This window comes from Mastigoproctus giganteus, chromosome 3 (assembly GCF_048544385.1).
Source record: "Mastigoproctus giganteus isolate SK-2022 chromosome 3, ASM4854438v1, whole genome shotgun sequence".
Taxonomy (NCBI): Eukaryota; Metazoa; Arthropoda; class Arachnida; order Uropygi; family Thelyphonidae; genus Mastigoproctus; species Mastigoproctus giganteus.
Window position 1 is genome coordinate 51,913,462 of NC_143577.1, and position 72,089 is coordinate 51,985,550.

The 72,089-nt window shown below is 36.0% G+C and overlaps 1 protein-coding gene across 2 annotated transcripts; it reads left to right on the top strand.

Annotated features, from left to right (window-relative positions):
• The first annotated feature begins 5,360 nt into the window (after positions 1–5,360).
• Positions 5,361–23,022, top strand: egh (beta-1,4-mannosyltransferase egh). Of its 2 annotated transcripts, XM_090369288.1 has the most exons (3): positions 5,361–5,505; positions 6,783–6,913; positions 20,383–23,022. In XM_090369288.1, the coding sequence occupies exon 3, from the start codon at positions 20,402–20,404 to the stop codon at positions 21,800–21,802; it is 1,401 nt and encodes a 466-aa protein (XP_090225414.1). In that variant the 5' UTR covers positions 5,361–5,505; positions 6,783–6,913; positions 20,383–20,401; the 3' UTR covers positions 21,803–23,022. The 2 variants fall into 2 exon arrangements, with proteins under 2 accessions (XP_090225414.1, XP_090225415.1); XM_090369289.1 differs by lacking the exon at positions 6,783–6,913.
• Positions 23,023–72,089: the final 49,067 nt, after the last annotated feature.

Genomic DNA, 72,089 nt, shown 5'->3' on the forward strand with positions numbered 1-72,089 from the left:
TACACTCATAATGCACTCAATGCAATATGGCCTATCAGATTCTATGCATGATGTAAATAATAATTATCATAATAATTAAATAAATAAATAAATTTTCTGTTTATACTCCAGGACGACCACACCGTTAGAGGAGTTCACAAAAATAGAGAGAATACAAGAAACAACACTGTATTCAGTAGTCACGGGCTTAAACCCGGGTCACTCAAGGCAACTTATTATTATTTACTTATACACCCTCCGTGTACTTATGCACCCTTCGATTGACTACTCAGCTATAATGCAGACGATAAAAATAGAAGTGATCGCGAGGAAGTCCTGTGCATTTCATGATTTTGAACTTATACAGTACTCAATAACTTTGTGGATGGGCTAAGTATCAAACCAAAAATACATAAATTAATTTTTTTTTCACTTAAAACTCTTTAAACGAAAAAATTGTGAAACTATTTTAAACAACTTTATGTACGCAATGCTTTACATTTCGGTTGCATTTGATTTTTTTTTTTAATAATTGAATTTTTCTTCTTTTTCTGTGAACATGGCTTCACAAGCCACGTTCACGAACCTCGCATAACAATACACGCAAGGCATTCGCCGACCGTCTAAAGGTTCGTAAAATGCCGTCCTCACCACACCGGGTGGGAAAGACCAGAGTTCGGGCCCCATCGATGACAGGAGAAATTTTTATGGGCCTTTTTCACAACGCGGCTGAGTTAGTCGGTCTCAGGCAAGGGTACCATGGTGTATTTTCCTGGAAACTCGGGTTTTTCGTCCAGCAAACAGAAAATATATTTATTATTGAGTGCAGCCAGATTTTCGACACCTTAGATATCCATACGTACACTACTGGGAAAAATACAAGGGCCGCAGTGGTTGCAGGTTCGGATTGGAACCTGCAACCACTGTACCACGACCAGCTCAAAAGTTAATAAAACACATTCGAACTTAACGTATAGTTATAGACATTTATAATTTCATTTATTTTTTAGTCTGTTTAATAAAATTAAACAATACTTTGAATATCTTCAGCCAAATTATTTATTACACTAAAAACCAGAAATAATGTGGCATTTTCAACATTAATATTACTGATTTTTTCTATCTAAATTAATTTATTATTGTATTTTTATAATTATTATATTCCTTTACAAAATTATTTATTTAAAAGGATTAAAAACCAAAATTAATTTGTCGTGTTATAGTAATAAATGTTTAGTGAATAATTTCACTGACAGATGGCGCTAGTTGTGTAACAAAATTAAAAATCGAACATTATTGTGGAAACTCAATTCCTTCTCGACTTTATTTGCATAATCGATTTTTTAATTATTCGACAGACCTTTAGAATATTCTGTACAGGGCCGTGCCGAGCCATTTTAATATGCGGGGCAAGAATTAAAAATTGTACCCTACTGTTAATCATGGCAACGTTGGAAATTATTTAATCTTTCTTTTGGCGCCCCTTTCAGCTTTTAATCTGAGGCAAGAGCCTGGGCACGCCTCTGATCCTGTATAGTGTATATCGATAAACAAGTGAAGTTAATGTAACTGTTCTAAAATAAAATACAAACTTGTGAAATGAAAAACATCCGCATAATTCTGACATAACAAAACTGTCAACGAATCAGAGTATTGTGAAAACTTCGTTATTTTCATAGCGTGTTATGTCATACACGGGTAGATACTTGCCATTCTTTCCTAGAAGTTTACATTTCGCAATAATGCACACTATATCAAATATTCTTGTTTGAAATTCACGTAGAACCTTCCTGCAAAAGGTGCTACGCAAATTTCAAAGCATCATCTTATCGGAGAGAGTGGCGTATCTTTGTTCTTTTATATTATTATTATTATTGCTGCTCATATGTTATTTCTCCCTTATTATTATTAGCTATATGGTGTAAGGAAGCCTGAGGCTTATGCTGCACCAGACAAAAATAAATAAATAAATAACAATAATAATAATAATTCTGAATTACCCTGAGAAAGAGAGAGAGAGAAAACAAGGGTCAGAAGTAGAAGGTAATTACCAATAAAGAGAAGAATGATGATATCCAGCTGAGGACCCTGGTGTGCCAAGCCAATACTCAACAGATATGAACAACTGGGGTTTATAGTCGGGAAGAGACTCCACGTGAGACAAAGTAGGATTAACCAACACCATAGAATTACAGTTATTCACCCCCGGAAATATGGATAATGGCGAGTCTAATGTAATCCACAACGATACACTAATGACGAATTTTTTGGATTATTGTTATCAACAAATAGCAAAGTCAAATGAAAATGTGGGTATGTGGATCACATACGCACATGTTATGATTAAAAATTTTTTAATTAAATTAAAACTTTATATTCGAATTTAAATAGTAAATTTTATTATTAAAATTACCGTGAAAATGCAAATATAATATAATTAACAAAATTAAGTGAATACGAGAAATATGAAGTAGCCCAAATTTCGGTGGAAAAAAGTCGACTTCCTGTGTTTATTCACATATATTGCTTGAAATTTTAATACGTTTATATTGAATGAAATTAAATGAATACGTTTAAAAGCAGAGGGTATGTTTTCCTTTTTTATTTATTTCAGAGTAAGAACTTAATAAGAATTAAACACAAAGGAATTACAATGCTGAAAATGGGATCAAAATTGATTAGCACTGACCTTGTTATTGCGGAACCAGTGGAGGATCTCAGGTAGGGGCTGTAAGGGCTCAGTTCTCCCTAATCAAAATAACGTCGATTTTTTCCTTGTTGCATGATGATTAAAGCTTAGTGATTCCTGGAACTCTTCATTAGCTTTCCCCCCCTCCCCCAACACACACTTTAGAAAATCTCGATTCCCTGGAACACTTTTTCAGAAATCCCCCTACCCTACCCATTTAGAAAATCCTAGTATCGCCACCGGTTATAACTATTTATTTAAGTGTCACAAATGAAGTTTGGCGAACATTCACTCTGGAATAAAATGTAAGAGAAGTGTATCATTTCGAAAAAATTCATACGTAAATTACCGTTGGTCATAAATTGCCAGTGGTTATTTATTTATTTATTTTTATTATATATATATATATATATATATATATATATATATATATATTTTTTTTTTTTTTTTTTTGGCAATCGGTTCGAGTAACCGATGCGGAACTGATATCCTGTTTTTTTTTGTTTGCTGATTTACAGGTGTGGACAGCCTGGTAGCGGGACTGCTGGCAGCACCAGCATTGCACTACCTCTGGTGGGTGCGGAAGTTTTGTGTATGATGCAGATAGTAGACCCGGGCTCGGCTTCTCGTGCCAGGGACGGGCACCAGGCAGCAGATTCCTGGTAGTATCTGCTCCCTGGTGGCAAAAGTAACCTGCTAAATAAACAAACAACACGCTACACTTCACTAACACACATTACACTGCATGCCTATTTGTAGAAGTTCTACGTGAATACAGAATATACAGGGGAAATAGGCGTTAGTCTGAATGCCACCTACGATAAGTATATATACTGTACATACAGTATATAATGGTTATTTGCCTTTCCATTGCAGTTGTAGCTATATCTCATTAAACATATAAAACTAAGGTTGGCGAGCATAAACTCCAGGAAAAAAAGAATATGGAAAACACAGGGCGTGTCAGTCAGAGATATTCATTTGACTGACGAGTTGAATGCGCCAATTTGCATTCTAGTTAAACCTTTTCTGTCGGTGATTAAATAAATATGCTCACACCAGTGTTATGTAACATTACTGGTTTAATCGCATTTCCCTAAAATATATAATAATTAAAACATATATAACATTACATTTGATAAAATACATAATAATTAAAGATATATAACGCATAAATACAGTAACAATATGCATACATATAACCCAAATAAAACACTCGAATTTATTCATTTTGCAAATAAAAATTTATACTGTACTGATTTGTAAATTAAAGCCATTTCTGATGTAGTAGTAGAGAGGCATGTGATGCAAGAAAGCAAGCTTATGTAGCATCAGCCAAAAAAAAAAAAAAAAATTTCACACATCCATTCCCTCTAAAAGTTATTATTATTATTAGCCATATGGTACAAGGAGGCCTGAGATTTATGCTCTACCAGACAAAAAAAAACTTCCTGAATTATCCTGAGAGAGAAGGGAATCATCAAGAAAGAGAAGAATGATGATATCCAGCTCAGGATATCTTGATGATATCCAGCTCAGGATATCTTGATGATATCAAGCCCATACTCACCAGATATGAGCCCCTGGGGATTTGTCCAGTTCCTCCTTGAATTTATCTAAGCTATCAACTTCCATAACAACAGATGGAAGTTTGTTCCAGCAATCAACTACCCGCTGGCTAAAGGCAAATTTCCGCTTATCTATTCTACAACTGTCTTTTCTCATTTTCAATTTATCCTCCCCCCCCCCCCAGGTTCGTAATCTGAGAAAGAAGAAGAATCCGATCAGAATTGAGCCTGTTCAACTCATCCAAGCCCTTATACACCTCAATGTGAACGCAGTTGTTAAGGGGGGGGAGGATATTAAGCATCTTTTTGACATATTCAAGTGTAAATGTTTTTTTTATGAGAATTGAACATGCTAATTATTTTGGAACTAATTCTTTTAATTCTCTACGTATAATATTAAGGGTCAAGGTAGAATTCTTATATATATATATATAAGCTTAATGAGCTCCGCTCCCCTCTATGATCAAAATTATGTTGATTTTTTTTAAACTGCTACATGATTTGACCGGAATATTGCTTTGCACGCCCCTTTAACTAATTAGGAAATGTGTGTGTGAATTAAGAAGAATGTTTTCTTCATTAGGAATGCTTTCTTGCATCACATGTCACTACTACTACTATTAGTTTGTTTTCCTGAAAATATTTATTCCTGGCGCAATATGGCCCAAATAGCCCTTGCGCCAGAAATAACAATATCAATTCCTGTTTTATAACTATTCTTCAAACATTTAGAAAATAAATTATATATATATATATATATATATATATATATATATAACATTATTTAAAGTTACAATAACTTCTCCGGCTCAGAAGTTCCTCTTCCCTTCCCAATTTTTTTTTTTTTTTCCGTGTACGAAGCTGGGTTTCTGGAATTTCAAATTTGTACAAACAGTGGGTTTTGAAACACACATTATAGTGACTCCACCAATTATTTTTAAATAAATAAAAATGCAATCTTATTCGTAGTTTCCATGTTTATTATATTTGATTACGATTTATATTCTTTTGAGAAGTAGTGCACTTGATTTTAGCCATACTTTGGTGCTTTCTTTTTGTACTGGGCGTTTACTTTGCGCATCACTGCACGTGAATGACGCCACAGTGACTCAGTAATCTTACCCAAGGTGCTTTGTGAATTTCCCTTCGCCGGTAAACATGGATGGAGAGAGGAGGGCGTAAATGTGGGCACCTAAATCTTTCCTTAACTTTTTTTCTTAAATCAGCTCTTAGTACGTTTCACCAGTCATAATTAAGACTTCGAAGCAGGTATGTTAAAAATTTATCTTCCTTGTAGTCTGGGATGGCTAGTTGGTTAGGCTGCCGAATGAGTATTGCTTAACCTTTAGTTTATGCTATTGGAAGCAGCGTGTTTGAATGCAGTAGCTGTAGTAGCAAAGTCACGCTTTCAGGTGTGGTTTGCAAGTGTTTTAATCCACAATAAAATGCCTTGAATGTGGTGAGAGGTGTTTCGCAGGTGCATTAAAATCAAATATCCGTTTCAGTTCCATATGAACTATAGATTGAAATTATTTTTGGTAATACATGAAATCCCAGTTTTTTTAATACCATAATTGACTTCTGATATTTTGCAGTCCTGTTAATTAATTTTAGATGCTCTAGTATTTGTTCGTTTAAGACAAGCAAATTAAAATGAATATTCAGTTATTTTCAAAAGTTTATAGTAGTCATAGTTAGAACTATATTCATGTAGTATAGTTTCACAACCGGTATTTTTGGGACATAAACTGCAGAATTATTTATTATTATATTATTATTATTTTTGAAGAGCGCCATACATGTATAATAAACTGATGAACAGTGCCAAAATTTAGATTTCTGATGAATAAGCTATAACAAGAAAGAATGTAATATAGAGAAAATAATGGGAAATGACCTTGAGTGATTGAGAGATAGGTGTGTCTCCGCGTAAAAATTGGCCGAGAAGCACTGGATGCGTGTGTTGATATGTGTATGTAAAAATTAATCACTGTACCCCTATAGAATGCAGACTGTCGAATTTATAACTGAAATAAAATAAATCTGTTTTAATAAATTATTAGCAGTATGTCAAAAAAAAAAACTCAGTGAAACAAAACAATTGCATGTGTTATTTTTGCTGGCTGCTGTGTGTTAGAAAGTAAAAGAGTAATTAGCGAACCAAGATTTACAAAAAAAAAAAAAAAAATAGACAAAGCATCATAGAGATAAATAATAAACTAAAAAAAGGAAAATGCAGTAAATGTATAGTTATCCAACTCGTAAAAGGCAAGCTAGAAAGTAATTCTTTGAAAGTTTTGGCAATCTGCCCATTTTAAACAGTACATAGCAGTTGCTAGGAGATGTATACAATGTCAAATACAGGAAGCACATAAATGAAGTAAATGTGCCCTTATTTGAAAGTTTTGAGTGAAAATATGTATCCATCACTCAAATTAAAATGTACTAATAAAGAACTCCAATGAGACATGCATATTAAAAATTATTTAATTTTCAGATTTTTTAATCACATAAATGATATAGCTGAACTTTTTTTTTTTTTCCAGATACTGTCAGTACAATGATATCATTTATTGGATTGCCGGTATGTCTTGAGTTTGGTGAGAAATTGATGTTAGTTTGAAATAATGTGTATCTTGTAAATAGCAAGATACATTTTCTTACAAATTTAACATAGGTAAGCATAAGAAACTGTTTATAGTGTTTATAAACATTCTGAAATGTGTGTAATAAGTTATCTTGATAAGCTTAAAACCCCTTTCCTGGTATTCCAATAAGTGCATATTAAATATATAGGAGAGCCTTTTAGTGATACAAATTATTTATACAAGTTTATAGATTCAAATTGTTTTTTAGTGTCAAATTGTTTAACTATTTATGGGACTGAATAGTTTGAAAACAATTTGATCACAAAAAAAAAACCATACAACTTACTCTTTGTGATAAATCCTTTTCTTTCTTTTGTCCAGGTTTACTTTACAGTTAATAAAGCTTCTCAGCTAAAGGAGACATTGATATTGAATTAAATAAAATGTTTTTAAAAATGAAAGCTAGGCATAGAGTTGCTATCTCTCTCGATTTAACCTGGAGTAGTTGGGTTTAACACATTTAGGATTACAGACTAAATTTGTTTTGTGGGCTCTGGGGGCATGTATATAAATTTACATTTTCCAAGGTCGTTTCATATAAGATTCAAATAAGTGTCTGAGAAACTTACAAATTGTTTTGAAATCTTCCAGTATGTCTATCTTGCTGTTATTGTATCAAATCAACCAACGGATGTGGAATTATTTTAATTTTTTGTTATAAAAACAAATTAGGTAAGTAAATACATAATTTGAAGTACACTTTGAATAAATAAGCAAAGTAATCGATTTAAATTTCTAGCATTAGTGTTTTCCAGAAAATTTTATTTTTATGCACTGCATCAGCTGTTTGCTGACCCTGTTTTAAACTGTGGCCTCGATAAGGCTCTAAACTGGAAATTAGGAAACTATAAGTAAATAGGATAAAAGTAATTTTAGTAATTTTTTCCCTAACAAATAAGTTTAGTTAGAAAGTAACCTGAAGAAATGTGTATATTTTATGATAAACTTTCAGGATTGATTTCACAATAATCCCCCCCCCCCCACAAATAAACAATTATCTCCAGTCAGAGATTTTGAAAAGGTAGCAATTCTAGCTAAACAGTTGTCACTCAAAAATGATAGCTATTCAGCTTGATTGAAATAAAGATAACAATAAACGTTACATTATTACCAAGATCTCTTCATTAGAGATGATCTTTTAAGAGTAATGTATTCCTTGAAAGATTATATGACAAGACTGGTAAATACAATTTCTATGACGAAAGTTTAATTATTCCTGTAATGATTCCTTGTCATATAATTGCGATACGTGCCTTGTGTACATAATTGCAATATTTTTCCAACTATTAACACTTGTGTATTGCCAATTTTTTTTAGCAGCTTTTAAATCAAAATTTTTTTCTTTCAAAGTTCAGTCATTTGAGTATTGAATTTTTATATAGTTAATTATTTTTGATGCTAAATTAGCAAATTTTTAGAATACCAGGAACATGGTATTCTAAAACCAGGAACAACGAAGTAAAGGAAGAATTCACTCAAGGCTAATTTTTGACTTCAATCATTTTCTTCATTCTTGTTAAACAGGGTCATGTTACTATTTATCCATCCATCATATTACCTTGGGATAGCATAACTGATGCTACAGAATATGAACAAAACAAAGTACTGTATAAATCTTGGAAAACTTTGAGCAATAGCACATTAATGTTTATACATGGTGGGAAAACAACTAATGCCGCTTCCAAACATACTTTGGGTCCTTTATAAAATTGAGAAGTTAATGAATTTCATATTGCAGTTATTTATTATGGTAATTGTTTTTTCCATACTAGTCTTGAAAACATAATCACATTTGTCTATTATGTGACTGCAATCTCTATTTATAGATAAGCACACAGGGAAAGTACATTGTTACAAGTATGGCATATAATAAGTCCACTATAATGAACATTATTGATGGTACCATCAGTTTAATAAATTAAATATTGGGAAATTTTACAATTATAACAAATAAATATGAAATGTTTTGCTATAATGAGTACTTTAAATAAACCAAAGCTATAATATAATTTCCCTCTTGCTTGTTTTTGCCAGTACATGTCTCTTGTTTAATTTTTACTATCATTAATGTGAATTGACATGCATGTATGTTTTTCTTCAGAGTTATGCATGAGAAAGCATGAAGTGTTTTAGCATGACCTGTCTTTCCATTTTCACATTGTGGGTCAGTGTGTTGATTAGCTGTGCACTTGGAAAAAGGGTCAGATCAAATTTGGTTAATTACTTTCTTTGGAAAAATATTAAAGTTACATTTAATATAATATGGTGTTTGTTTCAATATTCTTGAACAATTAAAACTTGCTGATAAGGAGCTAACTACTCTTTAACAAGTTTACTGATCTGTAACATTTATTATTTGAATAAATATTGTATTAATATTAATTACATTAATATTATCCATAGCCAGGTGGGCAGGAGCAGTAGTTCATAGCACACGCTTCTTGATTAGACCGGGGTTCAAGCCTGTGACCACCAAATATGGAGGATGCGGAAGGTCAGGGAATGACCACCGCATATCCTCAGCCCGAATAAAGGATGAGGGTTGGCGTCAGGAAGGGCATCCAGCCGTAAAAATTACATGCCAAAACAATAAAAAAACGCTGACCCCATATAAAAATGGGAAAAGGCGAGGACAAAAAAAAAAAAAAAAAAAACATTAATATTATTAATTAATATATATATTTAATTTTAAGTTGCATTTTTTAATTTAAACTTTTTTTATTGCTGTTGTTAACATTAAAATTTTATTATCGCAAATTTATTGGAATGTCATGGATAAGATATTTTAGATAATTCCAGCAATGAAATTTGTTAAACCAGTACTACTACTACTACCACCACCCCCCTTCTTACAATTGATGGGCTGAAGAATGAGAAAGAAAAAACTTATAACAATTGTGCTTGAAAATTTCTATAGAAATTTCCTGGAAAAAAAAGAGAGAGAGAGAGAGAAAAACTTATCATGGTAAATTGTGGTTGGCAGCTGATTGGCATATATATTCTAATCCATTTGATAGCAGGTAGAAAATTATAATTATGAATGCCAGTTCAGATAAATACTATGGCAGGAAATATCTGTAGAGCTATCACATAGCTGAAATGTTTGTATGAAGAGTGAATTATTGCAAGAGGTCATAATGTGCTAATCACAAATTGCTAAGACATTATTGCATAAATTATTACAGAAAAATTTTAAATATGCAACTTGTGAGATGGAAATCAGACTGAAATGTTCACAAAAATATTAAGAGAAAGTTGAAGAAAAATACTAAAAGCTTGGCTGTTCTGTCAATTTATGTAGTAGTAAAGTGGACTGTAGTGAAATTAGAGCTGATTTTATGCATGTACTTTTTGGTTCTGCAAACTGAGAGGCTGAGCCCGCAAGAGGTATTACTGAGAAATTTAATAATTCTTTTGTGTAAAAAAAGACATGGGTTTGAATTCAGTTAAGATGGGACAAATTTTACAGCCCTTCTGGTGAGTATTCCATGGGTTTTTTTTTTTCAGGTAAACCATAAAACGCATATAGTGTACAAACACAATACACTTATGTCTTATATCCAGTGCGTTTTTTGTAAAAACAATAGGTGCCGGTACTCATTCTTTACCATCAGGAAAAATGAAAATTAAAAGGATTTTTAGAATTCTAAAAGTACTCTAAAAAATATTGTCCTGACATTGTTACTTTAGTAGTAATGTTTTTGGATTAAGAACAACAAATTAAGTATATTAACACAGTTTATTAAGCATAAATTTGTTATTTAAGTATATAAAAAAATAAGTAAAATGTGTAAAAAAAAAAAAAAAGTAAAATAAGTTATAAGTAATAATTTCATAATAAAGTTTTTTAGAATATTCCAAATTTTTATTAAGTTCTCATCCGACACCCTATGCCGACTTCTTTTCTTCCTCTTTGTGTGTCGGTTGCTGAATGAAGTTTCCGAAGCAGCCATGAATCGTCATATTTTGCTGGATCGAAGCGGGTCAACGGTGAACCTACAATTTTAAGAAACAGTACTGAAGAAATTGTTTTTGTCATCAATGAAGCTCTGGTTAGGTGACAATCAGATTCATTTGTGAAAATCCTCGTTCGCATTCATCGATGAAATTGGTATTGTACTCAGAGCGTTCATCAAATGCTTCAATTCTTCCGAAACTGTCATCAATTAGGTACTCCCGAATTATATCTCTTTCATTTAACTGTAATCTTATTGACAACTTCATTTTCATCAAATGCCAACATTTCACGTTTGGAAGGTTTTAATATCTTTGTTATTCTCATTTTCCTTCTCTCGTCATCGATATTATCACTAGTTCTTTGAACTAGTTGTTAAATTTGAATATTTTTTTTTTTTTTTTTTTTTGAAATTGTCCAAAATGTCGGTGTCATTCAAATATTCAGGTACTGTGACCATGTAAACAGAGATAAGGAAAATTTATGGAAAAATGTGGATAACGCAATTCCACGAAACAACAGATGATTTTTTTTGTTGGGGTAAAAGAAAACCACTCTTCTAATTCTCGAATGGGATGCTTACAGTTGATTCACAGCGGTGTTCAACCTACAGCCCACGCAGAAAGTGAACTAAAACAGAATTTTAAATTTTGTTAATTATCAAAAAATTCTCATTAAATGTTTTGTTCAGTAAATGTAATTTTGTATGTACTTAATAAAATTTCCGGATATTTTCAGTTTTTCTTTTACATGTAACAAGATATGGAAAATGTACTACTAATTTTTCTCGAATCACTCAGTGCAGCACCCAAAAGAAATATAACTTTGAATTTTTTTGAATATGGCCCCTGTATGGGAAAATTGTGTTTTTGTATGGGCTGCTCCTAGAACAGAAATTAATCTCCACCTCGTTGCTCTGTTTAGTTTTTACAGACTCTGTCACGGTAAGGCCAGTGTGTGTCATGTAATAAAAAAAAATTCCAACCAGTTGAACTGGGTTAAGGGAAAAGGAAGCAGAGAAAGAAAAAAAAGTTTTAATCCTGGACAGGAGATTTTCATTCCACACAGGAGAAAGTGAGGACAGACAAATTTTGTCTGTGAGCTTGTATGTATGTTCTGTAGAGTAGTGTTGTGTATTGACCTTTTGGCTACCTGGAAGCAGTGATCGCCTGGACTTCCACCTCCAGGTACTCATCCCTAGCTGCGGGAAGGCAAGGCCTCCCCTACTATCTGCTTGCCCTCCTCTCTGGGGAACCGCGTTTCCCAGAGAGGAAAAGAAAACTAGTCAGGGGAAGGACAAAAGAAGAGGACTCCCCCGGCCCAAGGGAGTCTCAGTCCAGGATAAATTGCTAGGGGGGAAAAAAAAAAAAAGAACGAGAGTGGGTGAGAGGTTGCTAGCCTGACCTGGGGGAAAAGGTTGGACACCACTGCAGTAGAAGGTTGACGAAAGCCCACTGGCAGCATCGGGAATATCCCTTGATCTGCTCACTGTTGACCAGCGCGATTTTTCCGTATGTGGGACAGGTAGTCGGATAGGTGTTATGAGTATTTCTAAGTTGTAGAATGGTAATCCCGTTAGCTCTCTTAATTTGTGCAGCAGCACTAATTGCCTAAATTGCCGGAAGGCCAGAAATGCGAACAGTGCGTACCAAGTTAAGTCTTTCCTAATCAGTTCTTTATATGAAAATTTTCTTTTCTCAACGTTCTGTTTTAATAGTTCTGTTTTAGATAGTTTTATTTAAATAATGTTACTCGTGGACCTCCATCAACAGCTTTGCAGCCTCTTAAGGTCTGAGGACCTCACTTTAACAAATTCTGTTCTATGGACTATTTTAAATGTAACTTTCAAGGGGAAATTCAAAAAAATTCGCTATAAAAGGAGTTTGTTAAACAGAGGTCCGAATGATTAATTTAGAATTCTAAAAATGGTTATATAGTTTAATATAGAAAACACCTTAACAATAGTGAAAAATGCAAATTTAGTTAAATAACTTTAAGCTTATTTGAATAGTAGGAGCATGTAAAAAAAAATTTACAGAATATTACAAATTTCGAAGTGTACTGCATCCAAATGTCACATGTCACTGTTAATAAAGGTGCCAGTATGGCATACCACCCCAAAAAAAAAAAAGCACTGTTTATATCCATAACTGTTTCGGCTCAAAAACAGACAGCAATTCTTTTGAAAAGAATCAAAGATTTTTAGAAAATTTTGATAAATAGTTTTGAGTTTTTGATACTAATCTAGTACTGTATTAGAGACTGTTGATGTTTCGGTTAAAACCTTTTATATTATGCCATGGTACTTTAATAGTCAGACCAATCAGATATTATTTTATTCAAGAAAGAGAAAACTGTATTAACTTAAAAAACTTTGTTTAATGTTTAAAAAATCTGTTCAAGTGATGTGATTCCTACTGTTGCACAAAAATCTTGGCCTTCCATAGGATTTAATGTATTACCACTTCATATGATATCTGTTGCTATATAAAAACTATAAAACCTTGACCATAGTGAAGTTAAAAAATCCTTTGCCACAAATTCTTTTTCCTTTAACGTCCGTTTCACTTTAATGTTCCGTAATGTTTTTTCTGCCTTCTCCACAAATTTCCAGAAAAGTTAATCCTGAGCGTGTTTTTTTTTTAAAGATATTCTACTTTTTTCTTATTAATAACAGTAAAATTACTATTACTATCATCTATTATAGTGTACTCTTTACTAGAATATTAACTACATTCTTGTTCAGTTGTTGATGTACCAACAAACTCAACAATGAGAACATTGTTGTGTTGCCTAAAACAGAACTATTTTAATAGTTCTGTTTTAGATAGTTTTATTTAAATAATGTTACTCGTGGACCTCCATCAACAGCTTTGCAGCCTCTTAAAGTCTGAGGACCTCACTTTAACAAATTCTGTTCTATGGAATAAAGATAAAATATCCCCTCCCCATTCCCCTATTATTTCCACAAAATGTCTGTTTTCCTTCTATGGTTTCTATTAGCTTTGTGGCAGAGTAAGGGGCACTAAATAATTTTTGCATACTCACATATATAGAGAGAGAGAGAGAGAGATATTTGAATCAGATAAATATCTGTGTAAATAATATGGTATTTGAAATAAATATTTCTTTGAATTAAATAGTTTATTTGAGGCTGTTAGAACACCATTTTCTTCTGGTAATACATATTGTACGTGGAAACTCCCAGTAAGTGTGGGGCCCCAGTATGGCCCTGTATAGGTATGTTGTCAATTAGCCATTAATTAGTGGATCTTTGTTGGCCCCCCAGGAATTGATTTTGTAAGTCAAAATCAATTCCTAATTAAATAAGGATTTTTTTATTCACAGAGTTGCCTCATTTGTTCTGTCTCAGAGTGAGACTCTCTTGGCCATTTTATTTGCCTTTTCCTGATTCTTTTTTTGATGGTTAATCCAAACTTTACTGCTTTTGCAGATGTGTACCTGTCTGTTGCTGTTGATAGATTAAATTTTTCTAGTATTGTGGAGGATGCCTTTAAACTCCATATCAGGGATGTTATTTCTTAATTGAACAGGTTAAAAATGATCTTAAAATAAATTCTTCCAAAAACAAATACACTTGTTGTTTTCCTTTTGTATAAAATCCAGTCCCAATTTCTGTAGATATTTATTGAGTCATAATTAATAGATATGATGCAGTTAAGTTTCTAGGGGTATTTTTGATTCTATATTGTTTCAGGATTCCATTGCTGCAGTTAGGAAAGGCCCCCAGCAGAGGTTTTATACCTCTGCTGGGGACTGAATACTGGACCTAACAGCTGTCAATCTTAAGATCGGTTTTCATGATGTTTCTTCAAGAACAGTTATTCTATGGAATCTAGACATAATCAATCATTTTAAGATATCATCTTTTAAGGGCACAAAGGGTGATATTGTTGTACTCGTTTGCACTAATGATATTAAGAGTAGGAGACAGGCAGAATTACTTAACAAGTACAGGTCACTGATGAAAAAAACTGGTGAATTAGGGTTTAATTTGAAAGTGTCTGCAATTCTGCCCAGACATGATAGGAGGGAGTATGTGATGAGAGCCTTGTCGATCAATTCGGCCCTGGAAAGAAACAAGGTGTAGAATTTTTTTCATCCTGGTCTGTACTTGTTAACAGGAGGGACTGCTTCTACAGGGATGGGATACACTTAAATAGAAAGGGTGCAAGAATATTTGCTGATGCTATAGAGGTGGGTCAGAAAACTTCTAGCTTGGAGGGATACAAGGACTAAAAGATTAATAGTAGCCACTGGCAGAGGTTAAAGTGATTCTTGCACTGCTTCTATTGGAATGAGCAGCAGCCTGGAAAACAAGATGCAGGGTATTACAGAGACTGCTGGGAGTCATTGCAGTACAAGTAAACACATGGGTTGTGTTATGGTAGCTAAAAATAGGAACAGGTGCAGGTATACTTGCATGTACACCAATGCTAGGAGTTTGGTAAGTAAATTTGATGAACTTGAGGTATTGCTCAGAAAATCAAAGGCAGATATTGTTTGGATATCAGAGACGTGGTGTCACACAGACATAAGGAATGCAGAACTGGAATTTGGGGAGTAAAATGTGTACGTGAAGGATAGACAAGATAGGAAGGGAGGAGGGGTTATACTATTAGTTAAAAAACACATAAAATCCACGGAAGTGAAGCCACTCGACATCCCTGGACAGTGCAGTGTCGAGTCAGTTTGGTGTGACATAAGCATTGGGAGATTAAAATTGAGAGTAGGGGTGTATTATAGACTTAATGACTCTGATGAGTATAATAAGGAACTGTACAGGGAAATAGAGTGGGCCAGTAAATCAGAGAGTCTTATAATGGGGGATTTTAATTTCCCAGATATTGACAGGAATTTGTGGGTTGGTCACTCACACACTAGCAAGGCTTTTGCGGATTTACTGGATGATTGTTTTCTACATCAGCATGTTCGGGAGGCAACTAGAGGGAGTAATACTCTTGATCTGATTATCAGTAGTTATTCTTCGTGCATTAAGAATCTGCAGATAAAGGAACCACTAGGTGGCAGCGATCACAGTGTGCTGAAGTGGGATTTACTCAAAGAGGTAACTACCATCAGGGGTAAAGAAAGGGGTTTTTGCTTTCATAAAGGTGACTATGGTGGTCTGAGACAGTACTTAAATTCTGTATGGTGGGACCAACTTATGATGTTACCAACAGCAAATTCAAAATGGGAAGCATTCAAAGAATTTATCTTGAAAGCTGCTAGGCTCTACATACCAACTAAGAAGTATTGTTCAAGGTTTAGGCCTAAATGGATGTCCGATGAACTGAGACATGTGGCAGAGATGAAAAATGCATGGGATACATATAAATTAATGGGTGGCATGGAGCCAATGATAGATACAAGCTGGTCAGTAACCAAGTCACAAAGGAGATTAGGCAGGCAAAGGCAGATTATGAGAAATCCTTGGCAAAGGATGTAAAGAAAAACAACACAGAGTTCTTTACCTATGTAAACTCTAGAAGGAAAGGGATGAATCAGATTGGTCCACTGGATATTGATGGTTCAGGTGGCTAACAAAATAAGTGAGTATTTTGCATCCACATTCACTCATGAGGAGTTATTCAGGGAGGGGAATGCCAGAGGTGACTTAAACCTCTGGCAGTGAGCTGGATGATTTTGTAATAACTGAGAGGAAAGTGGAGGAGAAATTGTTGAAGATAAATATAAAAAAGGCACCTGGGGTGGACAGAATCTATCCACTTATATTAAAGGAGGCAGCAAAGGTAGTAAGCAAACCCTTAGCCACAATTATGAGAGCTTCTTTGGACTCAGGGGAGGTACCCATGGACTGGAGATGTGGAAATGTGACCCCAGTTCACAAAGGAGGATCAAAGGGCAACACACATATTATAGACCTGTTAGTTTAACTTCTGTTCCAGGAAAATGAATGGAGGCACTGGTTAAAGAAGCACTGCAGGTTCATCTAAACAAGATTTCAGTTATAGCTCGGACACAGTTTAGTTAAGGGAAAGTGTTGCCTGACCAATTTGATTGGATACTATGATGTGGTCACAATGGAACTGGATGCAGGGAATAACTTTGATATCATATATTTGGATCTTAGAAATGCTTTTGATACTGTTGCACATGGAAGACTGCTGCACAAATTGGAGCAGTGTGGCATTGGAGGCAAATTGCCTCCAATGCCACAATGGACACTGCTCATTGTGGACTAATGTTATTAGTGGAGTCCCTCAGGGTTCAGTATTGGGTCCATTGTTGTTTTCTGTATTTATAAATGATATTGATGATGGTATATAAAGCTTAATGTCCAAGTTTGCAGACGATACGAAGGCTGGCAAGGTTGTTAAGGACACTAATGACAGTACGCTGCTGCAACAGGATCTAGAAAAGTTGAGCGGATGTGCTGAGAGGTGGCAAATGAAGTTTAACATTGACAAATGTAAAGTACTGCATATGGGAAGCAGCAACCGCTGAATGACGTATCAATTCTGTGGTACTACACTGACAGTGGTAGAGAACGAAAAGGACATGGGGGTAACTGTGCAGGCAGATATGAAGTTTTCTGAGCAGTGCAGATCGTCTGCATGAGTAGCTCATGGTGTCTTGTCAATGATATACAGGAATTTTTCTAGCAGGGATAAGGAGGTGAATATCCCCTTATATAAGGCAATGGTCAGGCCACACCTTGAGTACTGTATACAGGTCTGGAGGCTTCATTATAAGAAGGATGTAGAGCTGTTGGAACGAGTAGAGAGAAGGGCAACAAGATTAGTGAAATGAACAAAGGGTTGCTCTTATGAAGAAAGGCTTAAATTTTGCAAATTGCAGTGTCTAGGCACCTGCGAGGTGATCTGATTGAGGTGTATAAAGCCTTGAATGGCTTGAGCATGTTCAATGCTGATGAAATTCTTCCTCTTGCTCAGAATAATCATAAATTCAAATTGAGGAAAGACAGATGTAGGATAGATGTGCAGAAGTTTTCCTTTAGCCAGCGGGTGGTTGGTTGGTGGAACAGACTTCCATCCTTTGTTGTGGAAGTTGATAGCCTAAATAAATTTAAGGCTGAGCTGGACGGGTACTTGGAACGAACGGAGAGGTGAAATGGGAGCGTGTTTTATTTGGCTGATGCTGCATAAGCTTGCTTTCTTGCATCATATGCCTCTACTAATGCTAATGCAATCTCAGAACTGTGTGGAGGATTTCTGCTTTAAAGAAGATAGTCAACATCATTTCTAGTAGAGGTGATAGTCTGTGTTCTTTCAACCATTTAGCATGGAGAATTCTACAAAACTGGCTACATGCTACTCCAGTACTTTTGGTTGCTGTCTCACCAACTATAGACTGAAGAAGTGCAAGCAGTACTTCATCATTGCTATTAACTATGATCTAATTAACTTTTTTGTAATCGATTCTGATTTACGGAACCTGAATCCTGAGTTGTGGAGCGTTATCACATTGTTGCTGATGGGAGGAATAATAGGTAGATGTTTTCTAAGCCTCTAGTTTTGTAAAGGGGTTGCTGCTATGTAGTGTTCAGTATATATACTATTTGTTAATTTTTTTGGCAGTAAAGGATTTTAATAATAATATCTATGGATTTTGTGATATGGATTTGAGCAAGCCAAAGCTATGTTCCTCTTAATAGCTATGATATTAAGTTTTTATTCAGGAATTTCATGTTTTGATGTGAAAATCTCCAAAACATGCTTGTACAAGCTATTTATTTTATTGTAGTTTCCATTATCAACCATTTTGTCATAAATGACAATAATCAGAGTCAGCTGCTTCAACAAGATCTAAACAGATTAGGGCAATGGGCTGAAAATGGCTGTTGAAGTTTAACATTGATAAATGTGCGGGTACTGCATATGGGTAGCAGTAATCCCAGATTAACATACCAACTGTGTGGTATTACACTCAAGGCAGTGGAAAATGAAAGAGACTGGGGTAATTGTGCAGTCTGATATGAAGTATTCTGAGCAATGCAGACAGATAGACAGGTTTCCAGGATAGCTCATGGAGTTTTGTCTATGATATACAGGAACTTTGCCAGCAGGGTTAAGAAAGTTATTATCCCATTGTATAAGTATGGTTGGGCCGCATCTTGAGTACTGCATACAGGTCTGGAGGCCTCATTTTAGGAAGCACTCATTCTGCTGAATGAGTGCAGAGAAGGGCAGTGAGATTGGTGAAGGGAATGAAAGGGTGGTCTTAACAAGACAGGCTTTGGTTCTTGAAATTTCAACGTCTTGAGACTAGACACGTGAGGTCATCTGATCATGGTTTTTAAGGCTTTGGATGGATTGAGCAAGCTCAATGCTGATTTCATTCTTTCTCTTGCTCAGACTACACATATGAGGGGGCATAAATTAAAATTGAGGAAGGATGGTTGCAGGACAGATGTGAGGAGGTTTACCTTCAGCCAGCAGGTGGTTGACTGCTAGGACAAACTTCCATTTGGTGTTGTGGAGGGGCAGTTTGAATAAATTCAAGGAAGACTAGAAAAACTATTGGAGGGGGTAGACAAATGATGTGGGTGGGTTTTTTTTTTTGCTGTTGCTTTATAGGCTTACTTCCCTTCACTAATAATAATACAACAGTTGATCAGAAGTCCCACAACGTCTGGTACAAGCTCTCTCTTAGTGTATGTGGTGCCTGGGTGCCAATCGCAATTTGGCATCCCCCTTTAAAAATTTTTTTCATATGTGTATATAAGTTTCAGGTGCTCCTTGAATCTTGGCGCCTGGCTGCAGTGCACTCTGGGACAGCCCGCCCCTGAATGGATTATATATACTGTCAATGCAATTCCATAGTGGATAAATAATGTCTAAATAGAACAAAAGTAAGAATGAGAATCTTGCCCGATTATCACATATTGCTTTCGTGGCATATTGGTAATTATCCAGAAATTTTAAAAAGATACTGAAATAAATAACTGTAAGTTAATAAGATATTAGATGTTAAACTTAACTCAAAATTCTAATGTTAATTTAGTAAAATATTGTTATTTTATTTTTTGTGCTTTAGCTGTTTATGTAAAGCATGTGAAGTGTGATAGTCCAAAAATATGTAGCATTAATATAACACACACTATACAATACTATTGTTCAGCCTTGTGATTTTTTTAGCAAGCCAAAGCTGTGCTCTTAATAGTCATGACAGGTTTAGCTCCTTTGTGTATCATCATGACTCTCTGTTATGTTGAAAGTACAAACTTTTTTTTTTTTTGTAAATAAAAGATGTTATTTGATCTGTCTGCAATTGAAATTTGATTTGTATGAAATGTGTTTATTGTACCTGTGACTTTTGAATTTGTGAAAGAGATAAATAGACCAGATGGAATATAAATTATGAACCATATAATTTTGGAATGTATAAAAACATGTACAGATATTAATTTATTTCTTAATACCAATAATGGTTTGTGAATGGTAATCTAATAGTAGCTTGAGGAATAAAATGAATGGTAATGCAAAATATATTTTTTATTATGAAAGCATTATCTTATATAGTTTTTTTTAATTTCAGATTTCTGACTGGTGCTTATATGGTCAGTAATTTTCTCAAAATGGTTCTGAATAGTCAAACAAAACATGCACTCCATTGCATTCTGTGCCTTAGCATCATAATTCTTTTTGAAATCTTCACTGGTGGCATTCATTTATGGAAGTTTGGCTATGAAGATATGGACCCACTAGTAGAGTATGGATATTTTGGATCAGTAGTTTTGTATCTTCTTCGCATAATAACACTGTTATCTCTTCCTCAGTGTATATGCAACTGCCTTGGTCTTCTCCTTTATAATGCATTTCCAGAAAAAATTTCACTTAAAGGATCACCACTCCTTGCCCCATTTATTTGTTTTAGAACAGTTACTAGAGGAGATTATCCAAAATTGGTGAAAAACAATGTGCTTCGTAACATGAATACTTGTTTAGATGCTGGCCTTGAAAACTTCATAATGCAAATTGTTACAGACAAGTCCATTAATCTGACAAAGCATCCAAGAATTGAAGAAGTTGTTGTTCCATCCACTTACCGGCCAAAGAGTGGCGCTCTTTTTAAAGCTAGAGCGCTGCAGTATTGTCTAGAAGATGAAATAAATATTCTTAATGATTCAGATTGGATTGTCCATTTAGATGAAGAGACAATTATAACTGATAATGCTGTAAGAGGAATTCTAAATTTTGCTTTTGATGGAAAATATCATTTTGGGCAAGGACTGATTACATATGCAAATGAAAATGTAATCAACTGGATCACAACCTTGGCAGATACTTTCCGTGTTGCAGATGATATGGGTAAATTGAGATTTCAGTTTCAGATGTTTCACCGTCCTCTCTTCAGCTGGAAAGGTTCCTATGTTGTTAGCCAGGCAGGTGCTGAAAGAAAAGTATCATATGATCATGGTTTAAATGGCTCAGTTGCTGAAGACTGTTATTTCAGTATGATTGCTTATAAAGAAGGATATATGTTTAACTTCATTGAAGGTGAAATGTGGGAGAAAAGTCCATTTACTATCTCAGACTTCTTGCAACAACGCAAACGCTGGATGCAAGGAATATTTCTTGTAGTACATAGTTCTACCATACCTTTTCGAAATAAGCTATTTCTTGCAATGTCTTTATATTCCTGGGTAACACTTCCACTAACAACATCAAATATTGTGGTAACAGCCTTGTTTCCCATTCCCTGCTGGCAGTTAATTAATTTTCTGTGTGCCTTTGCTGGTGCTGTCAACATATATATGTACATCTTTGGTGTTGTAAAATCATTTAGCCTCTACAGATTAGGTTTTATGAAGTTCTTGTTGTGTGTAATTGGAGCATTATGTACCATTCCATTTAATATAGTGATTGAAAACATTGCAGTAATTTGGGGATGTTTTGGAAATAAGTATCGTTTCTATGTAGTGAATAAGGAAACCAAAGAACCAATTACTGTATAAATTTAAATTGGCATTTGTAAATTAACTTTACAGTTGGACACTACCTCATAGTCAAAGTTATTAACAAACTTGACTTTTTTTTTTTGGTTTATTGTTCAAGAATTAAATTACTAATCAGCCAAATTTAGTTCTGGAACTAATGGCTCTTTATCAAGCTACTTCTTGAACAGTTATCATAAAACTGTATTAGAGATTTTTTTATCATACATATGTTTTCAGTGCAGCATAAACTTAATGGATCATCTTAATTGAAAGAAATACGTCCCTCATAGACTGCACCTATCTGGTGGATGTGTTAAAACTTGCCATTGGATATTATAAAAAATGAGATTTGTGATAATGTTGTGATCAGTTTACCAGTTGTGACTCACCATGTTTTATTGTTTGCTTGGACTTTTACAAGTCACTTCTTGTATATAAGTACTGTAGATTATTTTTTCTGTAAATTATAGAAGACTTTTTTTTAACTGTATGTGCATGTGGATTGTGTGGTCTAAATAGTTGGATAGTATCAGTACAGACTTAATTTATAATGAACAAAGAAGACTCAATACTTCTTTTTACACTCATTTATACATAAAAAGCAATTCTCTTAGTAGCATTATGAAGGTTTTTTATTTTAAGAGATTAAAATAGAATTAGTTTTCATGTAATAGTACTAGTACCTCAAACATCATTTGACTTTTATTCAGAATTATGGTATGTGAAACTACAGGTTCAGTCATGTGTTGCTGGTTAATTGACTTTTTGCAAATAAATGCAAGGAGTAATGTACACTACAATAAATATAAAACTATACTGCATGATCTCTTCACTGCACACTTCATGTTTGTAAGTTTCTACATGTATACAAATAACTGATTCAGATTAGGGAACATTCCATTTTATCTTTGACAAAATTTTTTGTTGGGAAATTTTGTCCATTCATAAACATTGAACTTCAGTTTTGGCAAGGTAAACAAAATAAATAATGAAATAGAGGCACACATTTGGTCTTTTGATAGTTTATGTAACTTAATTTTATGAAGTTTGAAATGTCTTGAATTTAAGTTAACTTTCGGATTCACTTTCGTTTACAGCAGCATTTTCCAAACTGAAGTGTGCCCATCTCACTTCCCCTGGGGTTCACCAGTCCAGGGAAGGAAAAACTGTTGGAATAAAAATAATAAAAACACATTTTTATTAATTGCACTTTTTGTTATAAAATTTTTAATTACAACACCTACAAATACCAAAAATGTTTCTGAATCCTTGTTTAAACAACATAAAATTATACTGCAACAGCAAACAAATTTGTACTTTGTATAATGACAGTAATAAAATTTGAAAAAAATACATTTTAAATTAATAACTTGGGTGAACTTGATTATTGCATAACTTTACTAGATTTCCTCATTAACATTTAATTGAGATTTGCATTATTTTTACAGAAGCTGCCATGTATTTTTACCAGTAGTTAGTTTAGTGCCTGACTATGTTCAGGGATATAAACCCACTCGCTAGTGACAGTACTTTACGTATAAATGTGCAGTCATTGATTAAACTTTATATTTTTATTTTCATATAAAAGATATGCTCAATATCAACAAGCAATGAAGCGCACAGAGGATGTCCATTTAATTTAAGGAAACATAAATGACAAAGTTTGGAAAATGCTGGTTTAGCACTTAAGTAGAAATTCATTATTACCTAGTCTTCCAGTTTTCTGTATATATGCTATAAAATAATTTGACATGCAATAAGTGTTTGCGTGACTCATGGAATTTGAACTTCTTTTTTTTTATGCTTTACAGCAATCAAAACCCAAACCATTTTAAAGAATGCAAGAAAAGTTAAATGTCATTATGTGGGGATGCACATTAGTATTGCATTGAAATGGCACAATGATGCAGAGAAGCAAAGCTTATATAGCATCTGCCCTAAAAAATATGTTAACAGTAATAATAAAATATTGTATATTAAAATCTTAATAATAAGAATTTCTCAAGTTTTATATTTCATCTGCTTTCTCCAAAGGTCAAGCAAGTATGGGGGATGTCAGATAACCTCAGTTATGTTTTCTATAAAAAAAAAAAAATTTACACCTTAGCAACACAATGGGGCAGAGCATAGCCTTCACAGAATCACATTCAGTCTGGGTTGAACACTTTTTGTGAAATGCTGGAAGAAACTTTTTTTTTTTCTTCAGAATCTTTTCGTACAAGATTCTTATCACTGTGGTGCCTTTGGGAACACAATGTGTAAGGATTATTCCATCAATATTCCAGAAAACAGCAACCATCATTTTATCTGCGCTTACAGCAACATGGAACATTTTTTGGTGGTAGTGACTCAGTCTGTGCTTTCATTGAGTGGACTAATGCTTGGTTTTGGGATTGAACAGTGGAATTTGTCTCATCCATCGTAATAATGGAGGAAAAGGATGCTCTTCGTGGCAGAACTTTTCCTAGCTGACAAACAGTTGCTTTGGCTGTTCACCAGTGGGCTTGAACACACACCCAAACAAACCTTGTCAGCAGTCTTCACAGCTTGGAAGAATTAAGAAAAATGTGTTCCTTCTAGGGGATATGTTGAAAAATTACCTGTTTTTATATCTGTAGTTTGTGTATTTTCTGAAAAATAAATTTGACTTTATAACTTGAATGTACATCATAATACTAAATGTTATTTGGTCTTATTGGAATTATATAAAGTTGAGAGGACTGTCTTGTTCTTTCAAATGGTTTTGCAGCCACAGGATTTAAACTGAATGGTTAATGAAATGGCCTTAATGGTCACATCAGAACAAACGTTGCCTTAACAACCAACTGCCCGGTGAAGTCTCCTTCCAATGAGAGTGCAATACCAGAGCAACTCTTGAAGGCAGAGTTTGTTCTGCTGTGAGAATTTTATTAAGACCAGTACATTTACTAGACAGTTTAAATCTTACTGATTTCAAAACCACATGAAAGGACAAGATAGCTCTCTTAACATCATATAATTACAGGTATATTTCATCAAATTGCCTCTAAGCAGTGCCAGATTTAGTTAGTCTGGCAAACATATTTTTAGAGGTCCTAAAACAGGGATTCTTAAACAGAAAGGCTAGTCTTCCTAGGTTAGATGAGGCAGAAGCTGAGGGGGTAGTGAGAAGGCCTCAAAAAATTTAATGTTATACCACCATATATTTCATTTACAAAATTTTGAAATTGCAATAAGGGAGTCGATGCGGTAGAACAAAATTAGAAGGGAGATGACTATAAAAAAAATTAAGAACCTCTATCCTAAATTAAGGTTGCAGTGGGGGCTGGCCATACTAGCAATAATTCTGTTGGCTGGGGCTCTGAAGCAGCTTTGGCATTGCACTCTGATAAATACAGCCTTGTTTCAAAGAAAACTTCTACAAGCCTGTGCCTCAACCTTCAACATTCTGAAGCTCATCTATATAGCTATCCTAGTAGATAGTCCTGATTGCTTTTCCTTAGATGATGCCATGTAATTGATGTTTAATTCATTCCTTCATTTGAAAGCAGAATGGTGGAAAGAGCACAGGTAAGTTAATATCATATTATTCTTTATTTTTCTAATTTTTTCAGCACATTTTAGGCCTATTTCTGCAAATTCTGGATAAACTTAGTACAGTATCCAGCAATCATTAGGTTAGCCTTTTAGGTCCCCTTGTTTGTGTCATCATCAGAAGAGAAAATATGCATCTGTTTGCTCAATCCTCTTATGACCTTAAACATTTTAATCAAATCCCCACACAGATACCTAGTTTCCAAAATTTGCATCCAGAAATAGTTTTGTTGCCTTCCATTTTACCTTTTCAATCAAGTTAATATCATTTTCTGAAATGAGGCCTGGAGACCAGTGTAGAGTATTCCAGATATGTTTTGACTATTGATTTGTACAGCAGAATAACTATCTTAAGCTCTACAGGCAAAAATTCCTGTATAGAGTAGTAGTAGTAATATAGTAATAGTATAATAGCCATATAGTGCAAGAAAGCCACAGGCTTTTGCTGCACTTGCAAAAAAAAAACCCAACAATGATTAGATAAGAAAATATAAATTATTTGCTTCTCTCCTCACATAGGTAACTGTCAATTTTACCTTTAAATTTCTTCAAACTGTTAGCCTCAACCACCTGAGAAGGCAAAATGTTGCAGCAATTAACAACTCACTGGGTAAAAGAAAACTTCCTACAATCTAGTCTAAACATCTTCCTCTGTAATTTAAATTTATGCCCACAAATTCTGAAATTCTCTATGAACATTCTGCCTTCGTTTTACTAACCCCCTCTCAGGACCTCATAAACCTCAATCAGGTCACCTCTAAGGTGCCTGGTTGCAAAGCTCTGCAGCCACATATTTGAAATCTTTCCTGATATGTTGCCCTTTTGCTGATCTGACCCATGTGAGTTGCCTGTCTTTGGACCCTTTCAAGAAGCTCATCTTTTTTTCAGATGAAGTCTCCATACTTGAACACAGTATTCCAAATGTGGTCTTACAATTGCCTTATACAGGATAACGTTCGATAAATCATCAATAGGACACCATGGGCTTTCGTAGCTGCCTGTTTACACTGTTCATAAAGCTTTATATCTACCTGTATCATAACTCCCAGAACCCTTTCTTCCTCTACTCCCAGAAGAAAGGGTTCTGGGAGTTATAATATGGAGGAGTTATAATTGAATTAAAAAAAGGGTTTTTTTTTTAAATCACTCCCACCAAGTGTATAATTTATTTTGGAATTTCTATTCTCCAAGTGTAAGACCTTGCATTTTGCTGCATTAAAACATAGCTGCCATTTTTCTGATCATTATTGCAGCCTGTCCAAGTCATCCTGAAGGAGTGTTGCTTGGTACTGATCATTAACTATTCTACCAGTTTTTATGTCTGCAAATTTTGACATCAAGCCTTCTATCCCATTTTTGATGTTTGTAAAAATCAGAAAAAACAGTGGTCCCAAAACTGATCCATGGGGACCCCCACTTCTGACTTTACACCAATCTGAAAAATATTCACTAATTGCAATCCTCCTGCCTCAGCATGGGGCAGAGGTTTGCGATTAGTGAATATTCTTCAGATTGGTGTAAAGTCAGAAGTGCAATTCTCAGCATGAAAAGGGGGGGGGGGTCTTTCTTCAGTAAAGACAGATGCAAAGTACCTATTCATTTCATCTGGAACATCAGCTGGGTTGACTAAGACTTTCCCATACTCAGTGCACATGGGTCTGATGCGATATTCACTTTTTTCTTCCTTGTATTCATATACATGAAAACTTTCTTGTTCCCCATTCTTTGCTCTATTAGCTAGTGCTTTCTCATATGTGGCCTCTCTAACCTTATCTGTGGTACTGATACAAATCAACTTGTAGGCTTCAGTACTTTTCATTGCTTTGTAACTGTCTCATGCTATCTTTTTCTGCCCTATTTGACTGGCGAGCTCTGCATTCAGATTTCAGCATCCTCCTGCAATATTCTCTTAATGGCATGTATGTGTTATAACCTCTGATTTTTGCTTTAAAGGTATTCCATAATTCAAGTGTGCCCTCACTCTGCAGTCTGCCAAATTAATAGATGCCATGTAATGAATTAAAATGTCAAAGTCCCCTTTTCTGAAATTAAAACCCGTGCATTTACCTTTAATTACTGCAACATTTCTTCACCTTCCAACTGACAACTATATGGTCACTACTTGCAAATTATTCTTGTTTTTTTTTTTTTTTTTTTTTGTAGTTGTTGGTGCATCGGCTTCTGTGGCCATAATGCACCTCCCAAGGTTTTTGATCCAAGCCCGAGGCGGGATTCGAACCCGCGACCTTTGGGTTGCTAGTCAGGCACTTTACTCACCCGGCTAGCCCGGTCGGCAAATTATTCTTGTATTTTAAGCCCTGTTATGTCATATAATTCATGAGTAATATTGAAGTTAAGAATATTCTCACCCCTGCTAAATGCCAGATGCCAGCCACAAACAACATACACAACACATTACACACACTAATGACAATTATAAATAGTAACCGCGATAGATAACTTAAATTCCGTAAAGGCTCGCGTACTTATCACTCACTAAATACTTACTATAATTATAAATCACACTCAAATCTTAAATCTTACATTCAACCTAAACTTAAACTAAAATTAAATTAAACCTAACTCTACCTCAAACCCGACTTAACTTCAGCTTAACTTAAAACTAAATTAAATTAGGAAACATCAACCATAAATTAAACTTATAACTTTAATTAAACAGTAACTCAAATCTAAGCTTAAACTTAAACCTAAACTACAACCTAAACTTAAACTCATCTATAACTTAAAATTAAACCTAAACCGAACCTACACTAATGTCAAAACCAGCTTCATAATTACTTAACTCAAACCCAAACTTGCCCACTAAATTAACTAACACTCAACTTAAACACACAACAGAACTTAAACTTTACTCAAACTTAACTTAACCCTAACCTAAAACTAAACACTAAACATTAACTTAAATTAACTAAAACACATTCAAACGATTTGATCTAAACTTCAACTTTAAACTTAACTTTAAACTTAAATTTTAATTAGATGAACTAAAAAAACGATTCTGCTGGCACACAATTAAGCTTAACGAACGGCGGACATAGGGGACACCCTGGAAACCGCCAGTAAACTACAAAAAAAATACTTTGACCCCTAGTATTATCTCTGACATGCTGGTGCAAATAATAATCTAGTTTATTTAGAAAACTTTTTCCTAAAGGAGAGTTTCCCTCCCATTTATTCAAATCAATCTGAGGCCGATTGAAATCTCCCATAATAAGACATTCACACTTGATTGCCCATTCTGTTTGCATGTAAAGACTCTTGTCATATTCTTCACAGTCTTCTGATCTGTAGATTACTCCTACTCTTATTATACCTTTGCTTTCCAACTTACACCACACAGATTCTGTTGGCAGATGTAACTTCAGATTCAGCAAAAACTGTTTTCATGCCCAGGCTACTTTTGATAAGAAGCATGACACCACCACCCCTCCTGTACTCCCTATCTTTACAAAATATGTTATACATGCCATAGTGGAACTCATTATCCCCAATTTCTGGGTGACCACGTTTCTGTTAACCCTATTATGTCAGCAGTAGTTGTCCTAACTAGGAGTTCAAATTCAGCCATTTTATTGACAACACTCCTGAACCCCTGACATTACTATAGACACAGTTAAGACTAAGTATTCTTCTATAGTTTACTGTCCTTACCAGTGCTGGATTGTAGCCCCTGGGCTACAGGTACTGTGAGGCCCCCAGTAATATTTTCAGAAGGAAAAAAAAAAGTTAAAAGAAAAATTAAATTTATTTTTACAAGGCTAACAACAATTAAAATTCAAACATTTGCTTTGCATAAATCCTTGGAAACAAATTTCTCCAAAACATCAGTAAATTGTAAGTTCTTGAGAACATCGTTTTCAATTGCCATGAGAGCAAGCCTGTTTAGTCGTTCTTGTGCCATTGTTGATCTGTGTACATTCTTTAGATGTTTCATCTTGGAGAAACTCCTCTCTCCAGTTGCATTTGTTGTCATTAAACAAGAGTAAACCCGTAGTGCTATTTCAACATTAGGGAATGAAATGAAGAAGCTAATCCATTGTTTACTACAAGGGTATAGATATCAGAAGCTTGTAGTGTTTCATGCTTGTGCCTGAATTCATCAAATTGCCCAACCAAGTTTTTGAAGTGAAGAATTTCTGGCGCAAATCCAGGCTCTATGTCATCTGAGTAAATCTTCTGAAACTTGGCTGCTGCTGTAGAAATGTCTTCATCATTCATTGTTGGAAATTTGACCAGGAAACCAAATAATCAATGAACATTTTTATATGCTTCAATGCGATGAGAAAGAGCGGAGCATAGCTTGTATACGATGGGTAGGTATGTTTCCACCTTAAACTTCTGTCTTCCTCGCAAAGCAACATCTTCAGCATTACCATCATTGGTTCATTTTCTTTTCCAATGCTCTCATTTTTGTTCATCACAGTATTCCAAATTTTCTACTTTGTCTTTTGCTTTATTTTCAAACACTTCAAATTGATCCTGCTGCAATATCAAAAAATCCAGTAGAGATTTAAGAAGTTTAATAGCTGATTGAAGCTCCAGTGTTTCAACTTGAAGTGATTTTCTGACTTGATTGAACCTCTCTAGTATGACAACCCAGAAGTCTGCCAAGAGAACTGTTTCCAACTTTGATAGCTGCTTGAGTATAGTATTTGCTTTATAACGTGTGTCAGCCTTCTAATTTCCATCTTCTGAGATTAACTTCAAAGCTTCTTGAAAAGAGCTGTAGCCTTTAGACAAGGCTTTTGTGGCATTGGCTCTTGCAGACAATCTAATATCTGATGCTCTTTTAACTACCAATGTAGATTCACTTCCACTTTCAGCTTTAAGGCACTGAAGCATTACTGACTAACGTTGGGTTGAACCAGAAAATAAATTGTAAAGTTTTTGTATAAGACCAAAGAATGAAACTGCTCCAATGCAGCTTTCCATAGCACATACACTTGCCAAATTAAGGGAGTGTGCAGCACATGGAATGTGTGATGTGCAAGATGATTGATATTCATAATATGTGCTTGAAGCCCTTTGTAGCATCCTGACATGTTTGATGCATTGTCATATCATAAGACTGTCCTCTTAGATTAGCTACATCAATTCCAATTTGTTCAAAGAATTTCAAGACAGTGTTGACAAGAGCTTCTCCAATGTGACTTGCAATGGGAATGAAAGTGAGAAAACGTTCAACAACCTTATTATCTGATATTCTAACATGGCGAAGAACTACAGTCAGCTGATCAGTGTGAGAATTGTCTGGTGTTGAATCAACACTTAGAGAAAAGTATTTGGCTGTCTTGATTTCTTCTACAATGGTTTTCAATACTTTATTTCCATAATCTTTGTGACTTCCTCACATATTGTTGAAGATAGATATGAAGCTTTTCCTTGTCCTTGATTACCATATTTTGCTATATGAGAACTAAGAAAAGGATCATACTCAGCAAGTAATTCAAGTATCCTAAAGTAGTTGCCATTCTGTTGAGAATTAAGTACTTCTGTATCACCACGAAATGCTAATCCATGAGATGAGAGAAACTTTATAGTTGAAACTACTCTTTGCAGTACTTTTGCCCAGTATTCTTTTTTATTTTGTGAATTGGATTTCCAATATTGAATCAATTCGTCCAAGTGCTTTTCGTCTAGAAACCCATGTCATCATAGAGGTCCGATGTCCAGAACTGTTCTCACGTTCTGTAATCCGTGTAGAGGTATGTTTCCAGTTTGAAAATCCACCCTCGGAAAACTGGGTTTTTGATCCATGTATACCATCAAAGAGAACACAAGCAAAGCAATATACATTTCCTGTTGAGGGAGAATACATTAGCCATTCCCTTTTTAATTTTATCATCAGTTATATGTTTTTAGAATATCAATGAACATGAAAGTTTTCTTTTCTGATCAGAGTATTGTCTTTCAGATAAAGAAAAGTCATCATCATGGTGCTGGCATTCCACAGGACCTTGTTTATACCAAAATTCACGTACCTCCTTTGCTATATTTCAGTTTGTCCCCAAACCAATGTCATCTTGATACTCAGATCTCAGGCCATCTTTCTTTTGGTAGACAAGCTCAGCAACTCCTGTGGCATTGGCATCATCAGAGGCAACTTGAACTTCTAGTGCCTCAGTCATTTTGCCATCATTAGATGCATTTGTTGTTTGCTCTGTTTGATGTTCTGCTGCTGCCTTGTATTTGAACCCAAGATCAAATAAGTTTGGAGATTGATTGAGCAGTTCTTCATGCTTCCACATCTCTTCTTGTTGTCTTTTTCTTATGCTTGCTCCACCCTCAAACCTCTTCTTCTCTGACATGATTAATTTGAAAGGGTGAAACAATTGGTAAATATTGATTTAACTGAAATATATTTATTCAACTTTCTGGCTGACACAACTCAACTGAACCGGCCAGGGGCACAAATAAGAATACAGCTTGGCGAGCTCTGAAAGAGAGGCACTGGTCGAGAACAGACCTGGCTCAAAGTAGGTCTTAACCTCAAATCAACATAGGCCTTAACTGGCCGAATTATTGAGCATAATAATAGTGATTAAGGAAGGTTAATACTTAATTAATAATACGTTGGCAAAATGTGCATCATTAATATTAAACTTAATTTACCCATCATTAAAACATGGTAAAATGAAATTCATATAAAAAGGAAAATAGGCCTTTGCTGCTATGCTTGACAAGTTGACATTTATACTATAAGGCCTTAGCAAACCAAATAATGTCTGCCTTGGCATCCACTCTTAAATCTCTATCAAAAATTAATCACAACCGTCAACTGTTTATCATATAAGTGATATAATAACATACTATAATTATAAACTTACTGCAGTGACTGTAAACACCAATGTCAGTCTTGTCAGATTTCAAAACGATTAAAAATGCCGTTAGAGAGAAAGTTTTGCAGGGTTCCAACCAATAAAACCGTTATTCATATTATAAAGTCTGTATGATGTCACAAACCATCATACAATATATATGTATACAGTATGGTGTTTCTTTTTACCATAGTATGTTTACTACAAATATATATACAGTATATTAATTGAACCTTTTTAAAATAGATAATTTAGAGTACTTATACTTTGATTCAGCATTCACAAATGAAATAACTTTTTACTTAATCTCTGGAGGCCCCTGGGCTATAGCCTCTAAAGCCCATGCCTTAATCTGGCCCTGACCCTTACATGCTCCTTGAAGTTATTTAGGCTTGTTTCTCTATCTTTCTCATCCCACTCATTAGAAACCTTGCTACTCTCAGAACATCTTGCCAACATCAGCTGTTGTAGCAACAAACAAGAATCCTTGAGGTGAGTGCAAGCATTACTTTGACCCATATCATCGGATAAACATGGATCTATATTCCCCCCCCCCAACTAGCAGTTCTGCCAGTATCATTAATCCTTAATGATACTGATAGAAATCCTTGTGCCAAAAATCCTTTGTTCCAATGAATACCATCTCTACAAAATAGATTCCTTCTACTTATAAGTGCCAGCCATGCTGATAAAAATTTACTTTAGAATGCTGCAGATTCCAACAAGTCTTGAGTTAATTCACATGACTTCCAGCTTATAATTCCTCCTATTGTGTCTGGGCAGAATTGGAGATGTGCACATTCTGATATAACTGGTGGCATTTTTCCAGCATGGTCCTATATTTGTCCAATAAATGTTCATTTAATATCATTATTCCCCAAAATTTGTTAATATCATTAATCCCAATATCATTGACTTTACCCCCAGCATTGTCCTTTCAGCCTTATATCGTTGTAAGAGAACACTTCATATTGCACTGTGTATTACAATGCCAAAGTCCTTTGCATCTTCAACAGTGTTAAGTGCTACACATTAGTTGTTGATATCTAATTTGAGATTACTGACCTAGATGCAAAACCTTGCACTTAAAAGCATTAAAGCTAAATTTCTGTTTTCCAGATCAATTATTTAATTTGTTAGTTTTGTTGCAGCAACCTTCTCTGGTTCTCATTAATCCTACCTAATTTCATGTCAATAGCAAATTTTGATGTGAAACATGCAAAAGCATTATAAATTTAAATTTTAAATTTATAATGCATTGAAAACAACAAATTCTCTGATGGGAAGCAATTTGTAATGAGAAAAGGTTAAAAATTCCACTTGACTGTGGTATCCATAATCAAGTTTTCTACAAGCCAGATGGTGTAGGGACTACAATAATATTTGAATAATGGTAACTGTCTTTATTTTGTGACAGGATCTGTGAATGCACAAGAATATCCTAGAATCTAAATTACTGCCTATAATTGCTTCCCGCTTTTAACAGATAAGTAACTGCATTTTCCAGGACAACTTTGCTCATTTCCACCGAACTAAAAGTGTGAGTCAGTTAGCTGCTGTTAATTAATTTTTAATTGTTTGGTTCTTTTTTTCATGGTTTCTTAACAAGTGACAAACTATCACCAGTGACATCCACAATTTAATTTTATGAATGGTTCATCACTTTGCTTCAGTTAGGACTGGTGGGGTATAAGAAAATATTAATGATCTGTGATATCTGAAATTATCTTAACACTGCTTAAACTTAGTAATATCAGTGATATATTTCACAAATTTGTAATAAATTGTCTTTAGTTTATTTAATTAAAGTTTTAGTTTATTAAAAAGCATTTTATTTTAATTTCAGTTAAGCAAATAGCCTCAAAATATCAATAAACAGAAAATCTAGGTAGTAAAGGTTTACTGAATACTGCTGTATATGTTTTATCAATTCATATAGAAAAATAAAAAAGTATGTTCAGTTTGGATTAGCATGACTACACTCATCCCATGTTATCATGAAGTGGCTACTCTTATGATCCATTTTTTAATTTTAGTGAAGGTCATATAAAATTTGACTGGGTTTGCACAAATTTGCATCCCCACAAAATATTAATAAAAGTATTGACCTTAAGAGAAAGAACCATTTAATTAGAATCGATTTGGGTAGCTGCTTTGGCATGTAATGTAGCATGTAATCTTTTGCAGTGACAGGAATGTTCTTCCCATCCTATCATAACAATTTAAATTGAGTGATGGCATATGATTTTTTCAAGGGTTAGTCAAGTCCTGTGGTGAGGTAGGCGATTTTCAATTTTAAAATAATACAATTGCTAAAAATATCATGCATTCCACTCTCCCTCCTCACCACTGTTCAAGTGAAATTATTGACAATATGGACAATAAAGTGGAGTTGCACATCAGGTTTTTTTAATATACGGTATATATTTTTTAAACTTAACTTACATCCTGTATTTGTTTATCATTATGGAAAGGAACCCAATTTAATTTTATCACAACTCCCAAAACTCTTGGAACTTCACAAAATAGGGAAACTTTTTTTTTAATGAAACTCATCAAATCCTGTTTGAGAGTAACACCTGTCCCAGAAATTTCACAGGTGCACTATTTCAGTTAGTGACCAAAAGCGGTCATAAATAGGGCTGAAATATGGAAAGAGATGGACAGTTTCATTTAGCTTAAGTGGTCAGGTGAATGGTTATGGCTTAAAGCATTAGCATTAGTAGAGGCATATGATGCAAGAAAGCAAGCTTATGCAGCATCAGCCAAAAAAAAAATTACTCCCATTTCACCCCTCCGTTTGTTCGAAATACTGTCCAGCTGAGCCTTAAATTTATTTAGACTATCAACTTCCACAACAAGGGATGGAAGTCTGTTCCACAAACCAACTACCCGCTGGCTAAAGGCAAATTTCCACACATCTGTCTTTCCTCAATTTGAATTTATGCGATCTCAGGTGATTATTCTGAGCAAGGGGAAGAATCCCATCGGCATTGAGCATTCTCAAACCATTCAAGACTTTATACACCTCTATCAGATCACCTTGCTGGAGCCTAGTCTCCAGACACTGCAATTTGCAAAACTTAAGCCTTTCTTCGTAAGAGCAACCCTTTGTTCCATTCACTAATCTTGTTGTTCTTCTCTGTGCTCGTTCCAGCAACTCTACATCCTTCTTGAAATGAGGCCTCCAGACCTGTATACAGTACTCAAGGTGTGCCCTGACCATTGCCTTATACAAGGGAATAATCTCCTCCTTATCCCTACTAGAAAAATTCCTGTATATCATTGACAAGACCATGAGCTACTCTTGAAGCCCATCTGCACTGCTCAGAGAATTTCATATCTGCCTGCACAATTACCCCTAGGTCCTTTTCATTCTCTACCACTGTCAGTCTAATACCACAGAGTTGATACGTTGCTCTGGGGTTGCTGTTTCCCATATGTAGTACTTTACATTTGTCAATGTTAAACTTCATTTGCCACCTCTCAGCCCATCTGCTCAACCTTTCCAGATCCTGTTGCAGCAGCATAGCATCAGTAGTGTCCTTAACAACTCTGCCAACCTTTGTATCGTCTGCAAACTTGGACATTAAGCTTGATATACCATCATCAGTATCATTTATAAATACAGAAAACAACAATGGACCCAACACTGAACCCTGAGGAACTAAACTAATAATATTAGTCCATGATGAGCAGTGTCCATTGATTACCACTCTGTCTTCTTCCCCCTCAACCATCTCTTTATCCATAGCAGCAATTTGCCTCCAATGCCACACTGCCAAATTAGTGCAGCAGTCTTCCATGTGCAACAGTATCAAAAGCCTTTCTAAGATCCAAATATATAACATCAAAGTTATTCCCTGCATCCAGTTTTTTTGTGACTGCATCATCATCATCATCAGCCATTTTCAATCCACTGCAGGATGAAGGCCTCTCCAGCAACTTTCCAGTTCCTTCTGTTTTGAGCACTGGCCATCCATTTACTACTCAAAAACACATGAATTTCATCTATCCATCTCCGCCTTTGTCTTCCAGGTTTTCTTCTGGCTCCTCTTGGGTACCATTCTGTTATTTTCTTAGTCCATCTGTCATCATGTCTTCGAGCTGTGTGTCCTGCCCAAGACCATTTTAGTTCTTTAGTTTTGATAAGAATGTCCTTTACTTGAGTTTGCTGCCTAATCCATGTGTTTCTCTTCTTATCTAACAGTCTGATTCCCAATATAATTCGTTCCATTCTTCGCTGTGTAGTTCTTAGCTTCTCTTCCATTCTTTTGGTGAGTGCCCAAGTTTCACTTCCATAAGTCATGGTGGGGAGTATACATTGATTCATTATTTTACATTTCAGACAAACTGGGATATTGCTCTTCAGTATGTGACTATATTTCCTGAATGCTATCCATCCAAAATTTATTCTTCTCTTGACTTCCAGCCATTTATCATTATTACAGCTAATAACTTGTCCCAGATAAGTATATGACTCCACCTTTTCAATTACTGCTCCTTCAATCATTATTTCCCTTTCTGTGACATACTTGTTCATCATTACTTTTGTTTTAGCCATATTCATCTTTAGTCCAAAATCCTTACTAACTGTGCATAACTGATTAAGATTTTCCTCTAATTCTTTGGGATCGTGGCTTATGACCACAATGTCATCTGCAAATCGTAAATGGTTTAGGTACTCTCCGTTCACATTGACTCCTTTCTGCGACCGGTCTAATCTTCTGAAAGCTTTCTCAAGGGCAGCAGTAAACAGCTTCGGAGATATTGTGTCTCCTTGTCGAACTCCTTTCTCGATTTTAAATTTGCTACTGTCTTTGTCTAGTCTAATAAAGGATGTAGCACTCTCATATATTTTCTTCAAAATCATAATATATGGAGTATCTATGCCTTGTCTTTCCAGTGCCCGAAACATTGCCTTATGCTGTATGGAGTCAAATGCCTTTTCATAATCCACAAATGCCAGGCATAATGGTGTTTTATATTCATTTGCTTTCTCCATTAGCTGTGATATTACGTGAAGGTGATCCATAGTTGAGAATCCTGTCCTAAAGCCAGCTTGCTCTTTCGGTTGATTCTCATCAAGTATTCTTTCTAATCTGTTAGTAATGACCCTTGTGAACAACTTGTAGATATGGGATAACAAGCTAATTGGTCTATAATTTCCAATTTCTGATTTATCTCCTTTCTTATGCAGCAAAACTATGATTGCATTATTCCACTGCTTAGGCATCACACCTTTTCTAATGCACTTTGTGAAGAGCCTTGCCAGTTTTTGTGTTATGTCTCTTCCTCCCAATTTTAACAACTCTACAGTAACTTCATCTTCCCCCGGGGCTTTCCGATTCTTCATTTTCTTCAATGCATGTTCTACCTCATCAGGAAGAATCATCATAGTATCCAATCAAATTGGTCAGGCAAGACTTTCCCTTAACAAAACTATGCTGTGTCCGAGCTATAACTGACGTCTTGTCTAGATGATCTTGCAGTGCTTCTTTAACCAGTGCCTCCATTAATTTTCCTGAAACAGAAGTTAAACTCGCAGGTCTATAATTATTTGTGTCAGCCTTTGATCCTCCTTTGTGAATTGGAGTGACATTTGCACATCTCCAGTCTATGGATACCTCCTCTGAGTCCAAAGAAGCTCTCATAATTATGGCTAAGGGTTTGCTTACTTCCTTTGCTGCCTCCTTTAATATAACTGGATAGATCCCATCCACCCCGGGTGCCTTTTTTATGTATATCCTCAACAATTTCTCCTCCACTTTCCTCTCCGTTATTACAAAATTATCTAGCTCACTGCCAGAGTTTACTTCACATCTGGCATTCCCCTTCCTGAATAACTCCTCATGTGTGAATGTAGATGCAAAATACTCGTTTAGTTTGTTAGCCACCTGAGCAGGATCCTCAACTGTTGAACCATCAATATCCAGTGGACCAATCTGATTCATCCCTTTTCTTCTAGAGTTTACATAGGTAAAGAACTCTTTTCTGTTTTTCTTTGCATCCTTTGCCAAGGATTTCTCATAAACTGTCTTTGCCTGCCTAATCTCCTTTGTGACTTGGTTACATACCAGCTTATATCTATCATAGGCTTCTATGTCACCCATTAATTTATATGTATTCCATGCATTTTTATTCTGTGCCTCATCTGACATCAGGCGCCTCCGTAGCCAGGTGGGAAGGAGCAGCAGTGCATAGCACACGCTTCTTGATTAGACCGGGGTTCGAGCCCGTCACCACCAAATACGGAGTATGCGGAAAGGTCAGGGAATGACCACCGCACCGGAGCAATATGGCCTTAGTTGCTAATGCTCCTAAAAACCAAATAACAACATAACATCATCTGACATCCATTTAGGCCTAATCCTTGAACAATATTTCTTAGTTGGTATGTAAAGCCTAGTAGCTTCCAAGATAATTTCTTTCAATGCTTCCCATTTTGAATTTGCTGTTGGTAACATCATCAGTTGGTCCCACTGTATAGAATTTAAATACTGTTTCAGACCATCATAGTCACCTTTACGAAAGCAAAAACCCTTCCCTTTACCCCTGATGGTAGTTACCTCTTTGAGTAAATCCCACTTCAGCACACTGTGATCACTGCCACCTAGTTGTTCCTTTATCTGCAGATTCTTAATGCATGAAGAATCACTACTGATAATCAGATCAAGGGTATTACTCTCTCTATTTGCCTCCCGAACATGCTGATGTAGAAAACAATCATCCAATAAATCCACAAAAGCCTTGCTAGTGTGTGTGGCCAACCAACAAATTCCAGTCAATATCTGGAAAATTAAAATCCCCCATTATAAGACTCTCTGATTTACTGGCCCACTCTATTTCTCTGTACAGTTTCTTATTATACTCATCAGAGTCATTAGGCCTATATCACACTCCTACTCCCAATTTTGATCAGCCAAAGCTTATGTCACACCAGATTGACTCGACACTGCACTGTCCAGCGATGTCGACTGGCTTCACTTCCTTGGATTTTGTGTTTCTTAACTAGTAGCATAACCCCTCCTCCCTTCCTGTCCTGTCTATCCTTTCTGTACACATTGTACTCCCTAAATTCCAGTTCTGCATTCCTTATATCTGTGTGACACCAAGTCTCTAATATCCCAACAATATCTGCCTTTGATGTTTTGAGCAATACCTCAAATTCATCAAATTTATTGATGAATTTGAGGTATTGCTCAAACTCCTAGCATTGGTGTACACGCAAGTATACATGCACCTGTTCCTATTCTTAGCTACCCTAAAACAACTCATGTGTTTACTTGTACCTCAATGACTCCCAGCAGTCTCTGAAATATCCTGCATCTTGTTTTTCAGGCTTCTGCTCATTCCAATAGAAGCAGTGCAAGAATCTCTTTCACCTCTGTTAGTGGCTACTGTTAATCTATTAGTCTTTGTCTCCCCCCAAGCTAGCAGTTTTCCGACCCACCTAACACTGCCTCGATAGCATCAGCAAATATTCTTGCACCCTTTCTATTTAAGGCAAAACCTAGCAATGAACAACCTTTGAGAGCATGTCAGTTTGCTACTGGATCCTGTACATATGTAGCACAAAAAAAAAAAAAAAGCAGAAAGCATTTTTAAACATTAAAGAATGACTTGATTTTATATTGTGGTCCATTTTTGGGATCTGGCTAGTTTACAGTGATGAATCTACACTCACACACATACCCCTTAAGTTTTCATTCACTATATTTGGAAAAAGAACTTATGAGCAGATTGTAAGGTGTGGATCCACCTTTAGCCCCATTGATATCCTTGATTCATTATGAAACACTTTCAACCAGTTTATTATAGTAGACACTGGGAATTTGTCTCTATTCTTCCTTCAGTTAAGCTGCAAAAGAAAGGCCCGTTGGCTAAATCCTGTTACAGTTCATCCCAAAAGTAGTTTATTAGATTTCAGATCTGGACTTCTATGGTATGAAATTACAGGTTCAGTACAGATTAGCCACTGAGTATCATTCGAAATGATGATGCTATAACTTTTTTCAGTATACAGTACGAAAGTATGATACTTTTCTCAGTCCTTTTCCATACCATAATTTTTGAAAAATCTAATAGGGACTGCTCTGTCATGATCTTGCACAAAATCTATGATAATTGATAACTGATATCAGCATTACTGTGTTGTAGTATTGCTTACAGTTTCTAAATGTTATGATTTGGACAGAACTGCAGGATTTTGTTACTGCTGGAGTATAAATGCAGTAGTAACAAATCTTTCAAATTTATCCAAACCAACTGATGAAGTGAAGTGAGCCCCCTACCATTAAAAAAAAAAAAAAAAAAAAACAGTTTCATTCAATTTCTCACTAATACTTATGAGCAAGGTTATTATGTTCCAGTTCTTTTTAAGTTGGTTGTTTGGAATGTGGTTTCCCATAGAAACAATGCAATAAATAGTTATGATCCCAGGGTAGGTACTCCCACAAAAACTCGTTTAATTCATAATGCAGCAAAAATATAAGTTCTATAAAGTAAGTTGTAATGTAACTAAACTACCATATATTCTGGTATAAGTTGACCTTCAAAGCATTAAAAATCATCTAAAATTTTAAGGTTTGACTTGCATGCTGGGTATAAAATTGTAAGCTTGATTTAATGGCACATGCTTAATGTTACGAAGACATGTCTTAGCGTTTATAAGCAGTACCCATAATATTTAAAATTTATTTTATATTTTTACACAAATAGATGTTGCTCTCTTTTTAAATCTAAGAATTTGTTCATCAGACAAAACTTATTGAAATTGTCAGGGGCTGCGTTTTTGAATTTACTTTTTTGAGTTTAAGTTCTAGAAAAGTGAACTTTTAAAGAGTGTCATTTTTTTTACAGCAAACACTTCGTTTTGAGACATTATTTAAGAAACCAATTTGCAGTACAGTACAAAATAGGCTACAAGTATTGGCTCAGTGACATAATCCAAGTCTGCCATATACACATAGTATCAGTAAGAGCAATGTCACATCATCCATGCCTGTAGTTTTGATTTTGAGTCCTTGTACATAAGGGAATACCGTATCCATTTACTGCTTACATTTACACTTTACTGTGCAGTGTAATAAAATTCACATGCAAATTTTAAGAGTAGAAATAATTAAAGTAAAGAGTAGGTTTTAAGGCAAATTTTACTGTAACACAGCAGTATTACTATGTGAGGTGAAAAAGATGGCTGTGAAAAGGGAGAGGGTTAACATACGGTGAATATAAATAATAGTTAATCACGAATTTTCAAGGCAAAAAATATAAATTGGCTTATACACTGGAATATGTGATACTATAAATTTGCATTGAAAAATAGTCAAAAGCAATCCGGTATAGTGTTCATCATGAAGATTTTAACTTCAAGCAATAAAGTTGCAGCCCTGCAAAGGGAAACATTTATTAAAAGTTTGGGATTGTTAGCTAATGTATTTAGCTAATAATTGAGGCTACTGCTTCTATTTTGACATGTAGTAGCCTGGAAAGCAGGGGGCTAAGCATATTAAGGCCTGTGAGGGGTACACTTGGGATTGATAATTACATGAGCCATGTAAGAGTCACTAAAGTTACAGAGAAGAGCAACAAGATTAGTCATTGAAAATTGTGGCAATTTGAACCAGGCACCTGTGAGGAGACCTAATTGGAGTGTTTAAGGCTTTAAATTGATCAAGTAAGCTAAACTCAGATATCATCTTTACTGTGTCTCAGATAACATGCATAAGGGAACATAAATTGAAAAAGGATGGCTGTAGAATGTATATGCAAAAATTTGCTTTCATCCAGAGGGTGATTGTTGGAATAATCTTCTATCTGGTGTTGTAGAAGTGGATAGTTTGAATGAAGTCAAGAAAATATTACACAAATTATTAGAGGAAGGTGGACAGATCAGGTGTGTAGTTTTTTTTTTTTTTTGGCATCAACCAAAAAAATAAGCTTTTTTTCTTTATATCATTTGCCACTGTTAATACTAAAAACATGGGCACATTTACTTGCTTGTGCACTAATACTAGGAGTATAGTAAATGAATTTGACGAGTTTGACTTATTGGTTGAGTGATCAAATGCTGACATTATAGGCATAACAGAAACGTGTTACTCTGTTGGGATTCAAAATTCAAATATGATGATTATAATGTGTATAGGAATGGGGTGATTCTTTTAATTAAGAAACACATAAACTAAAATGTACTCACAGATTCATCAAACACGTCTTTTCACTGACCTTTCTGGATAAACTAAATTCTTTGCTAAACTGTATATAATGAAATTTTATATTCTTGTCCATAAGTGGCTGATTAGTCATGTATTTACCTTCAATGTAAATAACAAGTTTGGACATTCTTTGTTATATCACTGTCAATTTCCAAGTTACTTAATAAAAAAATTCTTTGATGTCATCCAACTTAAAAGTAACATTATTAGCAGTGACATATTGTTTGGATTGCCCATATTCTATCAGATTAAAATCTACATTTTGCAGTTATCTTACAGAAATAATTGTAAAATGCTGAAATCATAGTGTTTTAATAATTCATCCAATTTATGTTTTTTTGTGTAGTGGCTTATGCAATTTAATTAAGATATACATTTCATCTTTTAACATGTCTGAAGTGAATTCTGTTTTATTTTCACAACATAGAGCATTTTTTACTTAATGTTATGATACCAAGCATTTTCAGTCACTAAAACATGATGGTTAGATGGCATGTTTAGTATTAAACTATTCCGTATATATTTCTCAAAATTAGTCCAGTGCTTTGCTTTGTGACAATCTGTTGTCTAGGGGTTGGCTTTATATATTATAATCCCATTTACAATAAATCCCATCTTTCCTCTTGCATGGCATATAATTCAACAGGCACCTTTGCTTTCAGGGATTAGCACTGGCCTAATGTCAATTGATGGGATGACATCATCCTGAGTTTTCCCATGTTTTATTTACTATGTGAATTGGTGTTCCACTTTCTCTGTATTGATGAATGCTTCTTATATATCATATTCACCAGCTTAAAATAGCATCAGTTTATTTTTAAATTGAATGACTGGATTGATATTCACCAGCTTAAGCATCAATTTATTTTAAAATTCAATGATTGGATTGGCATTTATTCTATATTCCAATCATTTTATAATCCTTATAACTTGTGGCACATCCATTAAATATTTTTTCTTCCTTTGAAAAATTACCCTTATTGTCATAAATGCTTGATTTTCACCTGAAACAAGTATAATTATAGTTCTATTTATTATAATCATTTATCAGAATTATTGATTTCAGATATGGGATGAATATGACAAGGATATTAGAACATTTAAAAAACTCTCCAGTTTCATCCATGTTCCTCTTATTTATTTTGATGCTGTCTAGACAATTCAGCATTGCAGAAATTGATTTTTAACTGCTTTGCAAAGAGGAATTGTAGGAGTTTCATTTTCATCTTCCTTTTCATAAAATACTATTGCACCAGAAACTATTTCTCTTCCTTGATTATGTATCACCACTTTTGGGATTAATGGACTATTATAGATTCAATCGTGATTGGATGAACTTCTGTGCATCTTTTGTTCTCTGCCAGCAAACTTGGCAAGAATTATACAAAAGTGGGCCATTGCTAATAGTATGTATCTGGTAATAAAATGTGTTAATAAAATTTTAAAAAATGTTTTTTTTTTTTTTTTTATATAGCTCCAATATCTACAAATATTAATTTGAATGAACTAGAACTAAATGGGCTAGCTTGGAAATAACTGCTAATTTTGAAAGTGTCTTGCCTTTGAGATTCTTACATTATTAAAATGACAGTACATGAAAATATTTTTTATATATATATGTTGTATAGAAGAAATATACTGTTCGTTGTTGTTAAGTGGCATGGAAGCCTAAGTCCTATTGGCTTCAGTATGTTGTATCTGTATTTTACAGTGTTTGTAAATAAAGATAATTTTCTAAAATCTGATTTTGAATAGTAAATTTTATTTACATTTTACGTGTTCGGATGTGTGTTTTCTTCCTTTATTTTCAGTGCATGTGGTTCGATCAGTTTATAGATAAAGATAAGTGAGTTTTTGTGTAACAGTTTTTTTATATTTCTATTATTCCTCAAGAAATGTGCTCTGCAAATAGCTAAGCAGATAATGTTGATGCTCTCACAGCTATGTAGTGCAAAATAAAAAAAAAATTTTAAAAAAGCCTGTGTTCAGTTCCCATTGCTGGCCAAAGGTGAGAAATACTCATTGGAACAGGGAGAATTAAATTTTTTTTTTTCATGAACTTGCACCTGGAAATGCATGTTTTGCATTGCACAAAACAGGCAAATGGACTGCAGAATACTTACAATTTAAAGATACACTATACTGATGCATTATGGCCTTAATTGCCTCAACACAAATGTTAAAACACAGTAATGATACCTCATAGATATGTCAGTATATTGTGTTCTCTTGGTTTACTGGACAAAAAACTTGGGGTTCCAAGGGAAAAAGGCCTGAAACCAAATAGCTCAGCCATGTTGTGAACAAAGCCCATAAAAATTACTTGCATAATTGATGGGACTTGAACTTGGGTTTTGAAGGATGATTATAATCACTGTTGCCCAGCACAGTGGTTAATAACTAGTGTTATAGAAGTGGGTAGTTTGAAGAAATTGAATGGACTGTACAAGTTATCAAAAGAGAAGGGGAAATTAAATGGGTAAATTTTTGTGTGGTTAACTGTATAAGTTTGCATAATTTTTTTCATTACTAATATTCTTGTGTGATTTGCTTAAAGAGCTAGAAAAGACAAATGGAATTTTACTAGCAAAGAATACCTTTGTCTAAGCCTGCAAGACCTTGTATACCGGGGGAGGAGTAACCCTTTTCTGCAGCATGTCACTTTTATTAGAAATGCATCGTGTGCCATCCAGGAGTGGATATACAGGTAAGAGTGTCCATACGTCCAGGATTCATCACGGTTTATGTGAAACTGTCCGTGTCCTGAAAGTTTTTTTCAGGACACTTAAATGGTCTGGTTTCTTATGAACAGTTTTGTACAAATTTATTTGTGCACAATAAAAAAACTAGCAGAGTTTTTTTTATTGTGCACAAATGATGAAGACGATGGAATAGCATCGTCTTCATCACGTCGTCAGTCACAGCTTGTTCACCGCCAGTTTGCAGCTACCTCATAAACTTTCTAATGGTCAAAAAACTTATTTACAATTCATATAATCGAGGAGGTGGTGTCTAGCATTAATTGGCAGGCCTTCGTTTCTCTCGTGTATGCACGTGCAATGTTATGTGCTCAGTTTCATTTCATGCTCTTTTAGTTTTTCTTTTTGATTCAGTGATTTGGATGTTCGGATGTGTGTTTTCTTCCTTTAGTTTCAGTGCATGTGGCTCGATCAGTTTATAGATAAAGATGAGTTTTTGTGTAACAGTTTTTTTAAATTAGTTTAAGCTGCATAATAAAAAAATGCCTAAACATAAATGCGTTTTTAAAGAGGATTTCCAGAAAGGAGTTTTATATAAAAAAAGGGGGGGGGGAAGACACTAAAACGAGGCTGAATGCAGAATGTGCTCATGTTTTATCAACATAAGTCATGGTGGGAGATGTGATATCAAAGATCACATTAATTTGAAAAAACACGCAATCAAATTTCAAGCAACTGCATCATTGTCCAAATTGGAACACTTCTTTGTTAAAGAAAATTCAAATGAACATGACAAGGCTGCCATCACTGAACTTATGATGGAATATCATTTAATTAAACATCAGTTGTTTAGAAGTGCTAATTGCCACTCAAGCCTTTTCAGTCAACTTTGATGACTCAAAAATTGCACAATTTTTTTAGTGCACAAATGAAAACAATTGCACTAATAAAGAATATACTGGCTGTTATTCACTTAACGAAGTTTTAAAAGATGTCAGTAGTACTGAATTCTTTTGAATTTCTGCCAATGCAAGCAACCTTAAATTAGAGAAAGTACAGTATTTCCATTGTTATTGCATTATTTCAACGAGAAAAATGATATACAAGTTAAAACTTCTTAAAATGAATTGTTTATCGGTTGAGACATCAGAAACCATCGCCAACTATATCCTTCTCTGAAGGAAAATAATATCCCCAAAGAAAAGTGTGTTGCGTTCTGAGCTGACAATACAAATGTTAATTTTGGAGGGATCAACAGAAGAGGCCAATGCGATATATTTTCTTGACTCCAAAATTTAGTTAATTCCAATATCAAAGATGTCTAGCGCACATATTTCATAATTCTGCTCAATCGGGAGCAGGAAGACTAGCCGTTGACGTAGAATTGGTAGTTATAAAAATATTTTCTTACTTTCACACTTATACTGTTCGAACGGAACATTTAAAGGAATTTTGTGCTACCGTTTATATAGTCAGTGGTTCTTAACCTAGGATACATGTTCTTTCAGGGGGTACGCAGGTCTTGATATGTAAACATAAGTAAAATACAATATTTCTTGAAATAAACAAAAAAAAAAAAAAAAAATTCGTCCATTACGAATATCACTATGTATTTAACGTTATGAAATATCTGGACAAGTTTCAAAGTTCTTTTGATAATTATTTTTGCTCTGATGAATTAATGGAAACGTGGATCCGTAATCCTTTTATTATTAACATTGATGATATTAAGGACGAGGAATCAATTAAAGATGACCTTATTGATTTAAGATCAAAAGAATTGCTAAAACAAAAATTTAATTCTACATGTTTAGAAGAATTTTGGTCTGCCTATCCTGCATTAGTAAGAAGAGCCGTAAATCTTTTAATTCCATTTGCGACAACTTATATGTGCGAAGCAGGATTTGCGACACTCGTTTCATTAAAAACGAACAAGTGAAATAGGCTTCTTGTGGAACATGATATGTGTATTCTTTATCGAAGACGGTTCCCCAGTTCACCATTTTAACAATGAACAAACAGCAACAATGCTCACATTAAACTTCTAGTTTTATTTTTCTATTTTCTTTATTTTATTTGTATACATTTATGCTTGTTACATATTTAAGTTTACTAAAATATTGAACAAATAAGTAAATAAAGATATTTTGTAACGGGGGTACGCAATTGATGTTAAATTTGACAAGGGGTACGTAGGTATAAAAAGGTTATGAACCACTGATATAGAGTGTAAAAAATTACTCTCACTCTGAAACTCATTGGTTGTCATTTCCTGCCACTGAACGCATTTTAAAAATTTTCGAAGATTTAAATTTTGTTTTTTTTTTATCCGAAGAAAAGTCTCCCGTTTTTATTGAGAAATTTTTTAATCATCCATTGGGAGAAGCATTTGTGGACTGCCCACAGCTTTCTCAGTTTCTTCAATACGCAGATACTGAAAATTGACAAAAATAAATATAAGAAAGTCATAACGTAACTTGGAGATAATATTCGATACCGAATTACATATACTGTACTGTATATTGTGTTATAGCGTTAGGATTATATTTTGCATTGGAATTTTATTGAACTTGAATAGAAGTCATGACTCAGACCAGAGCAGCAAAGCAAAAGGCTCAAACTAGCGGAAGTGCTGTGGCACAGGGGAGAACTGAGGGGGGCGGTTGTCCTCTGAATCACAGTCTATTGAAATGCACTCCTTGTTTGACGTTTGTGGAGCAATAAGTGGACATTGTCAAGGGGAATGTCTTTGTGTGTGCGCGATGTAAGGAGTGCGAGGAAATCAGGCACCAACTCGTTATTGTTATCAGGAGCAGATTAAGGTCGGTTGAGGCCCCGGGCGCAGAAGAAAATATTGGGTCCCTTAAAAAAAAGATAGGGAAAATAAAAATACATGTTAACCATTTTTTAAATAAATAAAAAAATATTATGTACTCTTAACGTTTTATTTCCAATAAAATTTGAATATAATATATGTATAATATAATTAATAATAGCATAATAATAATCACAAAGTTTTGAACTAATATGTTCAACTAATTTGTTGGGGTTTTGCGTGGGCCCTCCAGAAGTCGGGGCCCAGGGTGCATGCCCGGTGCGCCCGCCGTTAAATCCGCCTCTGATTGTTATGGGCTTATATGAGAGCTTGAAGGACAGAGTGAATGCCCCCGAAGGATTTAAATTGAGGGGCCTGAGCTTGCACTTGAATATCACGAAACACAGCGGTAACCCCCAAGGCAGAATGCGCTGGTCCCAAAGGAACTACTTGTAGGTGACTATTGTGAGGGTAACGGGGAACATATTGTGCAAAAAGGATATATGGAAAAGGACAAGGGTATGTCTACCAGAGGCAAAGTTTGATGACGTTGTAGGGCAGATATCCAGTAAGGGCACAAAGGGTGATATTGTTGTACACGTTGGCACTAATGATATTAAGAGTAGGAGACTGGAAGAATTACTTAACAAGTACAAAACAATGCTGAAAAAAAGCGGTGAGTTAGGGCTGAATTTGAAAGTGTCTGCAATTCTGCCCAGACACGATTGGAGGAAGTTTATGATGAGAAAAGGGAAATTAATGGAGGCACTGGTTAAAGAGGCATTACAGAATCATCCAGACAAGACTTCAGTTATAGCTCGGACACAGCATGGGTTTGTTAAGGGGAAGTCTTCTCTGACTAATTTGTTTGGATACTATGATGTAGTCACAAAGGAACTGGATGCAAAGAATAACTTTGATATCATATATTTGGATCTTAGAAAGGCTTTTGATACTGTTTTGACATGGAAGACTGCTGCAAAAATTGGAACAGTGTGGCATTGGAGGCAAATTGCTGCTATTGATAAAGGGATGGTTGAGTGGGAGAAGACAGACAGTGGTAATCAATGGACAATGCTCTTCGTGGATTAATGTTATTAGTGGAGTCCCTCAGGGTTCAGTGTTGGGTCCATTGTTGTTTTCTGTATTTATAAATGATATAGATGAAGATATATCAGGCTTAATATCTAAGTTTGCAGACGATACGAAGGTTGGCAGGGTTGTTAATGACACTAATGACAGTACACTGCTGCAACAGGATCTAGAAAAGTTGAGCAGATGGGATGAGAGGTGGCAAATGAAGTTTAACATTGACACATGTACAGTACTACATATGGGAAGCAGTAATGCCAGAGTAACGTATCAACTCTGGTACTACACAGACTGTGGTAGAGAATGAAAAGGACCTGGGGAAAATTGTGCCGGCAGATATAAAGTTTTCTGAGCAGTGCAGACGGTCTGCAAGAGTAGTGTCTTGTCAATGATATACAGGAATTTTTCTAGCAGGGATAAGGAGGTGATTATCCCCTTATATAAGGCAATGGTCAGGCCACACCTTGAGTACCGTATACAGGTCTGGAGGCCTAATTTTAAGAAGGATGTAGAGCTGTTGAATTTGCAAGTGTCTGCAATTCTGCTCAGACACGATTGGAGGGAGAAGGACAACAAGATTAGTGAATGGAAGAAAGGGTTGCCCTTACGAAGAAAGGCTTAAGTTTTGCAAATTCCAGTATCTGGAGACTAGGCATCTGCAAGGTTATCTGATTGAGGTGTATAAAGTCTTGAATGGTTTGAGCATGCTCAATGCGGATGGGATTCTTCCTCTTGCTCAGAATAATCGCCTGAGAGGGCATAAATTCAAATTGAGGAAAGACGGTTGTAGCATAGATGTGCCGAAGTTTGCCTTTAGCCAGCGGGTGGTTGATTGCTGGAACAAAGTTCCATCTGTTATTGGAGAACTTGATAGCTTAAATAGATTCAAGGCAGAACTTGACAAACATTTGGAGCGAGTGGATGGGTAAAATAAGGGGTTTTTTTGGCTGATGCTATATAAGTTTGCTTTCTTGCATCATGTGCCTTTGCTAATGCTAATAATTATTTTAGAGGTTAAAATAATTGTTGAAGAAACGATTGAAATGTTAGATAATAAAATAGCTGATCAATTTCTGCCATTTGAGGCTAGAAACATTATTCAGTGTGAAGTTCATACTGAATAATTTTTCAGAAAACCAAAAAGTTCATACGTTTAAAAATGAAATCATAGATTTTTATTCGATGGCTAAAAATTATTTAGAAAATTGTCGAAACCCCTAGAACAATTGAGTTCTTAAACTTGATGCTAATGAAAAACATTCCGAAATTGGAGAAGATAGCAAATTCTCTGGAAACATTTGAAAAAAACTAATATTAAGTTTGATGAAAATGTATTATATGATCTATTTATTATATTATTATTATTAGTAGTAGTAGTAGTATAATTAGTCATATAGTGCAAGGAAGCCTGAGGCTTATGCTGCACCAGCCAAAAAAAATTAAAAAAAAAAAAAAAAATTTTTGAATTACCCCTATAAGGGAATCACTAAGAAAGAGAAGTATGATGATATCCAGCTCAGAACCTTGGGTGTGCTGGCAAGCCCATACCCACCAGATGTGAGCCCCTGGGGTTATTATATGATTTATTATATTATATGAGTTTGGAGTTTTAAAAAACTGCCATAAACGAAATCGAAAATAATAAAGAATGGATTACACTGAGTTGTGTTGAAAAATGGACAACATTACTTAAAAAAAAAATAGAATACCTTGAACAAAAGAGCGAGTTTATTAGATTATGTTCATATTTATTTGCAATTCCGGGCCACAACGCCACTGCGAGAAAATATTTTCTTTAATGGAAATACAATGGACTGATGAACGTAATAGGTTAGAGTTAAGTACAGTTAATGCAATTATTACCTGTTTTTAATTTGAGGGACTTAAACTGCACAGATTTTAAGAATAAAATTAAAAATAACAAAGATCTGTTAAGTGCCGTGAAGAGTTCTGCTCAATATATTAATAATAAATAGTTTTCATATTTATTGCATAAATTTTGTTGTTCAAATTTAAGAACTGTATACTGTTTTTATTAATTCTACATTTTGAAAATAAAAATGGCAAAAATAAGTCTTTTTTTTTTATTAAAACAAAATTCCGCACATTCTTTTCCAAGAGATGACTCCCCCCCCCAACCCCCGATAACAATAGCATAAAAGTGTCGCGGTTTTGTGTTCTTCCAATATGGACACCCTATCTACAGGGGCTCACATCTAGTGAGTATGGGCTTGACACACCCAGGGTCCTGAGCTGGATATCGTCATTCTTCTCTTTCTTGGTGATTCCTTTCTACTTCTGATTCATGTTTTCTCGATCTCTCAGAATTTTTTTTTTTTTTTTTTTTTTGGCTGGTGCAGCAAGTCTTAGACTTCCTTGCACTATATAGCTAATTAATAATAAATAATAATAATAATAATAAACTTACCAGAATCAATCTCCCTTACTGATTTGCTTGCACCACCAAGTGTTTTTGGTAATTACGTAAAGGAATTTTATGTTAAGCTCTTGCGATAAAAAGAAAAGAATTTTACGTTTTTAAAATAAATTTAATGTAGGTTAAAGAATAAATGTTCATCCTTACCGAATCGATGTCGTAAGGGGCTCACTAATGCACCTACTGACCTGTGCTAAATTAAAACTAAAGGGCGGTAAGCAGGAACCGTACGTTTCTGTTATGTTGAAACCCGGTTGTAATTTCTGGCAATAAAAATGTAATCTAAACTGTTAGGTACATTTCTGATTTCTCAAATCGTCGTCTAATTCTTTATGTTATTATTTTTGGTTAATCTTTACAAGCTTCCTTTAGAAGTACCCTTCCGGCTGAGTTTCGAAGAAGCGTGGATATACCTAGCAGCTATGGTTAGTCTTAGGGTGTTTCCCTCCCCCTCTTACCGCTGTTTTAAAATCCGGAACTCGTTTCCCGATTTTAAAATAGCGGCGGAGGATGAACACCTTGACTAAGACTAACCATAAGACTTCCGATTAACCGGAAGGGTGCCAAAAATGGTAAAACATTGCGTGCAATTAGTGGCAGACGTTCCGCGAGTTGGCCACATCTCCTATATAGATACCCTGATGAGCTCTAATGCAAATTGACAGGCAGACATTTTTCTATTGAGTTTGGCTGTTAAGGCTAAATAACCATCGCGATATATTTGTCTGTGCTTTCACCAAATGCATTGCACAAAGTGTAAAGCGTTCGATGTCTAACGGCACCAGGGGTTTCCCCATCTCCGCGTTGTGTACTCTGTTTGTGTATCACAGAACTCTGTGATGGCCAGAGGTTTAAAAAGCGCAATGTTAGCGTTAAGTGTAATGGTAGTGTCATGTTATGTTGTTCTTCTGGCCATTTAGCCGTTGGGCCACTAGTGGAACTTCCCCGCTGCCGCACAAGCATATACACACAAACCATTCCTGTTCATATGCTTGTGTAGTACGTTTGCAAAGAGGATGCTCCTCAATTATTGAGAAACTTCGCTGCCCAAAAGACAGAATTCCATAGATCAGGGGTGGCTAACGAGTCGATCGCGGATTTAATTTCGGTCGATCACGACGAATTTTAAATATACAGTCATCCCTCGATTTGTGCACTTTGTGCAATGAAATTTTTGAGATTGTAGATCGCGGCACATTTTGAAGGAAAAAAGTAGATCGCATCACAAATTAAGTTGGCCACTCCTGCCATAGATCAATTCAAAAACATCGCCGTAGTAGTTTATTTAGATACTGTATAGTATTAGGCATTTTCTTTAAAAATTTCCTCACTCTACAATTAATTGCAATTTTGTCAAGTGGTAAAATGACATAGTTAATAGTACAGGTAATGTCATTTATAGATCTAATCACAAATACAGGCACTTATATAATTAGTTAATATTTTATGTAATAGTATATAAATACTATTACATAAAATTAATAAAATACATAAAATATGATTTAAGGCGTTTTGTTACAGCGGTCAAAATGGAAAATTATGCGAAACGAACTCTCATTATCAAAACACAGATGGATTTAATAACATCGCACTAGTAGTACTGTATTAAGAAATTTTTAAAAATTTTCTCACTTTACAATAAACTACAATTTTGTCAAGTGGAAAAGTGATATAGTTACTGTAATGCTACAGTTAATGTCATTTTCAGATCTAATCACAAATATAGGAACTTATATAATTAATAATTTATGTGATAGTATATAAATATTATATGATTTAAAGCGATTTATTGCAGGGGTCAAAATGGAAAATTATGCGAAACGGAACTCTCATTAATAAAATCTTATTTTAAAAAATTGAGTCTAAGCCTGCCAGATCCATATACTTTGATACATTATGATTGATTTTGATACTCATGGCATTGCCAATGCGTGTGACGGACTGGAGTATCCTGGAGTTCCAGTGCACTCCAGTCCATTCCGAGCCATATGGTTAGTAGTATGTAATGACTATTTATTACATTATAAAGATAAACATGTAAACTTAAATATTAAAAATAATCTTTTTAATATAAATTTAGAACTACATACCGAAAAATTTCTCTGATAAATTACCTTCTTGCATTTAAATGGGCTTGAATTGGGTTTGGAAAGACATTAATCATATTAATAACAAAAACATTTAATATTTCAAGAAATGCAACGATACAAATTGATGCTTGTACAAGCCGGGGATAGAGTGGCGCTGCTGGGTGACCGCATATTGAATAAAATTAATACTCTGTAGTAAAAATTATAAAAAACCAGTATATTAAATTTTTCTCTTGTGTTTAAAACCACTTGCCAAACAGAAAGCCACCTGGATCTCATTGACTGATACAAAGGTTAGTTAACTATTTTTCTTTAATATTATATATGCGTTTTCTGGTTGTTAGACCTTGTTGTTATGGTTAGGCCTAATGTTGAATCGTAGTGATGTAGGTCAGGCTTACCATAGAACAAAGCCAAATGCCTGAGGTTAGTAATAACATCGTAATGTCAAACTAAAAGAATGAAAGTAAGTTATCGCGAACTTTTATACCAAATTTCCTGTTGATGCACTGACTACAGATCGAGTCGTGGGAAAGTTATCCCCCCTTCTTTATACAGGAAGTCCGGCATCTATTTCTGGCTCGCCAAACATGGTAAAACATTGCTCTGGGGATCTCTTAATAGAAGTAGTTAAAAAAATAATACGATAAAGTGCTAAAACTGACAAAGTTTGCAGGTTACAGTGTTTCTGTGCAACTCCGAATTGATCAATGGAGATTAGTAAGAATGTTACCGACGAGAGGGCTGCAGTACCTCTCGTCGGTTAATCCCTTCGCCATTCTTCAAGGGGATGGGGCGAGACCTTAACATTACATTTTTAAAGTACAGTAATTAAATTAATTTTTAATGATCGGGAAAAGCTTCTACAAAAACTTAAAAATAATAAAAATGTGTTTAATGTAATGTGTTAAAATGTTTTTTTCTTATATTAATTTTCTATCTTATTGATGTATTATATGTTAGAATTTGAGTTGTTGGTTTTTAATTCTCATATCTACACAGGGATCACAAAACCCTGGAAAAATTACTAGAGAGGGTGGACAGATAGTGTTTTTATTTATTTATTTAAATATTTTTTTTTTTTTTTTTTTGTTGATGCTGTATAAGCATGTTTGCATCATGTCCGCTACTTTAGTATTAGGGAAGTCAGTCGTGCACTGTGACCATGTTACACATACAAGTACAAGGTGGGGGGGGGGGTTTCATGCACTTTGCACTGGAACCTGCGTTAGCTTTCCATTTTCATAATAGTGACCAGATACCAACTAATAAATATCTTCTTTATTGCTGCTAAGTACGGTACATGTACTAGTAACACTAATTCTCATCACGGCAGCATGGCCAGGAGTTTTACATTATATATCTGATTAAATAGGAAAAAAATTACAGTTACATGGGACATTATGAGTTACACAAAATTAAACATGTAAACATGAATTTATAATAATAGGAAAATATAAAGAGGAACTGAACGTGGTAACCCAGCTTGGAGGAATTTATCCCAGTTCCATAGTTGTAATCCACTTGAGGAGCATGTGACGGTATTTGTAGTCGGTAGCCATTTTCTGTAGGTTGACTCCAAGACGGAGCAGTGCCTGAATTTTGGGGAGTGGCTGGGCAGGTAGGAACCGACTACACAGTTTCAACCGATTGTATTTGAGGATTAGTGTGGGCTCTGACCTCAAGGATGGCAGAGGATTGTGCCACTGACAGAAATCCCAGATCTTTGGGGCGTTTATCACTCCTGTGTACATTTTTACTGTAGTCATTAAGCGCCTGTTGTTAATTAACCTCGGGAGCCTGGGTACATTTAGCTGCTCAGCCATGTCAGTTGTTCTCAATTGAGGGGGTCGGCAAATTACGTGCAAAGCGAATTATGAGAAAGAAAACTGATATTCTCTGGCCTGCACACTACCATTAACCGTCTTACCAGTCTGTCAGAGCAGATTACAGTACTTAAATTGTAAAGTTTGTCCATTTATTCTAAACTCGCTGTGGGATTTTAAATGCCTGCTTTCAGACATTCACAAAATGCTTCTGGAAGAAATTCTGTCTGTCCACAATGTGGCTGAAAGGAACATAATCAAACAAACTGCACAGCGGGGCAACGCTGCTGTGCCAGTTGCAAAGCAAGGCGTGTCTTTTATTCAACACATGCGATACATTGAAAGTAGAGAAACAAATACAGAAATATGAAGTGGAAAACAAGTTAACATATATAGAATCTCGCAGAAGCATAATTGCTATTAATATGTTAAACACATGCCTCTGTGGCAAAGAAACAGCAACCTATATCATCTCGGACAAAGACAACAGTTGCGACTCAGACTAACAAAAAAGTAACAAAAGACTCAGTTCTAACAAAAAAGTCAATCTCTGACTTGTTAAAATTGATCCTTACTCCTTTTCTGCACAAAAATAGACAAGATAGTGACCAGGCCAATAATACTCCCTTACAGTTCCAAGTAGTTGATACAAAATTGAGAAGTCCAGAAACTTTTATGAAAGGGCATACATAAGCAGCTAAATATGGTCATTAATGAAAAAGCGGTCAAAAAAAGAACTAATACCAGAGATTCACGAGGAACGCGGAGCGACCAATATTTCCTAAATAAGCAGGCTAATTGATAGAAAGTTAGTTAATTTACGCAATGCATTCGTGCGATTTCTTTCTTAAATAAATTATTTTTTTCTTTTCTGTCATTAATAGAATGGAAAAGTAAATATAGTTATCTTTTTACTTATTGCTATGGTTATAACTTTTATGTTGTAGTAGGGTTTTAGGAGCATTAGCGACTAAGCCATATTGCTTAGGTAGATTTTCTGTTTGCTGAACGAAAAACCCGAGTTTCTGGGAGAAAAACCATGCTATTTACCGTTGCCTGAGACCGACTAACTCAGCCACGTTGTGACAAAGGCTCATAAAAATTTCTCACGTCATCGACGGTTCCCGAACTCAGGTCTTTACGAGCCAGTGTGGAGAGGATGGCAATTCTACCATTTGTGCTACTTGCGAGGGCAATAACCATGCTTCATGGCCTTAATTTGCTCATCCGAACAACCCAATTCTGTTGAAAAACATTATCGAGGGTGCCTCAATATCGGTTGTTTTTTTTTTTTTTTTTGCAAGATATCAACGAAAACCATTATTTTAACACCATACTACGAACATCAGGTCCATTCATCAGAATGCCACCACTGAACTTCACAGTTGGAATCGTGCAGTGCTTTCGAAAAATTTTTGGGTTGTCACCACTTTCAACTTTTTTCATCTAATGAAAATTGCCTATATCAAGAGCAAAAAAGGCCCTTCTCTGCAAAGAACCTTTTCTACTCTTTTACAGACCAGTTCTTAACTTTCGTAATGATGTGTTTACGCAGAACCCCTATTGATAAAAGGTTCTGCATACAGTATTTCACTTACAAGTTACAACCATTCCTCTACTTTTCCAGACTTGAGTGAGTTTATCCAGAAAATATGCATGTTGCCAAAATGCATGGTATTCATGTTCGATGTTCAACTTTGATATGCCAGCTGCCTTCCACTTGCTTGCAATATTCTTTTCGGAAAAATGAGCAGTTCTGAAAAATGGGCAGTGGAAGACAAACTCCCTTCCCATCTGCGAATTATAGTTCTTGTAGATAATACAATGATTGGTTTGGCCAACTGCTGTTGTTGGAATTTAGATCCATCAGCGACTTAGACCAAATTGATATTGGTCGCATGCTAAGCCCTTAATCCAGTAATACTTAACAAAAGCAGCGCCTAGTGCATTAATTCTGTTTAAATATAATAAAATGTATAATATATTCAATTAGCAGAATTTATAACTTGTACATATAATAAGATTTGTAAATATAATTGCTTTGTTTTTAAATACAAATTGGAGAAGCAGGAACAGTTGAATAACCTAATTTTCTGTATCATTTTCATCAGCCAATCATATTTCTGTATTATGTATAATTTAAGCCAGTATTTTCTTCGGTCTTTTTGTTGTCAGACGCCAATATCCGAACTAAACAACGTTTCAGGCCTCACTATCACTTTTGTCAAAATGCATAAGCATCGTTTCATTATACTTTATATATTAAATCATTAACATTAGACGTATTTTCATTTTACAAGAGAATGGTATATAAAAAAGGGATTCATTTGTTCATTCAGCGAGTTTTTCAATTGCAATGGATAATCAGTTACTAGAGATAACAAACATAGCTGCAGCTACCGCAGATAGCGAAATATCAAAGATATATATATTAAAAAAGAACAAAAAAGAAAAAGGTAAATGAGTTGGAAACACTGAGATAAAGCGTATAGAAGCATCAGTAAATTTAGTCTCTTTTTATTATTGGAAATTTATCCGAGATACCAATACTGATATACAAGTTCCAAGATACCAGTATTTTTATATCCACGTTCCGGTATATAAAATAGTTATCTACATATTCTGCCCTCCCCTAGCGAGATTACGATGAATTAATTCCTTGTGCTTTCTAACAACCATGCAAAAAATAAATAAATAAAACACCTGCCTTTTCCTCACGGTGGCGTTATGGTAGTTTTACCACTACCGACATACCAATATTTTGTTGGCAGTGGAAGACAAACTCCCTTCCCATCTGCGAATTATAGTTCTTGTAGATAATACAATGATTGGTTTGGCCAACTGCTGTTGTTGGAATTTAGATCCATCAGCGACTTAGACCAAATTATATGTCTAAAACGATATTTGTTGTAACTGCATTCATAATAAAAATCATATACTGTATATATTATAATCAAAGAAAATAAATAAATGAACTTTTTATACTGCAGAACAGCTACAGAGGTTCAGATGAGTTTCCGAGCAAAAATTAAGGATTGTTAAAGTGTCTTGCTAACACGGTCGATCATTTTTTTTTTCTGCAAATTAAATCAAATTTGAACCTTAAATTTCTTCACGGCCTGCCGATTGAGAATCACTGCCATAGATGACAATATACTGTATATGAAATAACTTCGAATACCACATGGTGTCTTTCGTGCATCCGCCTCGTTTGCCAACTGTTTTTTCAATTTTCAAAATGATGTCCATCCACCCCTGAGAAGATGGCAGCTTGCAAAACAACTGCCAATAGGATGCATCGTTTTACCAAGTGTTTCCCCTTTGGAAACACTGACATAAGAGTCGGCGACTACATTAAGAGGAAATAATTGTTCAAATATTCTCTGATATTTCTGAATAAAATAATGAATTGTTTCTTCTTCTGAAGATAAATTGTTTTTTGTACAGTATACAAAAACCAATGAAAATTTTACGCAGCATTGGTTCCAGAAAACTTCCATTTTCTGAAAAAAACCTTCCTTCATACGCATTTCCTCAAAATTACAGTCTACAGAAGTTAAAGTCTAATGTCAACAAATATCTCTTTTCATCTTCTCAACCTCAACCCAAGCACGGTACTAAGTACTATAGGTCCTAATACCTCTCGTGTTTGGGGTTTTCATAAAAAAAAAAAAAATACTGTAAATGCCAGAAAACTGTGTGTTGTATATGACATACAGTATTGCGTTAGGTTCTGTTGTATGTTTTGGCATTTGGCCGCAGGGCCCCTGGTGGGACTCCACGTTGCCCGTACACACCACTAGGAGGTCAGGCTACCCATTGTTCTCTGGCTTGTCTCCGCCATGGTCGCCAGAGCTTCCTGGACGGAGACAAAAAAAAAAAAAAAGTACAGTCGGGGAACTACAGAGTGTACGCAAGAAAGGACGGTATAGCTAGAAATATGGAGGATGTAGGCGAAGGCATCCTCCAGGTTATCAATGGAGCAATAAGCGCCATCAGGTGAAAGGGGAACCCGGGGAGGAGGATAAATAAGACAGCAAAAGAGCTGCCTGTAAGTTGCCACTGACGAATCAGGTGGCCCGTAGGCCAGTTGATCCTATCCAGGTTAAGATAGATTGGCCAGTTAGGTAAGGATCAGATGTTAGATGTTTGGGGTGTTCCTATTTTGCGTTGGCAATAGGGTGCTCCGTTTTGTGAAGAGAGTTTGTGTGAACTTGTTCAACTCATAGTAGTACTTTTCTTCTGTCATGAATAAGTGTTCATTTCCTTGAGGGTTATCTTGTATGCGAGTAAACAGGATGCTGCGGGAGGTCCTCATAGGTCCTAACGCTATAAATGTACATAGACCATACACACTTTTGGACTCGTGGACCTTTACGTGCATGTGTAAATAACGTTATTTGCATTGGTTAATAAAAATAATCTCATTGCAGTACACTAAATTGAATCTTATATTATTAGTATAAAAGAGAGTGGAGATTAAGTGTCACTTTACTTCTTGTGAGCAAGGGACCACCCTGAAATAACTTTGTCTCTTATTAAGAAGTTTAGTCTATAATATTTTAGTAAACAGGTATATACTAGATGGTTACAGTCTTCTATTTCACTACATGCACAGTAGGGGTTGTCAATGATTCCCATGGATGTTAGTTTGTGGTTTATTGATCCGTATCCGGTAATGAGGTAGGTGGTTTAAAGACCAGGAGAGAACCAATTTGGAGACTTGGGAAATACGGCATTCACATAAGGTTTAGGTTTCTTGGTGATTGGGCCCTTGTCGGTAGCAGTCCTTCTGTCCTGCCAAGTCTGAAGTAGTAGGATGGCAATTTGTTTCTTTTCCTGCCTGATTTCAATCAAGTTATTGATGGAGTGTTCAAGGATAGTTGCTGGTATGCCCCAGGATAGACAGTAGTGGAGGCCCCTTCGAATAACCTCCAGATCGAGCGGAAGGACGCCCGCAAGAACCTGAAGGGCTGGGTTGCTAACTGTGCAGCATGCCCTTGTAATAGTAAGAAGGATGGTTCCCAGTTTACGTTTGTTGTTGTAAAGAGTTGATCTGCGAAACCAGACCCCAGATCCATACGTTATGAAGGGAAGGAAGATTGATTTGTACAGAACCTTAAGGGTTCGTCGATTCAATCCCCAATCACGACGACTCACCCGTGCAGTGAGAGCAGTGTAGTTTCTCACTTTCGCGTGGAGGTGTGCAAGATGTGGAGAGAAAGTGAGCTTAAGGTCAAGTACTATTCCGTAGTTTTAACTAGCTTGATGGTTTGGCCTTGAAGTTTGATAGTGGGGTTTCTAGCAGGCTGCAGTGATCCCTTCAGGAGAATGGATTGTGTCTTTTGGGATGAGAGTCTTAGCTCGTGCAGGGCTGCCAGTTCTGAAGAATTTGAAGTGCCTGGTTTCCTCTAGCTTCTAGAGAAGCTCTGCTGTCACCCTCAATGGAGATGGTGACATCATCAGCAAAGGCTTGTATAGCTACAGGACCCAGGTCCAGTCCAAGGAGCTCATCCAGGACAATGTTCCAGAAAAGGACCAAGGACTGAACCCTGGGGAAAACCTCTGTATATGGACCTGGTGATTCTTCGGTACGTTGAGGAGATTGTAATTTTCCTATTTGATAAGTAGTTTTGGATGGATTTGTATAAATTTAATGGAATATTTGCTTGCCTAAGTCTGCGAAGAATACTTGCCCACCAGAGCCTGTCGAAGGCTCCAGCGAAATCTATTGCTATTAGTAGGTAGTATTTGAAGGTAGAAGTTGAGACTGCAGAGATGATTCTTTGCAATGCGTCTTCTCTACAACGCCCCGGTCGAAATCCAAACTGGAAGTTGGACTGGAGCCCGGCTTTGGTGTACAAGGAGTAGACGTTCAAACAATTTACTGACCATGGATAAAAGAGCAATGGGTCGATGTGACTCTGGTTGTTGAAGTGGTTTAGCGAAATTTTTGCAGTGTGAATAGTTGCTTTGTCGTCGTGAAAGAATCCATAGCAATCCGGGTGAAAATTAAGCATTGCTGGGCGAAGATAGACACTGGCCAAAATAATACTATATTAAAATATAAATGCACAAGGCATAATACGATATGAGCTTAAAATATACTATAAAATATCGGTGTAGACCTGTCCACCTACCGATGATGGGCCAACAAACCTTGAAACGGTGCCGTATGGGTGGTAGTGGTGCCCACTGAGAATAAGTAGCAATACTCTTCTCTATCAGAGAAGCGTTATTTATTCGAAATGCAATACATGGTAACTCGTTTTGAAGGTAGTGACAATATGAATTACAATTAAATCGATACCTTTACATTACGATTGTAGTTTTTCTTTTGTGAGCTATCTATGGTGTATTTACACCGATATTTTATAGTATACTGGCCAAAAAAAATACGAACCTTTATTTAATATCGAATAGCCCGCCTGCGTTTTGAATAACAGCAAGTGTGTAGCGCGACATGGTTCTGTAAGGTGTTTTAGTGCGTTTTTGTCTAATTATAGCCATTCTTCCAACCAAATATCGCACAGCCGCCAAAAAAGTTGAAGGAAGAGAACTTCAATGCCGAATAGCGCGATATAAATTGTTCGTTGAATCGATGTAAATAACGTCTTCGATGTCGAAGATGTTATTTACATCGATTCAATCAACGATATGATGAAATATCCAGTGACTCTGAAATTTTAATGATGATGTAAATGCGTAGAACTGCCAACGTGTTTTACTTTAACATTTAGTTTTAAGTTGCCCTCGTGGGTAGCACAGTTGGTAGGGTCGTCGCCTCCTCCCCACACACTGGTGGAAAAGACCTGAATTCGAATCCCGTCGATGACGGGAGGAATTTTTATGGGTCTTTTTCACAACGTGGCTGAAGTAGTCGGTCTCAGGCGAGGGTATCATGGTTTTTTTCTGTTGGAAACTAGGGTATTTCGTCCAGCAAAACAGAAAATCTACCTCAGAACACACATTTTACAGACAATAATATACACGGAGCAATATGGCCTTAGTCGCCAATTCTCCTAAAACCCTACAACAATGTCCTGATGACGGATGTAAGTGTTGGTATATATGGTAAGGGAACTGGTTGTGGATCGGAGTCTAATAACGGATCATTTACTCTAAACATTTTGCAAACTCTAAACATTTTACTGACCATGGATAAAAGAGCAATGGGTCATTTGGTGTTTGCTTGTGATCGTAGTCTTGTGGCTGTAGATGGGGTAAAGGTACATGCTAGTCATGTGGCCAGAGATAGCTTGTTGACAACGCGTCGGACTCTGCCATGGATGGGATAGAGCAGCAACAACCTCACTAGGTGTCAATCTTGTCGGCCGAAAACGGGTAGAGCGGAAGTTACAGTTATAGCTGATGCGTACGTGTCGACAGTTGACTGCAAATAAAGCGTACATCAAATGCTATTTCTCACTTATTTGTAAATCAGAATTTGTTTTTGTTGTTCTATCTTATTAGCATTCCATAAATATTTAAATTTGAAATCGCGGCATTTTTTCATGAAAATACTGTATTTAGCAAGCAAATATAAATATGAAATAACCGTTTATGTTAATGAAGGCAAAATTTTCTGCATATAATTTCTACACTTACTGAAGAATACAGTACATACGCAGCTTAAATATATACGTAGTATACATAACTTTTATTGGAATCAACTAAAGCAGTAAATTGAAATATATAGTTATGTGTTGTTTGTTTACTGTATCATAGAATCCAAAAATACACGGATCAACTAGTAAATATTTACATTTTAAATTGTTATTGCAACTGTATTTTAACTGTGGGAATATATCGATGATGAAATTTGCCTTTTACTTAAACGATAGCTGGCAAATATTTGATATTTCTCTAAAATTGCCCTCAAAGTAAGAGCTTAGTTTACCAGTGCCGTAATCGTATACAGTACCGAAGCTACTAAATTATTAACTTTGATCTCATGTCCATTTTCATCTTTTTTTTTTTTTTTTTTTTGGAAATTTGCTAATATTTATATTAGCAAAATTTGCACGCAGTGCATCTGATTATGCTTAGTCATTCTCGTAATAGAGAATGTATCTGCTAAATGTAAAGGTAACAAAGATGTACATGTACGAAGTCGAAGGGTTACTTGAAAATGCGATAAGTATAATCACGGCCGATTTTAGTATTAGTATGAGCCATATAGTGCAAGGAAGCTACAGGCTTTTGCTGCACTGAAAAAAAAAAAAAAAAAAAGTAGAAAATACAAATTATGCGCTTCTCTCCTCACGTCGAAGACTTCGTACGGTCGCCCTTTTTTGCTGATCTCACCTGTGAGTTGCTCTTTTTTGAACTCTTTCAAGAAATTTCAATATTTTCTTTTCATTAGGTAGCTATCCAATGCCCTCGTGGCTAGCACAGTTAGTAGGATCGCGTGTGCCTCCACACCAGGTGGAAAAGACCTGAGTTCTAGTTGCGTCGATGACGATAGGAGTTTTTATGGGCTTTTTTCATATCTTGGCTGAGTTAGTTGGGCTCGGCAAGGATAGCATGGTTCTCTCTCTCTCGGAAACGGGTTTTTCGTCCATCAAAGCAGAAAATTGACCTCCTAACACACTCAATTTACAGACAATATACAATTTACAGTTCAATATGGCCTTAGTCGCTGATACTTCTAAAAACCATACTACAACAACTGACCAGTTAATCTTTGAATTTCTTCAAACCGTTAGCCTCAACTACTTGTGAAGACAACTTGTTCCAGTAGTCAATAACTTGGTGGCTCAAAGAAAACTTCCTACAATCTAGTCTAACCTCTTCCCTTTTAATTTGAATTTATGGTCCCTAGTTCTGGAATTCTTTATAACAGTGAAAGTTCCGCCTTCATTTATTTTGCTGACCCTCTCAGGGCCTCTTGAACCTCAAACAGGGTGCCTTGTTGCCAAGCTCTGTAGCCCACATAATCGAACACTACTCATACGGTCGCCCTTTTGCTGATCTCATCTTGCGAGTTGTTCTTCTTTGGACTCTTTCAATAAGCTCAACATCTTTTTTTCAGATGAGGTCACTACCTATGGACACAGCGTTCCAAATGTGGTCTTAAAGTTGCCTTGTATAGTGGGATTATGACCTCACTATCTCTACAGGATATTATTATTATTAATAATTCTCTTATATTAATTCTCCCTGATTGGGTGTTCCACCTCGTGACGGGTATTGCTACTAAGTACACAGGGTGGTTGTTGTTGTTATGTCTGGTGTTACTGTTGGTCGAGGAATCCTCTGACTATTCTACAGGTGTTCAGGATTGCGACTTTCTGGAGTTCCTTGTAGGTTTTCGCTGGTAGACTTATTGCTACAAGGCTCTTATGTAGGGCCTTTTTCACCATACCTCTGGTTGACACGATGATCGGGATGGTCGTTACTTGTTGCATATGCAACATCTCTTTGATCTCCTCTCTTAGGTTTCATGTATTTCTGATTTTTCCTCTTGAGTTTTCTGCAGGTTGCGAGTGTTGGGTACCGCTATGTCAATCAGATAGGTAGCCTTTTCTTCTTGCACACAAGGGTTATGTCCGGTCTGTTGTGAGGGATTGTCTTCTCCGTTATTATGGCGCGGTCCCAGTACAGCTTGTGGGTTGGGCTCTCTAGTACTGTCTGGGGTTCGTACTTGTAGAAACCATACTACAACAACGGTACACTTTCTTTGATCAACTGGTATTTCCTTGCTAGCTTCTGATGTATACTGGTGTGCAAAACTTAAGGGACCAGTTAGGTTTTCACCTGTAGCTTCTCATAGGAGTGGCTTGGATATGGGAAAAGCATATCAAAGGAATCTCGTGAGGTACAGAAATGATGAAGGAAACAACACCGATACAACAACGGATACAAAACGGTTCAGAGGGACTTTATTGAAAAATGGCAACATAGCACTGGCTGCCATGATACATATCCATCACTGCCTAAGATGGAACAGGGAAGAGGTAGTCCTCAGTAGGAGATATGGCCACCCCTAATGTTGATGCAGGCTTTGCACCGCTTGTCCATACTTAGAACAACGTTGTTGATAAGTTCTTGCGGTAACATCGTCTATTCCTCTGTCAGCGCCATCTCAGCTGGTGAACATTTTCTGGTGGGTGTGGACGTGCCGCTAGGCGTCTCCCCAGAGCGTCCAATATGTGTTCGATGGGATTTATATCAGAGGAAACGGGCGGGCCAATCCATATTCACTTTCCAAAAGCATATCAACAGCTGCAGTGCGATGGGGTATGGCGTTATCATTCATAAACACGAACTTAGGGCCAGTGAAACCTCGGAACAGATGCACATGGGAAAGGATTACCTCAGTACAGTAGCGTGCACCGTTTGCAGTATCGCCTTCTAGTATCTGGAATTGTATGTCCATCCAAGATAATGCTTCCCCAGAACGAGAACACCTTGCCCGCCATATCGTTCCCTTTCAGTGATGTTTGTGGGCTGATAACGTGTGCCAACCTCTCGCCAGATCAGCTGACGTCCAGAATCGCTGCTGAGACTGAATCTACTCTCATCAGTAAAGAGTACCTTAAGTAAAGATTTTGTGGTTGTAACCTTTAGAAATAGTGTTGGTCCTTAAATTTTGGACACCAGTGTATTATCATGTCTACCTGGTCGTGTCTATGAGTGTATTCAGTCTGGGTGATCACCTTGCGTCCCGCGGTGATGTGTTGTATCGTTTCTGAGACCAGGTCGCATCGTCGATATGTGTCATCGGACACTCTGGGCTCCTTGGCGATGTATTTTATACAGTTTCTGGTGTTGATTACTTTGTCTTGGATGGTGAGCATGAATCCTTCAGTCTCGGGGAAGAGCGTTCCCCTCATGAGCCATGATTGGAAGCAATTTTATCTATGTGATCTTGATGGAGATCATTGTAGTGTGACTAGTGTCTGCCCTGGAGTGACTTCTCTACCCATCTTTCTAATTCGTTGTGTCTCCTGGTTGGGAGGGGACTCCTCGCTTAGGTTGAGTAGGGTATATTGCTTGTCTATCTTCTTTACGGCTTGGTATAGTGCTGCTGTGGGTTTCTGGAAGTAATCCTTCAGGTTAGCAATCGCTGTTTTTCGTTGCTCGTTGAAGTCTATCAGGCCCGTTCCTCTTTCTTTATAATAATAATAATAATAATAATAATAATAATAATAATAATTATTATTATTATTATTATTATTATTAGTAGTAGTAGTAGTAATATTGTTATTATCTATATGGTGCAAGGAAGCCTGAGGCTTTTGCTGCACCAGCCAAAAAAAAAAAAAAAAAAAATTCTGAGCTACGCTCGGAGAGAGAGAGAAGAATGATGATATGCAGCTCAGAACCCTGGGTGTACCAAGCCCATATTCACCAGATGTGAGCCCCTGTTCGATGAATCATCATTAGGACACCATGGGCTTTTCTGGAGTAATATGTATCCATGTAGTGGATCACAGAACCGATTTCTGTGCTTCGTACCAATACAATAAAGTAAAGTGTTATTTGGTATTAAATGGTTTCTAAAATGACAGGACATAATTTTGAACACTTGGAAATGGGTAAGTTTTTTGGAAATTTTCACCGTCTTTTTTGATTAATTAACATATTAAATTTTGTGTTTTACAAATAGTTTAAATAGTCTTAGTCACGTTCGGTAGCTTATTTTTAAATTTAGCTAGTGATATTGTAAGTTACGACGTATCGTTATTTTGGCATGAATATCGTAGCAAGTAACGGTAGTACAGAGGAACAGTAGGGTTTTAATTGTGACAAATAAGTAGCTCGTATAGAAGGGCATATATCGTTTTTTGTGTTTAGTTAAGGAATTTTTACTTTTTATCAAGAATATAACTAATTTAACCTTACGATCGTTACGGAATGGCGTAACGTATATCTTGAACTTGATTGCGTAAAGTATAACGTAAAACTAGATAGCATAATTCGTATTACTGCATTTAGGAATCTATTGGTTTAGGCTAGTACTCTCAATTAATTTTATTAAATTTATTAATCTTATGATTTTACATTGTTAATAAATTAGATTTAAACAGAAATCAAACCCCTGGCTGGAGCAGCACAGCATGCACAAAGTAGCGTGAGTGCTGTGGCTCGGATGAGAACCGAAGAAGGTGATTCTCCGATGCATCACAGCCTAAAAAAATATGCAACTTGTGAAATGTTTACAAACTTTTCTGGAACAGGACATCATCTAGCCAAGGAGGATGACTTTCTGAGTGCTAGGTGCAGAGAGTGTGTGAAGAAATTAGGCATCAACAGTTCTGATGGGCATTTATGAGGGTTTGAAGCGTATGGTAGATGCCCTCAAAGGAATAAAAATAGGGGCTTATCAAGCTCTCAGCTGCCCAACTCAACGCCAGAGTTGTAGATTAGATATCATCTTTTAAGGGCACAAAAGGTAATATTGTTATACACGTTGGCACTAATGATATTTAGAGTAGGAGATGCCCTCGAAGGAATAAAAATAGGAGGCCCATCAAGCTCTCAGCTGCCCTCGAAGGAATTAAAATGGGGAGCCTATCAAGCTCTTAGCTACCCAACTCAATGCCAGAGTTGTAGAGCAGATATCTTTTAAGGGCACAAAAGGTGATATTGTTATATACGTTGGCACTAATGATATTAATAGTAGCAGATGAGGACTTTAAAATTTACAGGGCAGTGTTAGTAAAAAGTCGCGAGTTAGGATTGAATTTGAAAGTATCTGCAATTCTGACCAGACACGATAGGAGAGAGCATATGTTGAGAGCCTTGTCAATCAATTCGGCCCTGGAGAGAATGTGCAAGGCTCATTGGGGTAGAATTTTTGCCAGCGTGGTTTGTGCTTGTTAACAGGAGAGATTGTTTTTACAGAAATGGGATACACTTGAATAGAAGGGGTGCAAGAATATTTGCTGATGCTATCGAGGCAGTGATGGGGGTTTGGAAAACTGTTAGCTTGGCGGGATACACAGACTAATAGTTTAACAAGAGCCGCAGGCGGAGGTGAAAGTATTTCTAGCATTGCTATTGGTACGCGCAGCAGCCTGGAAAGCAAGGTGTCTGGGATTTCAGGCCCTGCTGTGGTTCATCATAGAACAAATGAATACATGGTCTGTGTTGTGGTAACTAAGAGGAAGAACACGTGCATGTATACTTGCATGTACACGAATGCTAGGAGCATTGTAAATAAATTTGATGAATTTGAAGTACTGATTAAATCATCAAATGCAGACATTGTAGGAACAGCGGAGGCATGGTGTCACTCAGACATAAGTGATGCTGAACTTGAATGGGGGAGTACAATGTATAGAAAAATGATAGACAGGAGAGGGGTTATGCTCTTAGTTAAGAAGTTAATCAAATCTAAGGCAGTGCATTCAGTTGACTTGGGTGATGAGTGCAATGTTGAGTCAGTGCGATGATATAAGCACTGGGAAAACAAAATTGAGAGTAGGGGTATGTTGTAGATGTAATGACTCTGATGAGTATACTAAACAGCTATATAGGTAAATAGAGTGGGCTAGCAAATCAGAATGTTTCATAATGGTGGATTTTATCTTTCCAGATGTTGATTGGAATTTGTGGGTTGGTCGCTCACACACTAGCAAAACTTCTGTGAATTTCCTGGATGACTGTTTTCAACAGTGGCGTTTTTGAGAGGCCACAAGAGGAAGCAATATTCTTGATCTGGTTATTAGCAGTTATTCTTCATGCATTAAGAATCTGCAGATAAAAGACCCACTCGGTGGGTAGCAATCACAGTGTATTAATGTGGAATTTAATTAAAGACAGAACTACTAGCAAGGGTAAATGGAACGGCTTTTGCTTTCATAAGGATGACTACAGAGGTATCAGTTTTTAAATTGTGTGTAGTTGGACCAACTGATGATGTTACCAGTCCGCGCGGTAGCACAGTGGTGTCATCACCGTCCTCCCCACACCGGGTGAAAAAGCCCGGGTTCGAATCCCATCTATGACGTGAGGAACTTTAGTCAGCTTTTTTCACTCCGTGGCTGAGTTAGTCGGTCTCAGGTGTAGATAGCAAGGTTTTACCCCCCAGAAACTGGGGATTTTTCGTCCAGCAAACAGGCAACTCGACCAGAGAACACACGCAATTTACAGACAAAATAAATATATGGGTAGATGTAATCATTTACGGGGAACCCTAATATCATAATTTTTTTTAATTTTTTTAACGATGTTACCAACAGAAAATTCTAAATGAGAAATATTCAGGGAAGTAATCAAAGAAGTTACGAAGCTTTTTATACCAACAAAGAAATACTGTTCAAGGCTTAAACATAAACGGGTGTCAGATTAACTACTGAGACACGTGACAGAGAAGAATAGTGCATGGGATGCATATAAATTATCAGGTGATACAGAAGCCTATGGTAGATATAAATTAGTCTGTAATCAAGTCATAGAGGAGGTTAGGCAAGCTAAGACAGATTATAAGAAGTCTGGAAAAGAATGCAAAGAAAATAGCAAAGCCTTTACATTAGAAGGAAGGGGTTGAATTACATTGGGTCACTTGATGTCTATGGGTTAACTGCTGATGACAATGCTCAGGTTGTGGACAAATTGAATAGGTATTCTGCATCTACATTCACACATGACGAATTCTTTACGGAAGGGGATACCAGAAGTTTATCAAACTCTTAACGAAGAGCTAAATTACTTTGTGATAACTGAAAGGAAAGGGGAGGAGAAACTTTTGAAGATGGACATAAAAATGGCACCTGGGACAAATGGAATATCCAATTATGTTACGGTAGGCAGCAAAGGAGGTAAACAAACTCTTACCATAATTATGAGAGCATCCTGGGAATCAGGGGAGGCCCTATAGACTGGAGATGTGCGAATATATCTCCAATTCATAAAGGGGAATTAAAAGGCAACATGAGTGATTACAGACCTGTTAGCTTAACGTCTGTTCCAGAGAAAAGAATGGAATCACTACTTACAAAATTAAGGCAGAACCCTTTGGATAGGCATGTAATTGTATTGCAATCACAGCATGGATTTGTCAAGGGATGGTCTTGTCTAACTAATCTGATAGGTTAATATGATGCATTGACCAAGAAACTGGATGCAAAAAATAATTTTGACATCATATACTGTACTTGGATTTTAGGATGGCTTTTGATACTGTTGCACATAAAAGACTGCTGTACAAACTGGAGCAATGTAGCATTAAGGGCCAGTTACTGCTATGGATAAAGGGATGGTTAAGTGGAAGAAGACAGAGAGTGGTTATCAATGGGCACCTGCTTTTCATGCACTGATGTCATTAGTGGAATTCTCCAGGTTTCGGTACCGGGTCCATTGTTGTTTTCAACATTTATCAATGATATTGATGACGGTATATTAGGCTTAATGTTTAAGTTTGCAGATGACACAAAGGTTAGCCCGTTGGTTAACAACAGTCATCAGGGTGAGCTACTGCAACAAGATCTAAGAAAATTGGGTCGATGGAATGAGAAATAGCAGATGAAGTTTAACATTAACAAATGCAAACTACTGCACATGGGTAGTAGTAACACCAGAATAACTTATCAATAGTGCAGACATGCTGCCAGGACAGCTCTTGGTGTTTTGTCAATGATATACAGAAATTTTGCTAGCAGGGATTAGGAGGTGATTATCCCTTTGTATAAGGCCACATCTCGTGTACTGTATATAGGTCTGGAGGCCTCACTTTAGGAAGGATGTAGATCTTCAAACGGGTGTAGAGAAGGGCAACCAGATGGGTGAAGGGAACAAAAAAGTGCTCTTACCTAGAAGGGATTCAGTTCTGCAAATTGCGGCGTCTCGAGACTAGGCACCTGCAGGGAGATCTGATTGAGGTGTTTAAAGCCTTGAATGGATTGAGTAAGCTGACTGTTGATGGTATTCTTCCACTTGTTGCGACTAAACACTTGAGTGGGGTAGAAATTCAAGTCGGGGAAAGACGGTTGTAGGATAGATGTGCGGAAGTTTGCCTTCGGCCATCGGGTGGTTAATTATTGGAAAAAGGTTCCATCTGTTGACATAGAAGTGGAGGGGTTGGGAACTAGACAAATTCCTCAGGGGTACGGATGTGCGCAGTGCGCTTTTTTTTATAGTGAACCTTCTTTAGACGCGGCCTAGGCAGGTTTCACATGGGAGTAATTTGCGTCCGTGGATTAACAAAAATCGCCGACAAAATGCGACACGAAATGACGTAGCAGCGACGCATGACGCAACCATTACCCCTACGTCCTTGTAGAGGTACTGATTACCCCACTGTGTAACTCGCACGCGTATCTCGTTTACGTTTCAAATTATTTATTATTATTATCACCTTTATTTTCTCCTAAGAGACACCCGCTTACGGCTATTAACCAGGGGGGTGCACATTCATATATACAAATATAAGTTATATACATAATTATCCATTTATAATTTATACCTATCATTGTCTTAATAAACCCCAGGGGCTCACATCTAACCCCAGGGGCTCACATCTGGTGAGTATGGGCTTGGCACACCCAGGGTCCTCAGCTGGATATCATCATTCTTCTCTTTCTTGGTGATTTCCTTCTACTCTCTCTCTCCCTTTCTCTCTCACAACCACGTGCACACACACACACACACACACACACACACACACACACACACACACACACACACACACACAGGGTAACTCAAATTTTTTTTGGCTGGTGCAGCATAAGCCTCAGGCTTCCTTGCACCATATGGCTAATAATAA

What these genes read in the sequence shown, in the direction of transcription:
- egh (XM_090369288.1), top strand. Translation starts at nt 20,402, where the DNA reads ATGGTCAGTAATTTTCTCAAAATGGTTCTGAATAGTCAAACAAAACAT.